The sequence below is a fragment of the Scardinius erythrophthalmus genome (genome assembly GCF_964197995.2).
Source record: "Scardinius erythrophthalmus genome assembly, chromosome: 1".
NCBI lineage: Eukaryota > Metazoa > Chordata > Actinopteri > Cypriniformes > Leuciscidae > Scardinius > Scardinius erythrophthalmus.
Window position 1 is genome coordinate 25,086,478 of NC_138221.1, and position 72,089 is coordinate 25,158,566.

Below are 72,089 nucleotides of genomic sequence, written 5' to 3' on the forward strand. Positions count from 1 at the left end.
ACAGTGTGAAACGAAACCAAAAACTCCCTTCCATGTGTGTTCTGAGCAGATTTGTTTCTGCATTGCATCACTGAACTCAGCACGTCCTTTGGGATGACACGCTTTTGCTGTTTTATATTTAGTATTTTAATTGTGCAATAAATTGCAGGAATGTTGACAGTTTCACTCGATCTGCCCCCTAGAGGTGAAACCGAAACAACTCATCCAGCCTGTAGCCTAATTCATTTTGCACTTCTAACATTCAGTGTATTTTATGTCGATGTAATTTGCAATGCACATTGCTTTTCATTACCCTATCATTGCATTTTACGTTTTAAGAGTAAAATTGATTAAAACGTTTTATGCTTAATTATTTATTTTCTTGATTTTCTGTTATGCTGCTGCTGCTGCTGCTGTTGTTGTTGTTGTTGTTATGATCATGTGTAATTGTGAGATATGAAGTAGGCCTACTAGGTAAAAGGTCGAACTATCTCCGGGTTCGACTGTTCTTGTTACGTGACGCTTTCCGAGTTCCATGTCCTCGTCTCTCAGCGCGGGAACGCCCCCTTAACGCACGTGACCAGATTCCGCGCATTTGATTGGCTCCCCAGGGCGCATAGCGCTGCAGAAGGAACCACATGTGCGGATTCATTCACACTCAGCAGTGATCATCATGTAGCCTGCAGTACTTGAATCCAAATGAATAATACTCACCAGTATTGACTTCTTTATCTTTCGGCTTCAAGAAAGAAGAGAGACTGTCTCATTATATTCTTATGCATTAACTCATCTTGAGTCGTTTAGAGTCTTTTCTGTATATTTTTAATTGTCTTATTTTTTATTATTATTCTTTTTTTAAATATCTATTGCTGGACAAGAAGAAATGGATATAAAGTCTCGTGTAGCCGCATGTCGAAAGGTTTTGTGCCTGTTTGATGTGGACGGAACGCTTACACCCCCCAGAGAGGTATGTGTTTACATTATATAGGATACATTTTTTAAACCCACGTGATAGTTGCGATATTAAGCGTTAGATTATACATAACAATTAAAGGGTTATAAAAGACGCGTCTTCTCAGCTGTTGTGAGAGTAACAATCTCAGTTATGTAACATAATGTTTCTATTTCCAGCCCTGATCTGCGTGTGCCTGAAGCTTGGCTCGTTTGTGTGTGTGTGTGTGCGCGCGCGCGCGCGTGTTATTGATGAACGAGTGTGTTAATGTGCGTTTGCATTATGGCACACTCGTTCTGCACGTAGGCTATACATAGTGGTTTTCCATGCAACGCTATGGAAATGTTAGTTCATGGTTTAAAAAAATCCTTACAGCGTTCCATTCTTAGAACGTTAGTAATTGGTTCGTCAACATTATTGCCAACAGAATTATATATGTACGGCGAACATTCTGTTTGTTGGATTAACGTTGCGTACCGTCGGCGTTCCGTTGCATGAGTCGGCTAGTGAAATCTGCCACTTAACATGCCGTTCTGCTCATGTAGTGTTTATTTTCATTGAGATGAATTTAGTATGGTATCAGTGTCATCATATGTCCTCCGCTGTCCATGTCATTTCCTCTTCAGTGACACAGAAAGCTGTTCCTCGAACTTCTGGAAACATGAAAAATAAAACTTAAAAAAAAAATAAAAAAAATAATAACACAGATTATTAGATTATGTCACACACAAAAAGCTATGCTACAACGAAGGCACGTTCAAAGTCACGGACACCTTATTAGGGTTAGGGACCGATAACGATAACTACCATAAAGTAAAAAAAAAAAAAAAAAAAAAAACGACCGAACGAACGTTGTCTTTGGAATAATTTGATGAACAAAGTCAGTCTGTCAAAACCCTTCCTACTTTAAAGCATGCGCTTATGTCCACAGAACGTAGCATGTAAAGATGGACCATTAAACTCCCCATACACCGCAGAATTTCGGACGAATCAATATAACTGACCAGATATGGGAAATACCACCACCGTATACTGCCGAAAAGGTACCAATATGCTAAGTGCAACAGCCAGTTGTTGCCTTGGCAAGTAATCCCCTTAACGATTTTTATTCATGATTCGACATTCACACCTTTGTGACAATCTTCGCTCCGCGTTGATCAATCATCTTAAAGGGATAGGATCCAAAAACAAAAATCCTGTAGGCCTAATCATTTACCTACTTTCCAACTTAAGTTGTTTTAAACCTGTATGAATTTCTTTCTTTTGTTGAACACAAAAGAAGATATTTTGATGAATGTTGGCAATCAAACAGTGGCTGGTCCCCATTTACTTGCATGGTACGGAAAAACAATACTATGGAAGTCAGTGGGACCAGCCCATTGGTAACCAACATTCTTCAAAATGTCTTCTTTCCCACTGGATTGGCTGCTATGAGGCAAAACCCACCCCAACCAGACTTTTCCTCAAGAGTAATTTCATTGGTAAACTTGAAATGTATCCCACCCAAAACCCTTATAGCAATGTGACTTCATTGGTTACATTTAAAATATATCCCTCCAAAATCCCTAAAGGTGAATGATTTGATTGGTTTCTTTTTAAATATTTCCCTCACCATTACAGTTGAGTCGTTTGATTGGTTGCTGGCCTGGCAGATTGAAAAAAAAATATAGTATCAACCAATAATTGATTGTTTTGGTGCATTCAATGTATACGAGTTGAACGCACATGAACGGCTTCACAAAGTCGTAAATACAAGTGTGAAGGTCTCAGGATTTTCTTCAAGCATTAACACATGAAAGGTCTTCACACCTGACAGCCAGCAGTGTTTCAGCTGTGAATGTCCATGAAAGTTACAGGAAAAAGCTCATAAATGTTGCACGATGTCTCCTGCCATTTAAAGGATGTTTAGTAAAGCGATACTTTTGATTGGCTGAATGGCTGTCTTGTTTGTATTTGCCACACAGTTCAAAATATGTTTTCCAACTATTAAAAAGCATTTGTTCTGTTTGTGAGAAATCAATATTAGGCCTTATATGGTATAACGTTTTCCCTTCACACACACACAGTGGTAAAATAATTATCTAGAATTGTGTTTTCTCTTAAATATAAATAAATATAGCTGTCTCTGTTTTTGGAGTTTAACCCTGCCTGGCTTAAATGATTAAAAAAGATTAACAGTTCAAAACATTCATAGAAAAGTAGTCAGATGTAATCAGTTACATTACTTTAATAAAGTAATTAAAATAGTTTCACTGCTTATTAAATTTCAATAGGGTAACTTGTAATCTGTAATCTGTTACATTCCCAAAGCTTCAAAACGTCTATTAATATTCAATATTTATATTTCAGTCCTCCCAGTGCATGCTGTTGTGAATCATGGATTATTACAATATCTACAATATTTGGTGATTGTAGCGTGTACTGTACCGTGACAGTCTGCAGCGCTGACAGAAGAACACAGATCTCGTTTAATGGCGAAACCCGTCATTAAAGAAGAGCACTATTAAGTGAACTACCATAAACAGCTCACCGCCATTACCGTGACTAACGTGCACTTTAAACGTCCGCTGGAAACATAAACATCAAGAATATCATACAGAGCAGGGTTTTGTCTGTTTGTCTACTTGTGAGGCAAATGTGCTGAAACCTGTTGAGCAGCTGGTTGTGACTGTTTAATTGACTCAGAGGTCACGACAGAAACCTTTCACCGTTTGTTGTGTCGTGTCTGCAGAAGATCGACCCCGAGCTGGACGAGTTTTTCCAGGCCTTGAAACAGAAGGTGAAGATCGGCGTGGTGGGGGGTTCAGATTATTCCAAGATCGCAGAACAGCTCGGAGACGGAGACGAAGGTTAGAGAATGATATTCATGATGCATTTCATCACAATATCTTAAGTACCATCATCCTCACATGTGTTTAATGGGTTTTGGGTTTTGCATCATATGTAGAATGTAGAGGAACTGGTTCGACTAGATCACTGACTCAACACAAAAAAATAAACACAACAGCTGATATCCAATAACTCCTTCAGTCTGGAACAGCAGGGAGTTTGAGATGTTTAGCTGTCGATTTTGTGGAAGAAAGAAATGTTATCTTTAAGATGTGTGTGACCATCATGTGACAGTAAAAGAGCACACACAAACCTTATTCTAATTTGAAAGTGTATTGGAATGGTAAAGAGTGTTGGTCGTGATAGGAGGGCCTCCACTCAAGGAGACAATATGATGAACAAGTCTAAGAACCTTCCACGTATGGTTGAAAATACCATCATTGGCCTAGAAAGATAAAATTCTGGGAGTGAAAACTGTAAAGGAGAAAGGATGCCCTCCCTTCACTGTCACACTCTGTGTCACTCTGTGTGACTGTACGACTGCTGGCCTTTTCTTGCAAGAAAATACACCCCATCAAAGACAATTGGAAATGTTTGTCTCTTATTCAGTGATCGAACTTTGTTTGCCACCACAATTTGGCGTAGTCGGCAGGATTCCTTGGATGTGCCTCTTGGACCCGAGAGCGGACGATGTTAGGCCACCTGGACTGAGCAGTTCCATAATCATAAAATTGTACCCAATTGTGACCCTGGACCACAAAACCAGACACATGGGTCAATTTTTTTAAATTGAGATTTATACATCATCTGAAAGCTGAATAAATAAGCTTTCCATTGACATATGGTTTGTTAGGACAGGACAATATTTGGCCGAGATGCAACTATTTGAAAATCTAGAATCTGAGGGTGCAAAAAAATCGTAACATTGAGAAAATCGCCTTTAAATTTGTCCATTTATGTTCGTGATTGTGCTTCATTCACTCACAAAAATAAATGTTTTATATGTTTACATTAGGACATGTACAAAATATCTTTATGGAACATGATCTTTACTTAATATCCTAATGATTTTTGGCATAAAAGAAAAAATTGATCATTTTGACCCATACAATGTATTTTTGGCTTTTGCCACAAATACACCTGTGCGACTTGTGACTGGTTTTGTGATCCAGGGTCACAATTGATTAAATTAATTTGTGTCCATCTTAATAAAGGGACGAAATAAATAATGAAATCAATACCAGTAAACTTGTGATGAGAAGTGTTGGATTTCATATTGAGGTCTCTGACTTCTGAGCACAGTTTGAGACATTGTTTGAGATTTCTTCTTAAATTGTAGAGGAGACAAGCATTTGCTCTCCCTTTACCAGTGTGGCACTGGTAATGCACAAGGTCAAGGGTTCGATTCCCAGGGAATGCATGACACTATTCAAACATTTGCTTTAAACGCAATGTAATTCACTTTGGATAAAATAGTCCGCCCAATGCATAAATGTAAAATGTAGAAGAAAAAGTTGAGATATTAAAGAGACCTCATCAGTGGTTTTCTCTCACCTGTGGATGTTCGTTTCATTCTAGACTTTCTCTTTAAGTTTTCTAGAGATAATAGTCTCGATCAGTTTCTAGCGTTTGATCATTGGCATTATGATTGTTCAGGTCTGATTAGATTAACACAGAGATCAGTGAGATTGTGATTGAATCAGAACATGACGCTTCAGAACAGAATCCATCCGCATTCACACACAATCTAGATCAGAATCCGGATTAGATATGGCCATTAAAACAGGACTGTTATCTTGAATGAATCCAAACAAACACTAAATCTCTGTGAATGGAAAACAGCTTTGTGTTTGTGTCAGGAGGATGTGTGTGTTGTGTAACACAGATAAAGGTCAGCAGGATGATGATAAGATGATAAGAGTGCTTTGATTGCGTCTCATTCTGTTGTTTTGTTCATTCTCTCTCCAGTCATTCACAAGTTTGACTACGTCTTTGCCGAAAATGGAACAGTGCAATACAAAGACGGCAAACTCATCTCCAAACAGGTGTGTGTCTGCAGATCCTTGCAATATATTCAAATGTCTTCAATGAAATGTTTTAAACACCATAGAAGGTCTTAAATTTCATTCATGGAGATCTTAAATGTTGATGGGAAAACAGAAGCAGCTTCACACTGTCCAGTTAAGGAGACTCCCCAGATATAAGCAACCATCGATCGAAACAATGTTAAATCAGTGTTAATGTGTCAATGTTAACTGCATTGAATCAAAATCACTTTTGCACCCGCAATTAATGTTGGATGAATTTCATCCAAAAATCATTGGTAATGGCATTGAATCAATGTGATGTTGGTTCAAGATCATGCTTGCACTCTTAGAAAATGAAACACAACAACTATAACTGACTTAAAGCCACAGCCTGAAATCAACTGGAAATAGAAGATCTTTTTGAGAATTTTAAACAGAGGTTTAGATGTTGATGTTTTATTGAAATATTTGGTCAGGATTATAGAGATCAGTGTTTATTTAAGTTGGGCAGTTTAACTCTTGGCTTTTTTACGGGACTTTGTGGTCTTTGTAACAGTGTTTACCAAAACACATAATTTGTTGCAAAAGAAACCAGAAACAAAGATAGTCAGGTGATAATAGTGTTCAGCATCATAAAGTATAATAACTCACTAATCTTATCCCTGACCAAAAGCAGTTGTTTGTTATTAATAGATTACATTTACCAACAATACTTTGTTGCAACAGATCAGACTTTCTGAATCTTTATTTTTATGTATTGTTAAAACATCAGTGTTAAATTATTTTTGGAACTTTCATTAAAAGCCTTAAATTGTTCTTCTAAGTTAAGTCTCTGTTTCCCAGGCCATTCAGAATCATCTGGGCGAGGAGTTACTGCAGGACCTCATCAACTTCTGTCTCAGTTACATGGGGCTCATCAAGCTGCCTAAGAAACGGTAACACACACACACGCACACGCACACTCAAACACAAAATCACACACACACACTCCTGAGATGATGATCTGTAATGTCATTACAAATCTCTCTCTCTCTCTCTCTCTCTCTCAGAGGGACGTTCATTGAGTTTCGTAACGGCATGATCAACATCTCCCCCATCGGACGCAGCTGCACGCTAGAAGAGCGAATCGAGTTCTCGGAAATCGACAAGGTAATCTCACTTTATTCTCTACGATCGGCTGAAAGTTGTTGATCTGTTCAGTGCATAGTGTGCCTTTAACATTACTACTACATTAGTTCCTATGATCAATCGTAACTCTCCCGTCCCGCAGAGAGAGAAGATTCGAGAGAAGTTTGTGGCGGCTCTGCAGGAGGAGTTTGCTGGAAAAGGCCTGCGGTTCACTAGAGGTGAGCAGGAAATGACATCGCCAGCTCTCTGACCACCCAAAACAAATGACCCGTGCTGTTTGTACCTGCACAGGAGACAAAACTCACACACACTCACACGTTATCTGTGCTAAAGGTGATAAGAGAGAGCGAACGGATGCATTTGTGTGTTTACAGACCACTGAACCAGGAGAGAAAATGAGTGTTTACTCAATAACCTGTGTGCGTTTGTCAAACATACACACACACACACACACACACACACACACACACACACACGGACGCATTAGCTTTGACGTCTGCAGTCAATCTTCAGCAGTTTTTCCTCTCAAGTGCAGCTCAGTTTCGCACACAGTGGCTTTGTTGTTTCTTTTTCTGTTTGACGACACTGTGAGGGGGAGGGGCCAGAGGGTCCGAGGGGGAGGGGCCTAGGGGCGTGAGGAGATCAAGCCCTCTGATTGGCTGTGGCTCTAGCAACTGTTGAGTCAGTGGTGGAATGTTGCTGCAGTCCAGTGACGGGACACTAACAAGTGTGTGTGTGTGTGTAATGATCATTAATTTTTAATGGCTGATTTCTGTCCTTTCTGTCTCAATCACTCTGTGGACAAACAGTCACGTAGTTCACGTCTCTGCAGACACACACACACACGAGTCATTACTGTGAGAATGAGCCTCAGGGTAAACTCTCTGTAACAAGATGTTTTTTCTCTGCTGAGCGTCACTGTGGCTTTAAAGGAACTGGACGAGTGTTTCTGGAGGAACAGACATAAAGTGTGTGTCTCTGTGACAGATTGACCTTTAAAGCCTGCTGTGTCATATTTGATTCGCATATTTCTAAGGCCTCTAAATGATCGACATGATCAAATCTTTGCTGAAAACCCAGTTTCACACAATTTACTCCAGCCCTTCTGTCGACTGATTGACAGTTTATAGATTTAAGTAAAAGGTATTTTAGTAGAATTGTACAAACGGGAAGTCTGCACTGATTTGAATAAAGTAAACATTAGAATAACTTTGATATTGTTAGTAATATTTCAGGATGAGCACTTACTGAACTAGAAACTTCGGTTTACTTGATTCCAGACATCATTTTAGAGAAAAATCACTAGTCTCAAATATGATCATCAAGCTTTTGAGGAAGGTTTATTCATCTCTCAATCACGCACTGCATTATATCCTTTACAACTACAGATCATAAAACTAACATTTAAATATCATCTTACTAAGACATATTATTGGCAGATAGTGACGAATGATATGTATATGCATTTTATGTACAGCAAGTAGTCTGTTATACTATAATAAGGGTCTCATTGATTTACACTACAAGCATTATAAGATATTTACATAGACTTTTCATCCATATAAATATCAGTATCTGCACAAAACTGTATAGTTTTGCTCTGTTTGTGTCACGGATATGGTGTGGCTGTAATCAAGTGCACGAAGACAGAGAGACTTTAATCCAAGACTAAACATGAAAACCATGGTTCCCACACCTTGGTTAATTTCAAATTCAAGGACAAGTATCTATGTGTGTTAATTTTCAAAAACTTTCCAGGGGCTTGAATTTTTTTTTCAAACTTTCAAGGACCCGTGGGAACCCTGGAAAACACACAACCATATATCACATAACTCAAATAATGCAAGACTAGGAACAGACTGAAACAGAGGGCTTAAATACCCAGCAAACAAGAGGAACTAACAGACTAATTAACACAACACACCTGAAACGAGGAACCTAATTCATTTGTAACCAAGGAGACAAACAGAACAGGGAATCAAAAACAAACATAACCCTGACAGTTTGAGCCTCTGAATAAAATGAAGGTGATTTTTCCTTAATATTCTCAATAGAAAAAAAGCCATTAAAGCCTGATGCATCAAATGTGACACTTCCATTAGATATGTCATATATGTTAGGCTTAACAGAGTTGATGCTTTATAAACAACACAACCGAGTCAAAGCAGATGCCTGAACTTATTTAGCCAATCTGTAGCTGTCATTCAGCTTTGCTGACATCTGATTGGCTGTCATGAGTAAGGAGGGTGGGGTTTTGGTGTGATTGGTGTGATGAAGGCATCTAATTAATGAGTAAGACTGGTAGATGTTTGCAAATGGATGAAATCATTCACTACACCTTTAACAACTTTCTTGTTAAAGATAAGCATCTGATGGTCAAGGAATCACACACTCTTTACTTCTTTGTCTTTAATAATGATGTGATTTCAGTCTTGAATGGCAGAAATAAGTGTGGATCATCACAGGTGTGTTTCTGTGCGCTTTCAGGGGGTTTGATCAGTTTCGACGTGTTCCCGGAGGGCTGGGACAAACGCCTCTGTCTGGACGTCCTGGAGCAGGAGGGATTGGACGCCATCTACTTCTTCGGCAATGAAACATCGTTGGTACGTTAGCAATGTTCCCTTTAAGCTGCGCTGGCCAGGCACTTCTTATGTCACACACACACAGGAAAAAGTGTATGAAGACACAAAATTTGTGGCGAAAGTGATTTGATAGTCTTCTAGTGAATGAGACATAATTGCAGTGTTCTGGTTAATTGCCATAGTTCAGATATAAATGTCTATGGATTTGAACAAAATTGAGTAAATCAACTATTGAAAGTAACTCGACACTTTAAATAATGATTGGATCCATTACATTGTTACACCAGTAGGTGGTGGCAAGTGACTGTTGAAAAATGTATTTATAGAATCATTCATTATAGAGATTTGTTCAAAAACACTGATTCATCCATTAATGTAACAATGAAGGATTTATGAGTGAGTCACTGAATCATTCCTTCAACCCAATTATTTTTTAAATAATTAATTTAGATTCAACATTTTAAATAGACTGCAGTTATTCACATTTTTTTTCAGAACCTCTGTTAAATTACATGTTTGTTTAGTTGTCTGTTGTTCAGAATCATGATCTCAAAATAGCTCACTTAGCTTTTGTGTGTCTCAAGGGTGTTTAGATGACTACAAAACCGTTTCCTGATATTATTTTAACGTTTACTATGTTAACGTGTTATCTATGTTTACATTTACTCATTTAGCAGACTCTTTTATCCAAAGTGATTCACAAATGAGCTATTCAATTTGTAGGCCTATTTGTTATCAGAATATTTTATTATTAGTATTAGAGTATTTATTAAATTATAAAGAATTGAACTGATCTGCATAACCTTTTAAAATGAATGAAAATTAAAGAATGGCAGTTAACTTAGCACTGTAAAAAAAAAAAAAAATTAGGTGGCTTATGTGCTTCATATCTAGTAACTTCTTGTTTTCAGAAATATAATTTAATATCACTAAGTTGCATCAGGGTTCAAATAAAATGCATGATGCATGAGATAGATATAAGGAATGTTTTCACTGAGGATAAGAGAAAGGTTTTGCTTGAGCAAGAAAAAAATAGAGGGAACATTGTACGTAAGTGAGTGACTGTATCTGATCATTTTTTTCTAATACATGTTTCCCGATCAGGGCGGAAACGACCACGAGATCTTCGAGGACCCTCGTACCATTGGCTTCACCGTCTGCTCCCCTGAAGAAACAGTGCGGCTCTGCAGGGAGATGTTCTTCAGCGCTCCACCCAATGAGGCGTGACACACACAAACACACACACACACCAGACTGCCTGTGTGCTGATCTCATGCGCCCCCTGCTGGCCACTCTGGGAACTGACCCTGAGAGCCAGCAGATTCAGACAAACCCAAACCACTGCTGGTCATCAGACTCAAGGGACTGTGTGTAAATATCACTGATGGACCCTTATCAGTACATGTTTATAGATTTGTAAAGTTCAAAAATTAATTTTAAGTCTAAAGATTCCATACTTTTTACAATAATTAGTGTTTTACAGTGGCCACGTTCACACTGCAGAGTTTCCGGAGTGACAGACGCATTCAAATACGGTGAATCCTCCGGATGACGGACAGAATGCAGGAGTCACTCCAGAAATTACGATTATTGACATGCAACTTTTAACATATCACCGCTGTAAACCACATTGACGGCAATAGTATAACCCATCTCACCGAGCTGTTTTTAACCAATAAGAGATCAGTATTAGTAAACTTATTTATTAGTAAACCTCCTTCAGTAGAGGCACACATTTTTTCTGATTTTAACTTGCCCTGTCACATAATAGTCCCTTCTATTCAAAGGGGTTACAGCTAATAGAGAAAAATAATTATTGTATTTACAATTTATTGTGAAATAATGCATTTAAACTTTTTTTAAATGTACACATTCACTCCTATCTCGTCACATTAACAATTAAGCATTACATTAATAATATATAAACACTCGGGGAAAAAATATTTTTCGAAGTTGTAAATAAAACTGATTGTTTAAATAGTTGAAAATAGTTTTTACCTAAAAATTTCATGTTTAATTTTATACATTACTCGAAATTTGACAAAAAGCAGTCGAGTTTGCATCCCGGAATATTACTGTTGGTCAAATAACGTTTAAATGTCATACAACAGTTGTCAGATATTAAATATTTAGCTACATCTTACCTCACATTCTTCAACCGTTAAAACTGAAGCATCGCGTTTGAATTCCCGCTTCCCGGTCGACCAGTAAGCCTAAGCCCCGCCTCCTGATTTGATTGGCCATCTAACATTAACGAGCGTTGAATCTTTTAAAACTGGTCATCCTAACCATAGATATCATATAAAGGCTAGATGTCTCGTGCGCGCTGCTGGCCAATGGAGGTCGATGTTCGCACGTGGCGGCCATCATGCCACAGGCAGCTTGCTCACTTGTTTAATGGTGCATATACGTTTAAATAACCATAACTTGCTCAATTTTCTACCGATTTTCAAAAGGTTTGGTTTATAATAAACGTCAGAGATGTAGCTATGACACTGCATACATACACTGCATACATATGAATAATTATAACTAACATGTTCAAGCATTTGGAATTATAACCACGTTAATAACGTTTGTAAGAAACCAAACCGTTTGTAAATCCGTCAAGATTTCAGCGAGATAAGAGGATTTGTGTGCGTGCTGATCATTCACCTTACATTAAGCCTGCCTGTGACAAGATGGCTGAACGATGATGCCGGAAGTGACTGCGCCATAAGACATCTAGCGTTTATATATGATATCTATGATCCTAACAACAAACAGAGCGACGTGTAGCCTAATGAAATGCAGTAGAGCACCAACAAGAATATCATTATCAGGAATTAAAAGGGAATTTGTCCATATCTGATTTTACCTCTGTTTCTGTGGTTTTCTTGGACCTCGGAAGAGCCGTTGGTTTCATAAGTGTTTCAGCTCGGTTCCTTTATCAGATATAAATATAAAGATGCTTCTGAGTTATTCAGGACTTCATTAGGTTGACACTGCTGTAAATGACCAACCTCTTTGTGTAATATCAATCAAACACTAATGAGGCATGACAGGGTGAACGTGACCGCCATGTTCGTGGCGAAACGAGTGATAGATTCTGTCCCATATGTTTATCTCAAGTTTTGTGATGGTCTCGTGATCTTATTTGCTGCTGTCACTGTTGATTTCAGAGTGAGTTTTATTATCGTTGTGTCCGAGTGTTTGTGATTGTAGCTGAATGTGTTTCCATTATTCCCTCTCTGTGATCTCAGACTGGACTCTTGAGATAGATATCCCGCGTATTTATGAATGAATTATAATAGAGATATTCACGTTTGTAGCCTATAGTGAGATAACGTGAGATTTACACACTTAGAACGAAAAAGAAAAATCTAATCTAGCAGTGAGTTAACTATTAGTGATCTAATATTTGTTGCATTGCATAGGGTGCACATTTACCATTGCTCGTCAAGTTTTCACGGGCGATATCCAGTAATTTCAATTGGGATACACGCGAGTGTTTTCGTTTTGGGTTCATTTGGTAATGCGAATAGAGTGCAACAGTCGGGTTCTGGAAGTAAAAACTTTATTCATTTTCTTCATAGGGAAATTGGTTTTTAAAGATAATACTTACAAACCTTTAAAGACAGCCTTATTGTGAGTTACGATTGTTAAATGATAGTATTTGTTTCTGTTGAAACCGTCAGTCCACATTATTTAAACTTGGTGTTTAACAGCGGAATTCATAGTGAAAAAAAAAAACTACATTTCCCATGATGCTGTACACCAATTCCACCAATCAGAGAGTCGAAACAAGATAAAGCACCAAGATATCTCTTTATGTAATTGAGTCCTACACTCTCAAAATATTTCAATATGCATATTTTGCAATAAACTTAGTGGATATATATATATAATAATACAATATCTTGTACCTTTGTATTTTTGTCTGATTTTAAAATCCTTTTTTGCTTCCAATCAAAGTTTGTAATGTTATTATTCACCTCGTAGCTGGTTGGCTTGGTTCGTGGCTTATAATGCTTTAACAAAGACTTTTTAAAAATCCCTGTGGGAGAAATGAATGGAAAAAATACTTCCGGAACCAGCCCTGTCGAAAAAGTGGGCGGGCACTAATGAACTCTATTGACCAATAGAATTCTGCTTGGTTTGAAAATGACTTTTGTTGCTGTGTTTCATACATTCATACACTATTGACAAAAGACAATGGACCTTTTTTGCCTGCAAAATTTCATTAATTTGTTTAGATGTGATATTCACGTGTTAATCATTCCAGAGATTCCACGTTATCACTGAAACACTCCTGTTGATCTCTGAAAACATGATGCCGATCCGATAGATATCCAGGGCATTTGTAAAACATTTTTTTTTAAATCCGGAAATCTCTGGATCAGGTGTTTCTAAATTGTTTTAGATTTTAATCCAGAATCTGCTGTCTTTTAATATGAATGTTAATGTGTTAGTGTTTCATATCTGATGGCATAAATGCACTTTAACTTTAATTGATTTGGAAATAAATTAATTTGCTCGAGTGGCTCGTCCGCCCCTTTAGTTTCATCTGCGAGTTTGTTTTGCTGGAAAAATGATGTCATCTCAATTCCAACAAGCAAACATAGTTATTAAACAAACTCATTTATTGAGGATCTTAGTTCATTTTCTCTTTAGTAGAATGTATGTTGTAACCGATAAAAGGAAAAATATGTGATGTCAATAATGTGATTTTCATGATCAAGTCTGTGAAGAATCCATGTGATTGCCAATAATGCTAATGTGATGCATCATGAACATGTCTGCTTATTGTAAATACACATTTTTTTGTAAATTGTAAAGGAGTCTGATCTTTGTTTATGGATGCTGCACGTGTAATATTTGTGTATGTGCAGATGCTGTGGCTAAAAGTTTTGTGCAAATATAATTTTTTGGATGATTAATTACATAAGTTGCTTTGCAGTGAGATACAAACGTGTGAATCATAAAGTCATTTTATTAGTCCATCAAAGTTCACAAGGAAAGGACGTCGACCACAGTGATCTCAGCTCTAAAAAGTGCTGAAAATAGAAATAAAAAAACAATCACAGTTAAAACACAACTTAGGGTCCAGAAATCTGACGATCAAATCACAAGACAAACTCAAGAACATGCAACGGATCATGTGACCAAACATTTAACGCAACAGTGCATCACCGTCATTACATCATCATGAACGTCACACACACATATAGCAAAAATAACACGAGATCTTTGCTGTGAAAATCTGTTTAAATGCTTTTGCTAGCCGACTGTTATTCCTCAGCTTGTCTACAAAATGCTGCTTGTTTTACCCTGAAAGACTCCCGGAGATGGGAGATGAAGTCAGTTTGGCAGTTTATATTTGGGCTGTCAAGTTTCAAGTGCAATATTAGTCTATGAGGCTTCAGTTCCAGCATTTATAACAGAGCTTAAAGTTACAAAGCCCTCCAAACCCATCAAGATCATGTCCATTTAACCCAGAAATCAAATGAAAATTATTTGTGTAATAAAAATTACGTTTAGTTTTAGGACCATTACGATTTTTGCATTGCAACTTTAATGAGAATGAAGCATTTGCCCCCCTAAACTCCCACTACCGGAAAACATCAGTGATATTTTACCACTTACCTATATTACCATCAATTTAACACATAATTATCAAAAATGAATGCATAAACTCAGACAGCAACATAGCGTCAGCCCACATCATAGATTCCTAAACTCAGTTACAACAGCCCAAACAAAATCTAAAGTTAAAAATGTAAGGGTCAAGAGCCCAACTAAAGCAAAAACTGATCACCATAACGGTGGCTTACAATTTATGTTTTTTTCCTCCTTTGGTGATTCTGCTTGTTAACATCAGGTGTCTTCAATAATGGTCAATTATCAATCAATTAACAACATCACTTAATTATCTCATTAACTTGAACACTGCTTCAGTGTTCATTTAACACTCATATTTTAACACTCTTGAATGTGGTCCCAAATAAACTCCCAGGACAGTTAATTTAACACTGGACCAGATGTGGGCCGACAATATGTTGCTGTCTGGAAATAAACAGAAATATAAGAGCCAAAAACAGTCACAAGTGTAGCATGTGCGCATCTGGATCGATGCGCTCGATTCGAACTCGGTTCACAGTTCAGTTTGAGGATGTTCAACCATCATTTCACAATCTCTCTCCGTTTCAGACGTCTTGTTTAACCAGAAACAAACGCTACGCAAGAACACAAGCATTGGCAACAAAGCTTTAAATACCTACGCTACTGAGCCTAAAACAGAAAAAGTACAGTGAATTGGCACTGAGAGCGTCAACAATGCAACAGAAACCTGTGAGTTGTGTATTTGCATTTGTGCGCTTGCATTTCGAGTCTGTTTCTAAGCGTTCCCGTAATGCAACCCGTCCCGTCTCCTTTCGACGGCTGAACTCTTCTGACATTCTCTGCACCCTTTAACTTTCATCAGCCTTGCTCCCATGATGCTCTGCTCTCACAACAATCCTCTCTAGGAGCTGATGATCTGGCCCGACCAGGTCTCGTGTTTGGTCCCGGGCTTCAGGTGTGTGAGGAGCACCTCCACGGCCTGGACCTTCACGTTCTTGGGCGGGACGGCACAGACCTTGTACGTGACCTCGTCCCCCTCCATAGGAACATACTCTCCTTCAATACTGCAAGAGAGAAACACCAGCAGGAAAACACACGGTTTGATTGACACACATTGATTTACAGTGATTTTTGCAATCAAACATGACATTTGCTTCTAAACGACTCTGATATTTCAGATTATTGAGAGTAGAGTCGTGTTTTTATTCTGTTTTTGACCAATGACCTCATATACAGGTGTTTTCCTCTTCTTTTCATCTTCAGTCTGCCCATAAACATACACTTTCCAGAACTTTTTAATAAGCTCATCCACATTTTTTGTTATCAAATCTTCTAGCTACTCCCTACTGGTGGCACGGTCTGTTTTGAAACATCTATCACATGTTGAAGGCCGGAGAAGAGATTAGTATTGTGCTGGTGAAAGTTCAGCTAGGGTGACACCTACAGTTAAATCACACACTGCACATATATCAGACATGTCTAATAAAAATATACTATAGTAGAAAAATATACTACATTTATTCTTGATAAATGTATAATTTTTATTAAAAATATAATGGCATATCAAGTTTTCAGATTTTTCAACAGATTTAAAAAAAAAAAAAAAACTTTAAGAAAACAAAACAGGAATTTCTCACATTATTTTAAAGATCTATTTTCTAAAACCACAGACAAATAAATACTTAGTCAAAAGTATTATTATTTTATTTTATGTATGTAATAAAACTATTATTATTATGCTTTGTATTATGATTATTATTGTATTTAAAAAAATATTATTACAATTTTTATCATTAATATTATTATAGTTGATAAAATTATTACTATTATATTTTACAATTATTATAACTGTTGTTGTTATACTTTATAAAATTATTATTATTGTTACTATACTTTATAAAATAATTATTGTTATTATTAGTATACTTTATAAAATCATAATTATTACATTTTATAATATACTTAGTATAATTATTTAACATTTTTATTATTATTATATTAATAAAATTACTATTGTTGTTGTTGTTACGGTAGTTATACTTCATAAAATTATTATAAATATTGTTGTTATTTTTAGTATACTTTTATACAATTATTATTATATTTTTAATAATATAATTTACAGTTATATTAAAAAATATTATTATATTGTTTTATTAAATATATATTATATTTATATAAATCTAAAATAAAAGTACATAATATATTTAAATAATTATTAATAGAATTATTTATTGCTAATATATATTTAAATTATTAATATTATTCTTTATAAAAGTATTATATTACAATAATTGTTACTGTTCTTGTAATACTTTATAAAATGATCACTATTATCATTATTAGTATAATTTATAAAATTATTATTGTTATTTATCTTTATAATAATATTATATACGTTGTATAATTATTTTATATTATATTTTTATTATCATTATATTTATGAAATGTATTATTTTTATTATAATTACTGTTGTTATATAAATTACTTTTATAATTATAACTAGTTTTTTTAGTATATTTCTAAAATTATTATTATTATTATAATACTTTATATTACTCTTCTTTTGCTGTTTTATTATTATATAAAAAAATATAATAATAACATAAATATATGATATATTAATATAATTATTATTGCTAATATTTTTTTTTATTATTATTATTGTTGTTTTTGTTGTTGCTGTTTTACCTTTAAACAGTATTATGCATGTTTCTGCATGTCAGATATAATCAGATTTCCTCTGTTCTGACTCGTGATGTTGAGGTGTGAGGTTGAGCTGGTTCAGTGTGTGTGAGCTGGTACTGGTGTTGAACTGGACTCACTCTGAGATGTGCACGAAGATGTCCTCTCCACCGAGAGCCGGTCTGATGAAGCCGTGACCCTGCGAGCGCGAGAAGGTTTTACACACACCTTTGAAGACGGGGCCCGCGTTTGCGCGCACAGTCCTGCACACACACACACACAAACACACACACACACACACACACACACACACACACACACACACACACACACACACACACACACACACACACACACACACACACACACACACACACACACACACACACACACACACACACACAACACACACATACACACACACACACAACAACAACAACAACCTCAGGACAACCAATTAACTAATTCATACAAATTAGTAGGATTAGGCTACTATCTCATTTGTACATTTTTGTATGATTTGCTTACGCTCCAGTTATGGTTACGTTTATTACAGGTGGACCTTCATGCTTTTCTTTTCCCCCCAAAATAGCGCACGATTCACCTCGTAAAAAATTTGATGAAATAGCCACCTTGTAAAATAATTAAAAGGGGGGCCCATTATGCTCTTTTACATTTTACCGTTCATTCAGTATCTTATAGTTGTTTCTGTTTGTGCATGTGAACAATCAGTGAAGTTTGAAGTCAGTCCAAACAACACATGATACTCGCTGGTTATGGCAAGGCACGTTACATTTATGACACAAGCTCTCAGCGGTGGACCAATCACAACAGACTGGGGCCGGCTGACCAATCAGAGCACATAGCACTTTTCAGAAGGCGGGTTTTAAAGAAACCAAAACTAAAACAGCGTTCAGACCGAGGGTGAAAAACAGGTGCTGCAACAATGTCATATGAATAAATAAAGAATAAGTGATAAATAAACAAAAAACCCATAAACAAAAGGATTAACTTGTAAATGAGCATAATAGGACCTCTTTTTATAGGAAATAGGAAGTTTCTCCTGAAATTTGTACAGAATACTATGGAAGCCCATTTCTGCCACATATGAAAAATTCATGCTAATGATTATGAGATGAAACGTCAATATTGTGACTTAAAAGTCATAATTATTAGAAAAAAAAATTGTCACAAGGACTTTTTGTCATAATCTCAACTTTTTACTCATAATTCTGACTTTCTGTCGGCATAATTCTGTCGACTTTTTTTTATCTCATAAAATCATAATTTTGCACATATTTGAGTGATCTGAGCACTTGAAAACAAAAGTCCACTAGATAGTGCTCATGGTAAGTAGTACACTTTGAAATTTTTAAAGTAAAAGATGTGTGAAAGCAGAAAATTAAGTATAACCAGACAGAAAGAACCCCCTTATATAGGGTGATTAAACAAGATAATGAGACACAGGTGAATGTGATAATGGCTGATGGTCTGGACAAAGGATTATGGGGAATGGAGTCTGTGGATGTGTGCTGATTGTCCGGGTTGGAGTGTCCTCTGATGGTTATCCCGGGCACTCTTACTGGTGATCGTTACATATATAGTATGTGAAAAACAGTACGCCAACAGATTAGTATAATACATAGTATTCGAAAAATGGTAGGCGAAAAGTACCCGGATGACCTACTACTTCCGGCGAGATTCTGAAGTGCATATTCGATGGACACTTTACTATCCCATGAGACGAAAAGACGCAAATGACTCTGGAAGGTCATGTGACAATGACACCATGGCGGAAGTAGTACATACGAGTTACATTCATACTACACACATTCCTACTATATTGAGCATACTTTTTTAACGGTTATAAAGTAGTGATGGGAAATTCGGATCATTTTACTGACTCTCTCGTTCGATCTCGGTCATCAAAATAAATGGATCTTTATTCAAGTCATTTAAGTGGCATTAAATGTTATACTTTTAACAGCTAAATTCCCCGAAAACATCCACCTTCGCAATCTTAATCATATTTTGAATTAAGAAATCATTATAATGCAGCCAAAGATAATTTACAGGGAACATAAATATTTAAATTTCCCTTCCGAGTCTTTTGGTTCATTTGTCATGTGACACGCAATGAACAGACTCATCATTATCATGAAGTAAGTTCAAATTCAAATGTACTCAGACAGTATTTGTAACGCACCGCAGGGCTTGAGACAGAAGTGTCCACTAGGTGGCAATATGCAGCTGTGATGTATTATGCAGTAGTGGAAGAAGAGTGCGGAAAGAGCGATGCAGAACAACACGCTGTTCCAAGAACAGTAAACAAAGCAGCATATCCTTATCCATCGTTTTCTACTTTTAGTTCATGCTCTTGTTCTAAACCCTGCACTCAATGGCGGATCCGCTGCTTTTCTTCTTCTGTCCTTCCAAGCGAATGTCCTGTAAATGACATGACTCAGTGCAGCCCTTTGGCGTCTGCTAGAGTATAGAAAAAGCAATTGTCCTCGTCCATCCGCGCTTGAGCATATACTTTGAAAGCTGTGCGGACATGCGCGAGATGGAGCGGAATGCGGAAAATTAAGGCTACGTTTACACGTAGGTGGCTATTTTCATAAACGGACATTTCACCCCTCTTCGTTTTCAAAAATAACATCGTGCACACGAACCTGTGTATATGCTGTCAAGAGCATGCCAAACCTGTAGGTGGCAGTGTAACGAGAAGCTCAAGCCCACCTTAGCCAATCAGAATCCCGAAAATAGTCACATTCTGTGACGTCGCTGCCTAAAACTCAGTTTTTCTCTGTTTACATGCAAACGTGCAAACGAAGATTTTCAAAATCTCCACTCTGGCCGGAGTTTTTAGAAAGAATCGGTTTCATTGGCGAATCCTCCGTTTGCGTGTAAACGAAGGGTGCAAACGAAGGGAAATGTCTCCGTTTTTCAAAATAACCATGTACGTGTAAACGGGGCCGTAGGCCTAAACGTCTAAAAACGTGGCACTTGCGTTTTCTTCATTCCACTGACCTCCGTCTCACGTTATTGATCACACAAATACATTCTGTGTGAATGGTCCCATTAATAGTGCAATAGTTCTCAACTAAAAACGTAAATTTTTCCTGCGTTTTGGCCGTTCATTTACACGACGACGGCGTTTCGAGTGCCTGAAAACGCAAACTTTTTGAAAACGGTCTCCGTGTAAACAACAAAAACGTGAATCTCTGAAGACTATGACGTCATCCACATGCATATTACGTGTTCAGTCTATAATGTTTCATCGCCATCTATTGGCCTAGCAGCAGAATACAGCGTTTTAATTTATTTTCACGGATCCGTGTGAACGGGGATCGTCTGTAGGAAAGAAATAACTTCTCCGTTTTAAGCATATCGTTGTTGTGTAAACGTACCCTCAATGTTTGTCCAGCATGTAGAGTTTTCAGGTTTGTGACTCGTGTGTACTTGACTTACGCGGAGTAGGTGCGCGTGCGTTTGGTGGGCAGGGGGCTCGGTAACTCCCCGGGCTGCGGCGTGGCTCTGTCCCAGACGTGGCTCCCCTCGCGCAGAAACGGGAACGACAGCGACAGCGGCGTCGAGCGCGGAGAGCGCAGGGACGGGTCCGTCGGGGACGACAGCTCCGGGTCCGCCATGATCTGGTCTTTCTGAACGCTCTCCAGATGCTTACAGAACACGACCTGCTGTCTGAGAGAGAAACACTAAACTCAGGCTTCCAGCGCAAGACTAGTCTCAGTGACGCACATTAAACTGTGTATTTATTGGCAAACACTTGCATGCGTACTTTGCTCTGTTTTTTATTTGCAGGGGCACAGATTGTTCTGTGTGTATCGACATGCAGCAACACAGCTTTACTCTGCCCTACCCTGCACAAAGGCTCTGTGTGTGTGTGTGTGTGTGTGTGTGTGTGTGTGTGTGTGTGTGTGTGTGTGTGTGTGTGTGTGTGTGTGTGTGTGTGTGTGTGTTTTTACATGCAAGACAGTTTGTGCCCGGGGCGCTAGGGTGCGTGCCCAGTTCCTCGTGCACAAAACCCTGCATTGTGTTCAAAGAGGCATTAAAGAAACCAAGAAACCGCTCCAAGATCAGAGTGAACTATACACCACTTGTGTATTTTTGTCACTTCTACATTAAAAGACTGTTTCATACTACTATACTACATGAAAACTTCCTTGGTTTTCATCCTATTTAAGTGACAAAAAACAGTTTGTACAGATTAAGTCGAGACACTACAGGCAACAATGTTTTTTCATGCATCTGCCAATTTTGAGATTTTGGGCTTTTTGGCTTTTCATAAAGTGACTAGTGGAGAGAAAACATCCAAATACACTTTTAACAGTATCTTTAAGAGCACTTTATCTATTTGCGTCTGTAGATGTAAATTACAGTATATGGGCCCTATTTTAACGATCTGAAACACAAGTATCAAACGCGAAACGCAAGTAACTTTGTGAGCGGGTCTTGGGCGCTGTTGCTATTATACCGGCGGGATAAATGACTCTTGTGCCCGACGCAAATCTAAAAGGGGTTGGTCTAAAGTAGTTTCATTATTCATAGGTGTGGTTTGGGCGTAACGTGAAATAAACCAATCAGAGCGTCATCTCACATTCCCTTTAAGAGCAGACGCGCTTGTTCTATAGCGGATTGCTATTATAACGGCGGAATTGCCAGGCGCGCGCCAGGAGCGGTTCACAGCCGAGGAGAGCGACGTTCTCATCAGGGCCGTAAAAGACAGAGAAGTGACATTGGGGATGGAGAAAAACACCCAGATTAGCTTCAGTTAAACAGGCGTATAATAATTTGGGTAAATGTGTGAGCTAGATTTATGCCTATTTTTTCACATCTTCATGGACACAACAATGATTTCCCTCGTGTGGAATATTTTTCCTTGTAATAATGTATGATTTGTAAAAATGGCAACTGCTGTGTCTGTGTGTAGATGAGTGAAGCAAAGTGTATGTGCGTTGTGCACTCACTACATTGATTATGGCCAAGCATGCGCCCTTAAAATAGCATATGAATAACGCGCCACTGACTTTAGACGAGGTTTTTCCTGGTCTGTGGCGGAATTGTTTTCTGAAACTGCAAAATAGCACCAGGGAACATTTGCGCCGGAACACGCCTCCTCTTTGCACTGAACCGCCCCCGGGAGCGCAAATTCATTCCCTAATTTACCGACGTGCTTCTGTGGAGGGAAAAGTCCGCTGTGCATCGGGTGAGAAATAGGAATGATACATGCGTCGGTGTAAAAAGTCAATTGCGCTGGGTGCAAGATAGGGCTCTATTTCTTTAAAGGCCGTTTTCTCAAAATTAGTTTTTCCTCCTACATTGAGCCAGAAATCTCCACTTCAATTTTATTCTTATCTATATTCTGAAGGTTTTTACAGAGGGGTTTGTATAACATATATAATTGTCCTGATTTTATACAACATTTTATTCCTTAAACCGTTGACTCTAACATAAAAAAATTAAACAAGAATTTTGAACCTGACTTCATCCAATGTTCAGATTTTGTTCTAGAAATCTATGCAAATTAGTGTATTTAGATTTAATTAGATAACACCTCATTTGCATATTTAAACATAACATTTCAGAAAAACTTGTAATACAAATTTTTTTTTTTTTTGCAATTAATGTAATCAATCACCTGGTGAAGTATGATGATATCTATTAGTATTGTTTTACCCTATTCACCTGGGAGTCTCCGTTTGTAAGTCTCCGTTACTCACAGTGTTCCACAGGGGTCAGTGTTGGGTCTGCTTTTAATTATTATCTATATTTTATCTCTTGGTCATATTTTCCGCACTTACGGCATCAACTTTCATTTCTATGCAGATGATACACAGTTGTACGTATCTACAAAACCTAATGTTTCCCATCCCCCACTTGAACTCACTGAATGTTTGCAGGATGTAACACATGAATAGCTAACACATTTTTTTAAGCATAATACTAACAAAACAAAGGTTCTTCCTGTTGGGTCTGGGTCTACTTGATCTAAATCTCAATCTTTTATGCTGCTTACTGATAACTGCCCAGTTAGTATTTCCACTCAAGTGAAAAGTCTTGGTGTGATACGATGGTTTGCTTTATTTTGGCTCTCAAATTATTAATACATATTGCATTATTTAATTTACATAATGTTGATAGACTCCGTTCATCACTTTTTCAACATAGCACAGAAATCCTTATTCATTAATCCTCATATTATTATTATTAGCCTACTGCCATATTATATCTGAATGTGTATTGTGCAGTATGAATGTTAGATACTGTACCCCACAATGCAGTGCACTTGACATGACCTTATATTTCCAGCATAAAAAATGAAAATCAGATATTACACTTAACATATTTTGATGCTTAATTGCAGCTTTTATTAAAATGGATTAAAAAAGCAATGTAAATGTTTTATCTCAGGTTAATTACCTAATGAGGTCATGCAACAATGTAGCATACTATCTAATGTTTGAAAAGTTTATGATTGAATTAAGTAGATGACTCTTGCATAGTTTATTTAAAAATAAGCAAATGTGTCCTAAATTATAAACTATACACTATGAACTTTACACACTATGTACTAGTGTATGACATTTAGACTGCTAGTTTATAATTTAACATTCCACACTTAATAAGTGCGTCATCCATCCGGGTATTTGAAGTGCACTTATTGTTGGAATCTTCTGAACACACTACTATGGCATTTAATAGTGCACATGTAGGCTACACAAATGCATTACAAGAGGTTAATAAGTATGCAGCTCTATATAGGAAAGAGATTAAACCAAACTGTACATCAGTTGTCAGAAGTTTATTTATCACTTCTTGGTTTAAAGTGTCTGTAAGGTTCGTGCGCAGCGACGAGTGACGCGAAATCTGTCCTCGTGACGTCAGAGTCGCTGGTTCTGCTGTTATTATGCAACACGCGACTTTACAGCGTCATCACGTACTATGAAAATCCAAGTCACAGCGAAAGCAACATCACAAGATCCTCAATCAATGTCATACTTTTGGCTAAAACTGGATCTAATGTGAAATTACATAACTTAAAATAAGAGACAGAACAAGTGTTATGACGCGATGGAATTCTGACCCGAAATACCGCGGGAAAAATGACCAGATTGCAGAAAAGACACATTACAACGTTTGAACGTTTGAATTTTGCTATTATTTTTCCAGGTTCCGTTCAAGTCAGCGTCACCCGATTCTAGAATGTTCTTGATGGAGGGCAGGATTGTTCATCAAAGCCTCGTCGGCTGACTTGCTAGACAGCATTTTGAAAGCATTATATATAATATCATTATATATACATATATGTGCGATTATTTATATAACACAATATAATAGGCCATCTAAGTACTTATAAACATGCTGTCTAGGGAGCGTGCATTTAAGTTTTAAAGCACGCAGCCTACGGCCGGTTCTCTGAACAAAAGGTAGGAGACAGGACCCCTAAAATGTATACAAGAACTAATAATAGTATTTGATTTTAGATTATATTATTATTTTAATAGCCCACACATTGTGGGAATAAATGCATAATAAGATGGAAACGTGCTAGAATAAATGGACCAAATGCAGAAACTTACAGCTGGAGTTCGCAGATGCTTCTGTCCCGTCCTGTACGACCGCAGTTATATAAGATGAAGTGTGAATCCGCAGTCAGGATCGTGTGATGGAGGAGATCCCTGTTGACATGCGTTCACCGGGAGAACCGACGCGTTTACTGAAGCAGCGTCACCGAATCCCGGAAAATGAGTCACTCCCGTCAGAGAACTATCATAATGTCACGAGAGATTATGTAAACAGAAGTCAGCTGACAGAATCAATGAAAACAATACATTTAAAATAAATAAAATATGTTTACACTTTATTTTAAGGTGACATTGTTACAGTGTAATTATATATTTAAGAACTGAGTAATATTAGGCAACTACATGTACTTAATTTATGGTTAGGGTAAGATTAGGTTGAGGGTTAGTTGCATGTAATTATGCATAATTTATTGTTCTGGTAAGTATATGTAACATATGTAACAAGGACACTGTAAAATAAAGTGTTACCTAAAATAATACAATATATATATATAAAAAAAACAACAACACTTTAGTCTTTTGTAAATATTTTTATATTCAAATTTTCCTAAACAAACCAAAAAAAACAAAAACCATATACATGACCTCACAAAAATATTAAATTCAGCGTCAAAAAGACATTATTTGAAGCTAAACATTGTTTAGTTTTTTTTTTTTCAAATAAAAATGTATATCTATAAAGTAAACTGTAGGTCTGAACAAAAAAGTAATTAAACTCAAATTATCTCACTCCTCCAAACAACAGCAGAACTACAACACAATAATCCCCTCTGAATCATTATAAATGACTCTTCGTTAAGTGTTTCCGATTGGTCAGCAGCATCTGCTCACTGATTGGTCCACAGAGCTGGAGTTCATGAAGGAGTAAATGAGTCTTGTGAAAAGCTGAGCTTATGTTTCTCAGTTCATAATCACAGAAGAGACTGTTAACTGTTCCACCAGGACAAAAGACCCAGACCCGGTTCACTAACGGATCCCTGCCAAAGAGAAGAACAGACGTTAGTGGCCTTGTTATCAGCAATTCATCAACACACCCAGGCTAACGGAAATATGGTTTTGCTAACGTTCCCATTAAGTTGCCAAAACATTATTTCTGGGAACGTTCAACACGCTTTTCTTGATCGCGTGAGAATTAGAGAAAACATTCCTGGAATGTTAGTTTTGAATGTTCTCGGAATATTCCGAAACAAGTAAAAAAAAAAAAAAAAAAAAAAGTTAGATGAACGTTCACCTAAATTGTTGCAGAATAATGCTTCATATAGTTGTGTGCTCACATTTTGAAAACATTATTAAAGTCCAGACACAGTCAAACCAAAAATTATTCAGACACCAGATATCATTTTTGATATTGTTTTACTAGTGGGTGCAGGACACTATAGTTCATTTATATAAGCGAAGATAGCAAAATAAAGTAAACTGTGACATATTATAGCCATAAATTCTTCATATAGTGAACTATCAGTAAAATGTATACAAATTTGGGACCAAACACGATTCAGACACTTTGACCTGACCGTGTTTTGCTGAAGTGTTTTTTCTTTAATTGCTAATGCCACCTTTTTACTCCACAGACTGAACAGAATGAAGCATTGCTTGGTCATTGGTTGAGCTAAACTGGTATTATCTAATTGTGTAGTTAAATTTAACAGCTGACAGATATTCAACATGATTCATGTGCGAGACAGTCAGACGGATGGACAAAACCAGTGAAATATCAACTGATTTGATAACTCTGAGTTCTTGTCATATTTTATTTCCATTTTCTAAACGATAGCGCATTAAATGTTGAAGAATGTTGAGAAATGTTGAAGGTGTCTGAATACATTTTGGTTTGACTGTATTTACTTTGAACGAACATTCTAGTAATGTTACTGGAAGAACGTTCGTTCGTAAACTTGCCAGAATATTCCCTGTTAGCTGGGATGTTATTCCAAAGGGAAAGAGTGGATGGAACAAGTTTAAAGTCATTGTAAGTATATTTTGTTCCTAATCTTCTCACTATGAGTGTGTATGGAGCCTCTTTCTGCGGTGTGGTGTCCTCCACTCCTGCGGGCGGCGCTGTGGAGCCGGCTGCGCTCGGCGCTTCCTTCTCTGTGCTGGGACCGGTGGGAGACGTGTCGAGGAACACCTCGTCCACGACCCGGAAGCGGATCTCTTCGCCCTGGTCCATGTAGAGGTCGTGAGTGCCCTCGTCCGTCTCGTACTCCCACATCCACACCTGCTCCGCATCATCGCTGCGCCAACCGTGAAGGAACAGTACATGATGGGTAGACAAACACACTTCAGGTCATTTACTACAAATACACTAAAAAAAAAATAGTAATGATAATTAAAAAAAAAAAAATGTATATATATATTAGGGCGGTGCAATGATAAATCGCGATTAATCGCATCCAAAATAAAAGTTTGTGTTTACATAATATATGTGTGTGTACTGCGTATAATTATTTTGTATATACACACATGCATGTATATATTTAAGAAAAATGTGTTATTTATAATAAAATATTAATATTTATATATACTGTAATATAAATTATATATAAATATATATATATATATATATATATAAAAAATGCATGGGTGTGTATTTATATATACTATAAATACATATATTATGTAAACACAAACTTTTATTTTTGATTAATCGCTGCACCGCCCTAATATCTATATCTATATCTATCTATATATATTTATTAATTTATTTATATAAATTACGTTAAATGAATATAATATATACAAAAATATTAAATGAGTTTAGAAGTGGTAATTCAGGATACAATTTAGCCGGTTGCTGTAGCGACTCCGGCGGGATTATGATGTCATCAAAGAATCCGAGGCTCACTGTGGAATCAACACACATAAACTGATTATTTACCAATATAATCATTTTTCAATGATTTTTTTTATTTTTTTCATTTCCAAGCAGGTGCTAAACTCCAATTAAGCCATTATTCCCTTAAACGAAGTTCTAATGTTCCAGATCTACTGGAATAAAGGCTTGACTATGAAGAGGAACTGTAACGATGAGCATGAAAATGAACTCATTTGACAGTGTTGTTTTAGTATCACTATCATTTTAAATTAGTTTTTATAATTTCCATACATTTTAATTTTAGCGAAAGTAATTGTCAATTTTATCAGCAAAATATTTGTATTAATTTTTTTCATTTAAATATTTTTTTTTTGTTATTTTAGTAGAGATATATATATATATTTATTTATATATATATATATGTGTTTAGTGTGGCCTCTCTCACCGTGAACACCCTCGGCACTGCAGCCTTTAATCTTTCCCACCAGGATCGCGTCCAGGAACGGGTGGAAAACCACGTATCGAAAGTGAACTGCAGGAGAGAAGAGAGAGAGGGAGAGGTTTTGCTCGACCGCCTGAATGCAGTGAGTTATGATGTTGCTATGACGCTTGTACCTTTAGTATGAGACGCTCCGTCTCCAGGAAAGATGTAGGAATCCTCCAGTTTAGTGATGTCATACAGACAGATGCACAAGCCCACGTTATACACCACCTGCAGACACACGGAGGAGTTCAGTCGGGATCTGGGGAAAATGGACTTGATAATGATTGTGATTCCTCTTGAAAGTTTTAAAAATATGAATTACTAATAACTATGTTTTGCCATTATGTATTTAAAACAATAATATCTCAGTAAAAACATAAAGTAATATTGACAAACTATGTATCATTTGAAAGCTTACTATCTCTAGTTTTCATATTTGGTGACTGTTTTTTTTAAATAAAGTAATTTATCAATTTGCAACAAGAATATTTCTTACTCATTAGGTACGTTCAGGCCTTTATTTTGAAATAGCGATGAACATGAAAAATCATGGTAGAAACCTCAGTTTGTTTTCATGCCAAGAATTCAAAAGATAACACCAACTCAATTTTATGAGAGAAAAAAAGTCAGAAAATGTTTTAAATATAAAGAAAAAAAATATGGATTCTTGATTTGTGATGCAGAGCATGTGCTCTTTTTATGCATTTATTAGAGGTTGAATTGAAATCAAATACTGCCAAACCACCCATAATACTTCTGAATAGGATGTCATAAATTGTATGAAAATTATGGAAATATATGGTTCAGATCACTCAAAACATATGTGGGAATGGAGGCGCCCGTATATGGGCAGTAATGGAGTCTGGTTGTCACCTAGTGAAAAAGTTTGGTACTGCACCCAAACAAAATCTTACTGAAACCTTTTTTTTTTTAGATATCAACCTAAAATTTGGAACACAACTTGTTCAGATTTATGGAGTTGATTTTCTTGCAGTTTTAGAGCAAAACATGTTTTGTAAAAAATGTATTTTATATTAAATATAAATAATTATATTTATACATTTTCATGAACTCAAACTTCTATAACTTTATTTCTGTTTCACTTTCATAATTTATAATAATCTGCCAAATGTATTCTTTAAAAAAACAAGACCAGCCATATGTCTATAGTCCAAAGCATTCTTGAATTACAACCATTTAAGTTTGGATAGTGATTTTCATGTCAATGCACAAAAGGAGGGTGACAGTTCAGGGGTTAATGATCAAATATTTAATTACGTCATGAATTTTTTTTTTAATGAAGTGAAGCTCTTTAATACATTCTGAAGATCCTTCCTCCAACATTTACATGGTAGCAGAATTTAATGTTTTGTGTTTTATTGTTGTTTTTTTGCTGTTTTTTTTGTCCCAATGTTTGCAGACACCTTCCTCTTTTGTACTCTATATATGTATTTTTTAGGAAAAAAATTAATAATATTGAGAGAGAAAGCATTTGTCACATAAAGATCCGATCGAGTGCATTTTTACATTTACAGAATAAAATAGTTAAAACATTCTATATTAAAAGTAAACATAGCTTCATTCGTCTGTAAAATGATATAATAACATATAGCCTATATTTTGAAAGTTTCATGACTATAGAGCATTTAATAAAACTTATGACCGCTTATCACTCCGGGTTGTGCATGGGTTGTATCAATCAATGTGGGTTGTGCACAGATCTATATTATGACAAAAAAAGCATTACAAGAAAAAAAGTTCATAAATTTGCCAACAGCATAAAAATAAAAATAAGAAAGATGGGAGGAAACCGACAGCAAAAAAGAATAAGAGGGTAAGAAATTAATTTATACATCAATTAGCCTAGGCTTGAGTACAAATTAAAGGCACTGCAAATTGAAACGGTCTTTTACTCAATTTATAAAATTGCTCAAATAAAACATGCAAATTGCTCAAATAAAACATGCAAATTACTCAAATAAAAAATGCAAATTACGCAATCTCCAAGAATTATGTTAAATAAGGTACTTCATGTATTTAATCTCTTCAGTCTCATTTTATTAATCAATGTCTTTGCTGCTGACCTTCATTTGAAAAACAAACAAGCAAGCAAGCCCAGCTAGAAAAAGTAACGCGAAAGTAACGTAACGCATTACTTTCCTTACAGGAATGAGTTACTTTTTCAGTGAGTATAACGCAATATTGTAATCCATTACCTTTAAAAGTAACTCTCTCCAACACAGGAGGCATTTAGCCGTTAAACATCAAGGAAGGAGAAGAAGAACTGGAAGCATGTTTTGAAGCATGACTCAATAATATGTGAGTGAGTATAATATGTGTGATGAGTGTCTGTCTTCACCTTGTTGGCGAGTTTCTTGTTGAGCTCTTCGGCGATCGCGTCGTTCAGCTGCCGATGGAAACTCCACGGAGGAATCCGGACCGTGTCCACCATCTCCACCAGCACGAACATCCTCAACCACAACCAGACCCGACCCGTGAACCCGCTGATGATCTCAAACTGACACATAAACAGCATCTATCAGCTACTGATTTATGAATCTGTCACTCTCTGTAGGCTACGTGGTGTTGTCCTGCTGTGGTTTCTCTGTCATCTTACCTCTCAGTCCTCCCGAAGCTCCGGCAGCCCGTGTGTGTGTGCAGACCGATGTTATCCAGCTGCTCCAGTTTATACATTTACTCTATTAATAATCTATAATCACTCATGATTTGAGCGCACGGCATGACAACAGCTACACATGTGCCGAATCACGACAGCGGCTGGCGCTTTACGGCACTGACGTCACGCGACAACATTCTGTAAAAAAAAAAAACAACAACAACAACAACAACAACTAGAGTACCGTCTTTTTATTATAAAATGTTTATTCTTGGTTATTATACACATTATGAGAGAAGATTGTGATGTTTTTTTTATTTATTCAATCTTATTTTGTTCTTATAGGCTAAATATGTTATACATAAGTGTAAATTTAGTAAGAATAAGCCTTTCTTCAGCCTTTTTCTTGAATATGTAAAACTCTGCATGCATCTTCTAATAAGAAAGCTGTGAAAACTGTGAATCTTTTAAAGGGGTACGTTATTTTCTTGCTCCCTGGCATGTAATATATTCTCATTCGGTATATTTTTGTGTTCAATAATAATATTAAAACCCTCTTTTTATTTTCTAAAAAGATGTTGATGCATAGGCTATTTAAATAATTTAAATGGCATTTAAGACTCTCCTATCCTGTAATCTAGCATACACTGTAGTTCAGAATTTCATGTATTGTAACTTTGTTAGGCTAATTTCTGTTTTATAGGTGGTGTTTTTATCTCTAAGATTCGTCAGATATTAAAATAATATGCCATAAATGTCTTACATTTGCAACTATTTTTAAGGCATTGTGACTTATTTTAAAAAGCATTGTATTTAAAGGGATAGTTCACCCAAAAATTCAAATAATTTACACACCCAAAAGAAGATATTTTGAAGAATGTCGGTAACCAAACAGTTTCTGGTCCCCATTAACGTCCATTGAATGGATAAAAAGAAAAAAAAAGAAAAAAAAAAACAATGAAAGTCAATGGTGCCCCACAACTGTTTGATTACCGACATTCTTCAAAATATCTTCTTTTGTGTTCAGCAGAACAAAGAAATTCATAAAGGTTTGGAACAACTTGAGGGTGAGTGAATAGCCAACTTTCATTTTTAATGCACTATCCCTTTAAATGCCCTCCTTTGACTCTTCTTTTGGCTAATTCGTATGTTTACATATCTGCAGTCTTTTAAATGCTCGTTCCAGTGTTTGTGCAGCTCTTACTGAAACCTTCTGCTTCTAAACGACCTGAGATTCATCAACTTCGCAGTATAGTTAGCATTAGCAGAGGGCACTGCTGAAAAACATGTTTATTAACACAGTTTAGTCTGTCAGAAACAGATCAGAGACTGTGTAAATGTTTAGACACTTGGTTCAGTGCAGCGCCAGCAATTAAAATGTCAGTTTTACAACAGATAGGATATTTTGGTAAGCATGCGAACATTATGACTGAAATAATTCCTTACACTGTCTTATAGTACGAGTTATGAGACATCTGTTGAGTTTCTGAGATATTTAGTGAACAAACATGACAAGAAAATTTGGTAACACTTTACAATAAGGTTCATAAGTTAACATTATTTGACTACCTTAGTTAACATGAACTAAGAATGAACAATACTTCAGCATTTATTAATCTCAGTTAATATTAATTTCAACATTTACTAATACGTTATTAAAATCAAAGGTTGAATTTGTTAACATTAGTTAATGCACTGTGGACATGAACAAACAATGAACAGCTGTTTATTATTAACTAACATTAACAAAGATTAATAAATACTCTAATTGCTCAATGTTAGTATAGCCTACATGAACTAAATGTTAACTACATTATTGTAAAGTGTTACCGATAATTATTTATGCACTTTAATTATTTGTGTTTGAGTTTTTAGGATGACATCAAGTTACATTTAATTTTCATAGGCCCTTTTAAGTTTATATAATCACTTTGCAATAGCATGTAGCCTATATTGCTTTGTTGTGTTCTTTGGAAACTCCAATTCCCATAATGCACGCTGCACACGCTGAAGCAAACGTCACCACGCCCCCTGCTGAGTGGACACTGCTCTCGACCAATGGCCAGCCGCTCCTCGCGTTTCCCAGCCAATAGCTACATTGTTGCTATGACATCTTTTATTTTTAGCCTTCCGCAGCACAGCCTCACAGATGGAAACATTACTTCGCCAAATTAATTAGAGACGAAGTAAAATCAACATAAACTGGCGTTTTGTTGAAACAGGAATATCTCTGAGACAAATAAAAGTCTCAAATCGACTTGTCTTTAAAATTATAGATAATAAAATAGGCCAAGTAAAACATGCTTTATTAAAAGTAAACATTGCTTCATTAGTCTGTAAAACGAGTATAATATTTTTTAAAAGTTTCTTGACTTTAGAGCATTTTATAAAACTTGACCGCTTAATCCGCGAGGGTTGTGCACAGATCTATATTATGACAATAAACCATTGTCAACAGAATAGTACAATTATTATTATTATTATTATTTTTATAATTTGATAACGACAGAAAACGAAAAAATAATAAAGATACGAGGAAAAACAACAGCTTAAAAAAAGAGGGTAAGAAATTAATTTATATATCAACCAGGCTCGAGTATAGAAATTAAAAGGCATTACAAATTGAAAACGCTCTTGCTTTCTATTATTTACTGAAGATGAAATGGTTTTGAAATACTTTTTTAAATCTTTCGAAAATACAATTAAACATTGGTTTTATGTTGAACTTATCTTTGTGGATACAATTTGTAAAGTAGATACATTCAATTTATAACAAAGCATAACTTTATACTTTAAGTAGAGTCGGATTCATACTGTCCTAAACCAGTGTCATTAAAAGTTACTGTTACATCTTGCAGGGTATTATTATTGTTTTTATTAATGCGCGCAGATCTAATCCGTAAGTAGTTCCAGCTGAAAACACGTCACAGTTGTGGGCGGGGCGAGCGCGTGCGCTGCGATATAAATGCACGAGGCTGCAAAACAGTGAAGTTTACACGGGCGCGTGCGGGAGTGGGGAGACGTCACGCCATGAATAAACATAAAATGAAATAAAATCTCAATAAAAGTGCGTTTCAGTCAAACGGAACAAAACGCAGTGGTTCTCTGTGAAGGATTTCTTCAACGCATGCTTATTGAAACTTATGTAATTAATGGAAATCATAAGCGCAGGATAGAAACACAAGCTTTGAATCAGTAAGTACTTGATTTACAATTATCAAGAATAACAGCAGAATGTATTTCTGCTGGGTCGTGTTGCATGTACACATTCATAGCGAATCTTTGTTTTTCTTTTGAATGACTGATGAGTTGTCGTCCATTTTAGACTTGAGAGGAAACAAATCTAAAGATGCAATAATATGATACTAATTGACAGGCCTAATATTTGAGGCATTTGCGTACAGCTGAATTGTGTTGGCATTTAAATTGATGATAAAATGTGTGTTTGCACAGATGTCCTTGGCTTTAATGGTGTACTGAGAGGACTGAAACAGGCCAAAGGTTTGCAAAAGCTGATTATTTATCTGTGTGCTGTGAGTGTTTAACAGGGCTGCTGCTGTATTTATAAGCTCATTTCATGTCTGACTGTCAGGAGTAACTCCAGGGAACATGTTGTTCTGTTATAGTTTTTTTTTTTTTTTGGTGTGTGTATGGAAAACACAGGGTGCACAGGATTTGCAGATTTGAATTAAACCTCTGTGGTTTCTCTTGGAGTTAGATAATTCAGTTTTCATGTTGCATGTGTTGGAAAACACTTTCTTTAAGGGAACCCCCCAACACACACACACACACACACACACACACACACACACACACACACACACACACACACCTCATCCCATCAGAACAGTGTGTGCTGCTTTAGTGTTTCTGTTGTCATGTTACACTATTATTATTGTGTTTGAATGTGTTGTGTTGGATATTTGTTTGAATCCCTCCAAATAGTAATAACAATAATATAAGTTAAACTGAGTAAAGTCTAAAGATTAATGAGACTTCTGGTTGTTGTGAGTTGAAGCTGCTGTTATTTAGTTTAGGCAGATAATGTGACTCTGCTGGATGTTTTGTGTCTGATGGCGGGAGGGTTAACAATCAACCAGGCTTGTGAACAATTAAGGAATAAATCTATTCAGTCAGACGCACAAATGCAGTTGTTTGTTATGGCATGTGATCAAACGTTGACATTGAGTGACATTGAATGCCCGACATGATTTTTTTTTTTTATTATTTTAATAGAACGCGATCGTTTAGTTTATCATATCAGTTATGGATATCAACACCGTAATTAAATGACCCCCGAGAATATATAGAGCAAAGATGATATTTGATTTGAAAACATTACAATTGCCAGCTATCATTATTAAATCGCTGTGAATAAGATAATTGCACAAGGAAATTGTCAAATCAGTTTTATCCTCCATGTGTCTAAAACGAGTTTTAAATGTATTAATGCCTGTATGTGCGATGAAATAATAATAGCTGGTATTTATGATTTATTGGCCTGTCTCTGTATGAGAGGCCGTGAAACGCGTCTCTTTTATGAATAATCATATGTATTTCATTACATTTACCGGCAGTGACCGTCCTCGTATATGCTGAAACTCATCGCGGATCCGACTCTTTTATAAATCTAACGATTGCAGTGCATTCAATGTACTGGTTTTAACGGAGCTTATCTGTGTTTTGAAAAGTGCGGAGGCGTCACATCAACATTCACACGCGTGGTGATGACGCTAAATGCTGTGGCGTGGTGCATGCTGGGAGGTGTAGTTTTTTTAAACGTTCTTACAGGAGCACCATTTTATCAGCACTTTCTAAGGTTTCCTCTCAGATATGTGAGTATTCAAGCGAATAAATTTGATCTTCAGTTATTCAAATTATAATCTATTACAGAAAGTATGTGTTGTCATTAGATGAATGGTTGGTCTCATTTTAAAACAATGGCATGCTTTCTCCCATCTCAATTTCATGTGCAGGTAAATTATACACCATAAACCTTGGGTTATTTTTTTCCCTGAAGAAAGTAAACTCTGGCATGTTCAGAATTGTCTTTTTCACTATATATGCACTTTAAATTTAATTTTACTGTTGAAATGGAATTACAGCTAGACTGTAAGCTAGTGTAAGTGTACCAAGTGCATTTGGTGTTGAAATTTTCCTCTCTTAGCACATGTAATCCTAAGTGCTTTAGCCAACGGGACAGATGAGGGATTTCATAAGGATAATCACGGATTGGTACCTTGGCCTCAGCATCTGTTGAAACAAACCCACATGCACACTGACAGTCAATGAATTGTGTATTTATAGTTGTTTAACCAGTCTGTCTTTGTCTTTCCAGAGGCTTTGAAGAAACTGGATCTCGGAGAGCTGCTGCTCAGTCTTTGGACTTCAGCACCAATTCTGGAGTTTTAAAAATCAACTGGTCTCTGACAATCACTTTTAAGCAATTTCTAAGCAACAATCCAAAAATCAGAGGCCCTTGCTTTTAAATTGACATTTAAGGCTCATATTAAAGACTTTCACCTTAATATTTGCAAGAGATGTTAAGACGGCCGTAGGTCCCTGTATCACCAAAAGAACTCCCAAGAAATAATCAAATTCATCATGCATCTGGAGGTGAAGGTTGCATTGAACTTCATCGTGTCATATTTGTACAACAAGCTCCCGCGCCGCAGGGCTGATCTGTTTGGTGAGGAGTTGGAGCGTATCCTGGTGTCTCGTTTCGAAGGTCACTGGTACCCTGAGGTTCCTTTACGTGGCTCTGCCTTCCGGTGCCTCCATCTGGGTGCTCCCAGGGACCCCGTGGTGGAGCTGGCAGCCAGAAGAAGTGGCCTGGACACCGAGGAGGTCCGAGCCAATGTTCCCCCCGAGCTCAGCATTTGGATCGACCCTTACGAAGTGTCCTACCAGATAGGGGAAAAGGGTGCAATTAAAGTCCTCTACATGGAGGATCCGGCAGGTTTAGGATGCGAGGCCGAAAGATCCGACATCATGCTCGATGGAGACCTGGAGTTCGAGGAAGTGAAGAATCTGGGCTTTAACCCAGAGGCTCAGGTGTTCGTTCCCATCGGAGGCCAGGTGTCGCCGGTCATGCTACCGTCACTCTCCAGTTCGCCAACTCCACTTTCTACCTCATCTTGCCCAGGGTTGTTCAGTTATGCCACTCCCAGCACTCCCACCAATCCCAGCGCTCATTCCTCCAACACATCCACCCCGTCTCCGCCAAGCACCAGCCTCATCTACCCTCCGTCCAGCTCCAGGCCAACACCTCAGCCAATCACCTTCACCACAGCCAGCTTCGCCGCCACCAAATTTGGCTCCACGAAGATGAAGAAATGCGGGAACCCTGGAGTTTCCTCTAGTCCTGGCGTTGTCGTCGTAGCTCCCCAGCAGAGGATGATCACCCGCTCTCCCAACTCCATCTCCCCACCAGGGCTGGTCAACCACAAACCCCTTTCCCTTTCCATGCACTCTCTGGCTGGACCCATCCCAAGCCAACTGTCTCCTAATGCCAAAGAGTTTGTGTTTCCCATTTCCCAGAGGCCCCTCTACTTCGATGCAGAAGTTGCACCAATCACCCCGTTCCAGGGTCCACACCCACACGCTTCCTTCGACCCGTTCTCCAGCCCCCCACCAGGCCAGGCTGTGGGAATCATTGGGGCCAACAGTGGAATTTCCTTCATGGATAAGCCTCCATTTGTGGAAGGACTCGGATACAACCTGCAGTACTCCGGCCAGGCCTTTCAACCCGTGGTGTTGGCCAACTAAAGTCTCAGAGCTGAAGAGATCCCAATGCTGAAAGACTTTCCTTTTTTCCTCCTTCATGAATCATTGTTACTTACCACCATGACAAATCAAGAGTGTTATGACTACTAACTGAGTATTGCTTGTGATTGTTACCTTTACCAATCATTTGTTTCTTGTTTCATGATGTTTTTTTTTATTATTATTATTAGTTGGAGTAACCAGCCTCCTGTTACACAGGTGTTATTGCTTTTGTTGTTTTTCAGTAATGAGTCACTTGATTATGGTTTCCCAATTGTTTGTCTACATAATCTGATGATTTATGCTTTGATTGCTCCTTTTAAAATTGATTATGAAAAAAAAAAAAAAAAGAAGCTAATATTCTTATGAAAGATTCTAGATGATAAAAAGGGATTTCTGGCATTGTGTTCATGTTCAGAAATATGACTCTCTGGAGATATCAGCCACTTTAACAGTTCGGTTGCACCTCAGTGGTCATAATTGAGGATTTATGGTAATTTTATGACTTGTTCTCTGAACCGATGTGGGTCTTGTGCTCATGACTTGCACATTCTGTACAATGGTTTAACTTTAGGATTCTCCTTTTCAGTTTGAACGCATTAAGCCAAATCCTGATGAAACCAGCCAATGTTTGAACCCTTTTCTAGTGCCGTCAAGAGTCAGATTGTGGATTGATGTCGTACATTTTCGCATTCTCTCAAGATCTTGTAAGTTCAGCCACAGAAGGAGAACAGGCAGAATGATTGGAGGATTGTTGTGCGGGTCTGATTGGTTTCGCTCTTACACATATAGGTTCTCGGTCAGAAGGTACCGTTTAGGAGCAGAGGAGGTTTTGATAAACTGCTAAATGTTTTTGAAGGGGTGGGACACCAGATTAAAGGTCATTGGTGCAGAGACCTTCAGATTACCTTTCCAGCATGTTGAATTCAATGCATTGTTTATGCGTTCCAGAGGTCATAAATCGTAGTTTGGGAGAGATGCTCCCGTGAAAATTGCACTTTGTTTTCTCAGCTCCAGGACTCTGAATGTTACCTCATATTCCGACTGCAGTGGCTGTGTTTTGTTTAGTGTTTTATTGTTCTGGGATGGAGGCTTGCGTTCTAGAATCTTCTTGACAGTTGTAGCCTTATGATGGGTTCCGTTTATGACATCACTTCCCCCTCAGCGTTCCGTCCCGTCCTGCCGCGTTGCACTTTACGCATCGGGCCTTTGGGAACTCTCGTAAGGCCTCACAATAAACTCTATATGCTAGATGCTAAAGGTCCTTTTTACTTGCCCTTTAATGCCAATTATGTCTGAACTATAGCTTGGTAATGTAGTTTAAAGATTGTATTAAAAATGAAGGGTTTTGGGTGAGACTGTATGTACGTCCTGACCCTGTTGTGACGTCCCTCGCTGACGTTGAAATGTGAACGTCAGTTTCGTGAATATTTCAATCGTTCCATTGATTTCATTTGGGGTGGGTGGGGTTTAGATTTCTCTATAAATGCTATGACTGGTTGTATTTTTACATTTGTTTGTAATTTATTTACAATTTTTCTATATTTTTTCGTGTTTTTTCAAAAGAGTTCTCTATGGCATTTATAAAGCAAATTAAGAGATATATACCATGATGACATAAATATGTATATATTTCTTATGTTTGAGATCTTTTGTTTAGTTTCTTACGTGCTGAAGTTATTTTTTTCAGAAATAACTATATGAATATAAATATATGCAAGATGAAATGACTAATAAAATGTTTAACAAAGTGCTGAACGTACTTTCTGTAGAAGTCATTCAGACGTTTTTTTTTTTTTTTGTCTGTTTGTCATTTTCTCCTGTTTATTGAAGGATGTTGAAGCTCTTGAAGGGTTTGATTTCCATAATGTTTTAACATCATGAAGTAGATTAATTATTCCATAGCATGCCTGTATACTTGATAAACCTCAAACCCCAAAACGTTCAGCCAGTGGTTCCTCCTTTGGTCAGTGTAGGGTTTTCTTACATTATCAATATTATTGACCCTTAAGTGTACACAAATACAAACATTTATAATTTTATCAGTCTATTCTAATTGGCAAACAATCCTAATAAATATGCAATTTGAGTATTTTCTGATAGTATCACAATGTAATGCAAAGCAAAACTGAACAGTTACAGAAAATCTCAATAAAAGTTTCAGGTTTACAAAACAACTCCAGCTCTGGGTTTCTTTTAAGTTGATTAATTTGAAATTGGCTTGCTTTAGAAAAGGGTAATGATTCATTTAGAAAAAGAGTTTATGAATCAATAAGATCGGGCTGGACAAGTTTAATTTTTGACTAGCTATCTGATGAATATCCATCTTTTCTCAGCAGGTCATTGTGTTTGTTTTTCGAGACTATAAGTGCAGAATGAAAACATTTCAACATGTTATTATGATAACCTCGGTCCTGTTCTCAGGCTGTATTCCAGACCAGCTGTTTGAACACCTGTGTTGATAAAGCTCAGGGTCATGACCTCTGACCCCCAACCACAGCCAATCAAGACACAGAACTGTTTACATGGGGTCGTTGCAATGTCGTTTTCCAATACAGTTCAAAACACGTTTATTTTTATTTTATTGAACTTCAGTTGGAAATATAGCAAGTTTAAATATAATCTCCATTTGCACTTTTTTTTCATGGCTGTTTAAATCTGTCTAAATGTTTTCATTGTAGTGATTGACCAACACGTCTACAATAAGTTTGTGTTTGTGGCTTTTCTATCTTACGTCTGCCTTTTCAGGGTCTGAATCTTTAAAGGACATTGAAAATGGAAGGTGTTGTTTGTTTTCTTTCTCTTCATATAAAGCTCTAAAAGTGTCTCGCATCGACTCTTCCACCTGTTGCTCTACAGCCGCTTACATTGAGCTGGTAATCAGAGTGTATCTGGATCCAATCCTATTTTCCTTAGAAAAACCAGCACAAAAGTAAGATGGATTACCTGATCCTGGATAGTGAAACATGGGATTTCCAAATCTAGATAATTCTTATCCAGATGAAACTGTACGAGCACCTGGACCCTGGAAGATCAAGTTCATTTAATGAGATTTTGTGTTGATAAAAAAAAGAAAAAAGGCATGAGGAAAACCCCCTGTCCATAATGGGTTCTTTTGCTTGTATCAAAAGGACATGTTTGAGACAAGAATGTCATCCTATAGAACAGCAAAAAGACTTTCAGACAAAAACAATAAAACAAAATATCAGGATGTCAGTAAATAAACTCAGGTAATGAATCAATTACATGATGTCAAAGAGATATGGAACTGGTCATAACATTAACAATGAACAATATATATATATATATATATATATTTTTTTTTTTTATAAAATCATTTATTAATCTTTGTTCATGCTAAATAGGCTAGTACAAATATAATTGTTCCTGTTAGTTCACAGTGCATTAACTAATATTAGTACTAACTTTTTAAAAATCAAACGTAGGCTACATGTTACTGTTTAAATTAAATGAGGCTTGCGGGTGTTTCATTACATGTTATTCTTACATTTGTGTTCATTTATTACCAATCAAACTGTGATGTTTAGTGTCTTTCAGCAACACATGAATTAAACCATAACCTGATGAGAAATCTTGAGATTGTCTGACCATAAAACACTTTGATTAGTCACATAAAATCCCGAGACTTCATCTTCATGTTTAACACATGTGCTCGCCTCTAAGACAGAGGTGACTTCATTCTCTCTCTTCAGAGTCAGACACACTCAAGATCATTGTGTCTCTGAAGCAGATGTTATGTAACGACGCTCGGGTGTTCGGATGATTGTTACGCAACATCACGCTAAGAATAATAATGAATGAATCCGACGCATGGAGGAAAACACACACACACACACACACACACACACACACACACACACACACCGCTTCCAGAGGATAGACATGCGAACCATCTACAAACAAAACCAGATATATTTGTATAGAATAAGGACCGGTTCACACAGAACGTGCTCTTTTAATAACCGCAAACGCGGGAAAATGGAACGAAAAACGCGATTTTTAAAAACCGAACTTCTTTAAACTTGAGCTCGGCGTTTTTAGAACGCCACGTCATGCGCGAGCGCAACGATTCAACGTGTCCGTCTAGCGCGTTTACATTGAATAGTGATGGAAAAGCATCGCAGTCGAATCGAAAATCGCGTTAAATGTAAACATTACTGCACAGATTCTCGCGTGCACGCGCAAGGTCATTCATTCATCACTTTCGCCACTGCAGATGTCTAGACCACGTGACGTCACCAGCAACAGCCAATCACAGCCCACATCCATCATGACCTCAACAAGGTTAGATCATTTATATCTTCCTTTATTAATATGCATGATACAAGATACAGTCATAACATACTGCATAACACGAGGAAAGTGTCTTTTTTATAAAAACAACACATCACTGTTTGTTAAAAAAAAACATTTTTAAAAATGCAAGTTAAATGGTTTTATTACAGACAAAGTAATGTGCTACATTTGAGCTTTATAGAGTCTGACACAGTCTGGAGTTTATGTAATAGATTTAAATGTAATTTAAATTCAGTCACAATTCAGTTTAAATCAATAAAAACTTCATTAAAAACAGTGACTGACAGGAGAAAGTTTTGTATTGTTTGGTTTTAAGAATGAAATGAAATCAAACATGAGTAAAAAAGAGCAGCGCGCTACGCTCATTTAAAACAACAAAAATACACAAAGAGAAGGACACGCCCACTGTGACATCACTATGACATCAGCATGCACTAACGACTCATTAATATACGATATTTTTGCCTGTAAGTGCTTGTAACCCGTTTTACAGAAACACAATCCTGATTACATTAGCTTTTAAAATGCATATATATACATATATGTTTATATACATATGTGTATATATATATATATATGAAAATAAAAATGATGTTTTCATTGCTTCTTCAACAAAAAAAAAGTTGTAAGCACACTTTGTGGTCATGACTTTTATGAGCACTGAAAACAAACCACATATGTAACTAATAATCTATCAAAACCCATAAAACACTGGAAGCACATTATGACTTTTTGCTATAAAAAAAAAACAAAAAAAAAACGTCCCTTTGAAAAACCAGCGAAGAACTAGTGAGACTAATGTCATCGACTCACTGCACGGTTTACATGTCAAAAAAAACAATCACATTTATTTCACAATGGTCTACAAATGCAAGAATTTATCTAAAAATGCATTGTTATTATTATTATTAATGCATTAAAAATGCAATATTGAATGCATTATTAATTAGAATAAAAAGACCCCAAAAATATTTAGCACAGAAATTAATTCTGCTTGTGTTTTATGACTGACGCAAATACAGCAAACGAAACAAAACACCAAGATTTAAAGTTAAAACCAATAAAAACGTCCGCTTGTTAGATGCATCTAATCTGAGGTAAAGATGAGTCACATATTATTGCCCTGGATTAAACCCTGAAAACTAAACAGATCCAGTCCGATTCCTCGCTCACAGTTAAAACCCAACTGTCCCGAGTCGCGTTTGGGAAAAATGCAGCTAAAAAAACGTCCCGTTCACATCATGAGATCCGTCTGGAAGAGCAACGACACTCGGACTCAAGCGCATTTATTTACAGACTCCCGTCTCTCGGCGTCGTCGATCTGCACTCGACTCTGGAATAAAGAAGCTTCATATTGTGTTTTCTTCAACAAACCTGTACACAAACATTAATAACGACGTGTTGAGTGCAAACAAGGGGAGAAAACACACTCAGAACTAGCCGGAAATAGCCGCGAGGTCACGGTTACTCGGACCAAACGCTCTCAAGACTCGTTCTTCACGCCTTATGGAAACTTTCGCAGACTGGAAACGTTTCCCGTTCGGCCCACGTTGGCGTCTTCACCTCGTCTCCACACTGAATGATCTCTAAACTCGCTGTTCGGGCCACACTGGGGGTCGTGGATGAGGTATGAGGGGTCAAAGGTCATGCTGTGGTATCTTATATGGTGCCCTTTCACTGTTAAGATCTTAAACGCTACTGAACGCTGGCGTCGGCCACGGAGTGAGTGATGAGTGTCCGGGTGAGTGTGTCCCTCACAGCGCACCGTACTTGGCCTCGTACAGGGACATGATCTTCTGGCAGCGGCCGCAGTCTTTCCGCAGCTCGGCCACCTCGCGACGCATCGCTGCGTTCTCCCGCTCCAGGAACGAGGCGCGCACCGCGATCTGGTTCTCCTTCAGGCGCCGGGCGTCCCGAGAACGCTTCGCCGCCACGTTGTTCTTCTTCCTCCGACACCAGTATTTGTCATCCTGCGGGAAACAGCGCGAACATCTCGTTACATATACATATCACTACATGTTCTTAATCAAAAAGCGAACAAAAACATGTTGTAAATAGATTTTTCGATAAACCTTTTTTTTTAATGTGGTCAATTCAAATACTGATTCTCAAAGGCCATAAATCGATTTTTTTTCCATATTTATTTATCTATCACCCAAAAGCCAGTGTTAGTTTTCCTCCACTGTTTCATAGACTTGCAGCCTCCATGTTACAGATAATGCTGTGAGATTTTATGTTTGTTTTATCTTAAACATAATATAACTGGATCCTGTTTGATCAAGGCATGCGACTGTTCTGACTTGTCCAATTTTCAGCATAAAAATCCTGTCTATTCATTTTATGCATTTGAAATCTAGAGTTGGGTTCTGTGTTAATGTACCCGAGTGTACCTAAAATAAAAAGAGTTTAATATACAGGTTTGTTGCTCATAATTTCTTTTTATTAATTAACCACTTGTAAACTTATGTTGTCTGTTCTTTTTTGTTTTTATAAATATAGGATTTGTATTAAATCTATATTCACTGAGTCGAATCGGGAATCGAAATCGAATCGAATTGAGATCTTGGAACATCGGAATCGATATCCAGCCCTAATAAGAACGCATCAGCTAATCACATTTTAAATGTGAAGTACAGTGCAGTGTACAGTGTCGCCCAACTTAGTATTAAAATAGTTTTATTCCCTTAAATGTATTAATTATGAATTAATTTATTAATTCCCTAAAATTTATGAATATTCCCAAAATTCCCTTAAACTTATTAATTTTTTTAAAGTCTTTGTTAAAACGGTTATAATCATGAACCAAATCAAGCAGCTCTACGAGAAGAATCACAACATTAACAGTTTGATTTCAAGCAAAAAAGTATTTTAAAATCGGTCAAAAAGACGAATGCTGTGAACTTAACGAGAAGTTCAATCTCCTTAAATATCGCAAACAATTTAATAATTAAAAACTGACCAAAGAACAAAAAACTATTAATTTAAAGCTGTTTACTGTAAGTATAGAAACAATGTAATTTATGTTCACTGCAAAATTACACGAATATTATCGTTTACAAACTAAAACAATTAAAAAATTGTTTTGTTACTTGAAAAAAAAAAACGGTAACTGAACTAAACTCAAATATATATAAAGACATTTCTAATGTTTAGTTTAACTTAAAGTACTAAAATAAGTAACTAAAATTTAATTTAAAATGAATAAAAAAAATATTAAAAAAGACAAAAGCAGAGCAAAATGTCTAAAATTTTTATGAAAATTAAAATGAAAGATGAAAATATAAAAAACATTCAAAATAGTAACAAAAACTATAATAGTATATTAATGATACTATTGATCCTCTGCTGGATAATGGTTAGTGTAGTTCTTCATGCAAATATATTTAAAATATATTAATTATAATATATAATATTAATAGTATTTACATTCATATTAGATTTACGACATAATTAAATTTAAATTATGACAATATTAAAAATAAAACAAACAAAAACTAATAAAAATTAAGTGGGGAAATATAAAATCAAAACAAATTCAAAATATAAATAAAAACCAAAATCGTAGCTATATTAACAATTCTAAAATAACACAAATACAAATATAAAAGTAGAGATATTTCTCTGCAGGATTATGGAATAGAAGTTCACCAAAATGTTTTTAACAATAATTGTTCATTAATTATATATATATATATATATATATATATATATATATATATATATATATATATATATATATATATATATATATATAACATTAATATGTTTGTTTTTATGTCTGATTTTATATATCTCTATTCTAATAACAGTCTTTTGCAGTGAACTCAAGTGTCAGCTTTCTAAAGATAACTTGGTTATGAGTCAACAAGCCAGAAGAACTCGTGTTCAGCAAACTGTTTATTTTGAGTTTGTCAATCATGCAAATCGTTGACAAAACAAGTTTTTTAAAAACAATTAATATTAATATAAGAAATAAACTAAACTAAAGTGAACCGTCTGTCGTTACAGGCTACTGAGATTAAAGTCAGTCCACCTCCCCGAGATGGGGAAGTGATGGATACTTCTTTCTTTTGCAGTTGCACTTTTAGACTTTGAAAAAGCAGCTCATTATTGTGATCAATAAAAGTCAACATAACCACAAAATTAAGTTATTTTCTTAGTTCAAGTTCATGGTCTTTTTGGGAATAATTCACTTATTGCTAGCTCTGGCTCCACATTGGTGCCAAATTGGTTACTTCGTCCAGTCAATTCATGGCGGATTGAAATCAAGCCCAGTCCTATATTTTAGTCCAGTTTTGCCTGGAAATGTCAGATAACAGAAGTGAAACGGATTGCGAAGAGTAATTCATGTTGACTGTATGTATGATGGATCAGTTAGAAGTTATTGACAGGCATCTCAAGTTAATCCACTGAACAGTCAGTATGATTTTTTGCATTTATATTACGATTTCAGCAGGGAAAAACACCAAATAGCAAGCTAGCATGATAGCTAAAGACCAGCATGTTGACTTCTAAGCATCAGATTTGTAATCGTTGTTTTTCCAGGATGACTAGCGACAGATCTAAACACGTTCAGAATGACTGAATTTCACTGAATCTCAGACAGTTTTCAGCCTCACCTTCGCATCCTCGGCAACAAACACTTTCTTGGCCTTCTTGATCATGGGCTGCGGCTTGAGCTCGTCCTCGGAGAAGCGGTGTTTGCGCGGGTTGAAGAGCTCTCCTCCGGGAACGCTGGACAGGACCAGGTCTGTGGGGTCCGGCTGGAAGGAGACGTTCACCTCGATCTCCTCGGGGTCCATCGGGGGCGGCGTCACGCGCTCCGGCTCGTCTCTGGAGTCTGGCGGGGAAGAACAGAGCGATTCTGTCAGGATGTCTAAGAAAACACCTGTGAGCCGACAGCATGTAGTCATCATGTTCAGATCCTACAGCACGACATCTCAAGCTCACTGACCCTGATGAAGATCCTCTTCTGAAACACTAGCTAACTGCACTTTAAGCTAAGCTAATTAAAGGTAGCCACATTAAAGCTGTTGATGGGACATAACTAAAGCTGTTTAAGAGGAGTTAGCATGTTTCTAAAGAAATAACTAGCTATTAAAATAATATTGTGCAATCAGAGGTGTTTATCTTGTACAAAACCAATGAAACGTGTTTGTTTGTCGCCTCACCTGTTGTCGTGTCTTCATCGCTCACTTCTTGTTCCTCCACATCCCTCACAGAGAGCGAGTCCTCCTCTGGCTCCTCGTCTCCCCCGTCCCGCTCCTCCTCGGGTGTCTGTGTGTTTGTTTGTGTGTTTTCCTCCGACGAGTCTCTGCTCCGCTCGGCCTCCAGGCTCTTGCACAGCTCCTCCTCCAGCGTGACGGGGATCCCGTTCTCCAGCAGGAACTCGTCCAGGTCCATGTACTCCAGGTGGAAGGTCTCGCCGTCGTACGGGATGGTCTTGTTCCAGATGGTGGGCGTGAGCGAGGCGGAGACGCCTCCCGAACCGTCGCTGCCCCCCGACGCCCCATCGCCAGCCGAACCCTGCTTCTCCTTCTCGATGTCTGCGAGAGAGGAACTACAGTTTAGGCAAATATCACAGAAGAGAAGTCGGATGTTGTAGACATTTCAATGCCAGCTTCAATGAGCTTACAAAAATCCACTAGATTAAAATGATATAAGAAGTTTTAAATTTACATATGATTACATTTTTTAAATTGATTAAACACAGAAAAACACAATTCAAAACATGACATGTAAAACGATATTGTAGAAATTTCAATATCAGCTTCAATGATCTTAAAACAACAACAACACTGGATTAAATTTGCATATGATTAAAAACTCTACAACGATTTCTGGATGGAAGTAAAAATGTATTAAACAAGCACTACATTAACCCTATTGTATTGCTCATATCCAATTTCCAAAGTACATGAGAGGAACTACAGTTTAGTCAAGAATCAAAGAAGAAAAGTCGTATGTTGTAGAAATTTTAATGCCAGCTCACACTGTCTGTTCATTTTCTAGCATTAAACAATATAAAACAAAAAAATAAACTAGATTAAAATCACATAAGATGTTTTAAATTCACATTTGATTAAAAATTCTAAAATTATTTCTGGAAGGAATTAAAAATGTATTAAACAGAAAATCTGACCAAAGATTTAAACACGAGGCATACATAATGTAAAACGGGTAACACTTTACTCTAAGGTTCATTAGTTAACATTAGTTAATGTATTAACTAACATGAACTAGCCATGAGCAATACGTTTGTTACTGTATTTGTTAATCTTTGTAAATGTTAGTTTATAAAAATACAGCTGCTGTAGAAGTGCAGTTTATTATTAGTTCAAGTTAACTAATGTAGTTAACTAATGTTAACTAACGAACCTTATTGTAAAGTGTTACCATAAAACTATATTAAATGATGCTGAGTACGCCAAGTAATAAAACAATAGGCTACTTTACTGAAAATTCTGACAATGCAAAAAAAAAACTTGATGGTCCAAAATGAAATATAATTTCTTAATTGTTCCTCTTTGTTTTGAGGTGAACTTTGAGCCACAAATGTTCCTGACGAAAGGTTTTGTGAAATTCAGGCCTTTAAACATTGACACACAGATTAGTGCTGGTTATCAGTAACTAGCTGTGTTAGTTGCTGGTCAGAAAACATCAGATTTGATTCGTTTTCACTAAAACGAGATGGGAGTTATGAGCGGGTTATTATCATGTGAGATAAGACTTATCAATAATGTCCATAAAGGACAAATTAGGTAAAACCACAAGATGTTATTATGTTAATGTTAATTATGTAAATGATGTTAACAAAAAAATGATCAATAACTAAAACACTCTTTTGACGCCAGAATACAGAAATATAACTGATAAATCTACAGAAAACACTAACACTAGAGTACTTTTTAGTAAATTTACCATTGGTAATATAATGGTTTATATCTTGATTTAAAAATGAAGACCTGAGAAAGACCTTCATTGGTCTAAGCGTTGCAATTTATTTAAGTTTTATGGGAGCATATGTGCCTTTTTTCATTTCACTACGTGTACATTTATTCATTTACCTGACACTAATATTCTTTGAACACGATGTACATTGTTCCCACACCTTTTGAACATTTAATTTCCAGGTTTTCCATGACCATGGGAACACCTATGGTAAAATATCATCTTACTTTGATGGGATCATTTGACAATACCAGGGCAACTTGATATACAGTTATTATGCCAAAATTATTGTACCATTGTGTTTTGATATTACACTAATATTCCTCAAAAAAATTACCATGGTATTATTACACAGAACATGTCAAAATAACCACAGTATCGCCATTGTAGCAACAGGGTAATACTGTGGCAAATGATAATAATGATACATTGCCTAGTTCTAATGGTTTTTAGCACGTAAGTTATTCCCAATGTCTTAACACTAACAAAAAGTACCCTATGCACCACCATACTATGCAGTTTATTCAAGTGGGCGTCATATAAAATGTTTTTTATTGACATGTACACCATGATATTTGAAGCAACTTGTAAAAACGACCAAGTATGAACATGAATGTGATATTATTATAGTAAAGTACCGCGGTATTTCCATCTTATACCGTCAATAAACCAGCGCTTTTTCTGAGGGAACTTTCTGTTCTTTTGAGGAAGCAATGAACGCGGCAGCTGTGGAGGTGAAGCCAAGTGCACGACAACATACACGATGAACACAACGATCTGTCGCCAATTTGATTTACATATTGGCAGGTTTAATGGTTCTTACCGTCGTCTTGATCCGCCAGTATATTTGGAGGCGGAATATTCCTGATCTTCTTTAAAACAAAAGATTTCTGAGAACTGACGGCCACCGTTACCGACGCCTGTCCGGGCATGATTAGTTCAATAGTATCGTGGAAAATAAACAGGCTTCGGCGATATCGCTTATATTCGTTATACCTCCTGTTCCTGTTTGAGAAACTGCCAAAACAACACCGTGGAGATCCACTCGATCGTAGCGTATTGGGCAAAGCAATTACATATTCATGAGGAACGCCCCGCTCGAAGCGCTGATTGGTTGTCTGGCCAACGGAACATGAATATTTAATCAGACAAGCTCTCTGATTGGTCAACTGTTCATCCGCAGGCAGCGCCACAACAATACGCGAAACAAGCTTGAACGCTCGTCTCTTTGTTCCGAAAACAAACGAAGAATGTCCTTATAATGACCCTGAACACGAGACACAGGCAAAATAGACTCAACATCATCATGACCCAACAACATGCATTAAAAAGGCACATTATAGCCTATTAAATTAATTACTTACTTTTCACAAATGAACGGTAAGCAATGCATTATATGTCCATGCGACTTTAGAGTGAACTTCTTGGTTTTAAAACATCTTCACTACAGTGTGTATGTATGCACTCGTGTAGTTGTATTTTTCCGCACGGTGAGCTCGTGCCTCCACACGTGATGTCAGCACGAGCACGCGCTAATTGGGCGGGGCTTCTGCACGTGCGGAGTACATGCTCTGCAAGACATGGCGTGTATTTATAATCACCACAAAGGTGTTTACTGTCGCGTTTGGTTTCAGGGCTGTTCCCTATGAACCAGATGCTTCAAATAACATTGAGTGAACGGAAAAAACAGGCCTTTGCATTCCACACATCAACTTTAGTCTACATCCTCGGGAACATATTTGCACGAGTCATATGGACTACTTTTATGATGCCCTTTTGGAGCTCCAGTCCCCATTAACTTCATAAGATATTCTCTGAATATGATCCTTTTGTGTTTCACAGAAGAAATAGTCATATGTGTTTGGATAGACACAAGGATATGATGTAAATAATGACAATTTCCATTTTAGAGTGAACTAACCATTAAAAAAAAGTACTGTGGTGTTTATTCAAGGTCACTTCAGTATTTAAGACTATATTTGATCCAACTAACTGGTATTAACATGAGTTAAAATGACAAATTGAGTTTAAACAAGGTAATATTGAAATCTGTGCAGAGAATAGCAGAGCATGCATGTGACATACACACAGGGTTAGAAGGGAACATTTTGTTCTGTTGCTCTTGAACCGCACTGAAATGAGAGAATGTGTAACGACAGATTAGAAAGAGCACAAGCTTTCACACCAAACACAATGAATGTCTGATTCATGCATCAATGACACAATTATAATCATTCTGCTGTTTGAATCTGCTCTATTTCAGAGAGAAAATCGATGTCTTTAATTCAAATGACACAGCTAAATCAACCGGTTTCCACTGACATGAATGTGAAGCATAGGCTATGACTTGTACTTCATGTGTAAATTGCATAGGATTGTTAAGGCACTTATACTTTATACAACAGAGGTATTTTTACTCAAACATTTAGTCTGACATTTCTGACATTTTGGAGGAATTCAGCTTCTTGTTCTCATACAGAGGATTAAATAACTGAAAACAAGACTTTTTATTTGCATGTTCCTGTAACTGGAGAAACTTCACCAGATAATAGACACTAAACCATGATCAGTTTACAGGTGTTAGTTCACCTTGACATCTTTATTCTCATGATACAGCAGCTTTTCAGATCCATTTCTTTAGCTGCACACAAACTGTTTTTAGATAGATTTGTAATCCACATTTATTTGGATCTGTAATCAGAGAGGTATTTTAATTTTATCCTATGAGGGTTTCTGGTACTCAGCTATGACTGTAAATGTGTCATTAATAAAACATTCATTAGAATCTGATCAAATCATCTCCAACTCTGATTAACCTCGTGATGCACTTTCATACTTTAAAAACGATTGATCTATTTGCATTTATGCCTGCATGATATTCACACTACACGCCTATAAGATACTGTGCAACATACTGTACATAGTGTATATACAACAGGTGAAAAGTAGAAAATGCAAAAGTATCAGAAAATAAGTGAATTCTTACCACTGTCATTATAGATGGACCAAAGGGGATTTTCCAGGTAAGTTTTGAAAACTTGTTGGATCTCATTCGGAGTAAAGTCACTCATATTAGACATGTTGAAGTCCAACACTGAATAAAGTCAGACAATAAAGCAGAATCTCGGCTGATAACAGCAAACTTTGTGTCGCATTTGTAAAAGCACACGTCATGACCTGCGTGCGTCAGACCACGCCCATCCTCATGTATATGCAAATTTACCATGTGACATTAATCTAGTTCGCTCAACAACAAAAAATAAGGTAAACCACTAAGCATTGAACTGTCCATTTGCAATGAAAGTATGTAGCCTAACATAAGAATACATTAAAAAAAAAAGAAAAAAAAAAGAAGCTTTTAACTCCGACATTATTGTGATATCTCTTCGTGATATGGTAATATCAGGGCCTGTTGTGCTGAAATCCGGGGCCTGTACCATGTTGGTATTTAGTTTTTAATTTAAGTGTTATCGAGGCCTAGGTATAGAACATTTTGAACATTTACATGTAGGCCTAGTCATTTTTATAGCTTTATCTATGATTCTAAAGCTTATTTATATTACCTTTTATATTACCTTTTATATTTTATATTCTTTTAAACTAAGAGCATAATAATTGATAAACTAAAATTGTACATGTCTAATGGACTATGGGTGAAATAATTACATCATTTCTAAATCATACAAAATTATTACTGTAAATAAGCATTCCTAAAAGCTAGACGATTTGTCTTTAAAAATCATCTACTATGTAGTGACCTTTAATTTGGAGTAGAAACAGATGGAGTGACTTTAGCCCAATTTACACTTCTGTGTTGGACTCACGCCGTGAACTTCATTAACTACAATTTATACGTACGATAAACTACAAATTTTAGTTTATAAATTATTATAAAGCAGTAAGCGCATAGTTTAAACGAATATAAATATATAGGCTAAAGGTAATTATAAATAATCTTTAGAATCCATAGATAAAGTTTTAAAAATGACTACATGTGAGCTTAAATGTTCAATTCTCTCTATATAAACTAACCTCACACATTTTACATACACTGATATAGCAAGAATTTTTCATCTTTCATAGACAGCTGTTTTCTTCTTGCTGTGTAAATTTGTTAAAATTCTTAATATTTTTAAATCTCGTAAAATTCTGCAGAAGAGAGAATTGAATCTCAGTTTCACTGTTCCTCAGCTTTTGATTGGCTGTTTGCTGCTGATGTCACACATAAACTCCTAAACTCAGGATCAAAGCCTGAGTTGACAGAGAAAGTTGCTGATCAGTGTTATTGTACCAACAAAGCCTGGTTGGATTGGTTTGGTTTTGTCAACTCAACTACTCTTGTAACCCTGAGTTTGTTCAACTACTGTCATGGTACAGGCCACAGGACTCGGTTGGATCTCTTGCTTTGTTTTTGTTTTCATTTTTTAATGGCGGCCGGTCACACTTGATCACACTGTGCAATTAGAGCCGACTCTTTAGTGTTTAAAGGTGAAGTATGTAGTTTCTGCGACACTAGTGGCACCTAGCGGAATTTAAAATAGTAAAGCAACCTTTGTTAAACCTTTTTTTTTTATCCATTTTTTTAAAGATTTTAAAAATATATATATTCACCTTTAAAATTACTAGATTTGATCAATAAATAATCATTAAATAGTAATTTAAGCACATTCTTCAATTTAAATTCAAAATAACACAATTTTATGCATAACCCTTTTAATTGAGCTCAAAATATCTTACATTGGGTGTCTTTGCCGACCTCTTGTGGGAAAAAATAATATAACATGATATTTCATGACTCTAGCCACTAGATGGCCTTATAGTTCTATATGGAGCAAATGAGGTGTTCCTCTGGGTCCTAGAGTCAGTGTCTGTTCAGTATGCATTCAGATACACATAGACATTATAAAATCCTTTTATAAAAATTTGAGCATTTTTAGGTTCTTCTAGTATTCCATTCATTCCATTCATTCCTATGGGGGTCAAATTGACCCATGATTGATTTTTTTTTTTTTTTTTACATTTCAACCACAAAACTCCTCAAATGCTGTTTACTTGTACAGTGTTATGAATAATAACAGTTTAAAAGGCACATTTAGACACATGCTACGGAAAGGAATTTAAAACATGATTATGAGGATAGCATTTTGTTATTTTACAAAAGATTATATTTCAAATAAATGCTGTTTTTAAATGCTTTTGAACTTTCTATTCATCAAAGAATACTGCATTTTTTTACACTGTTTTCAACATTGATAATTATAATGAATGTTTTTGAGCATCAAATCATCATATTAGAATGATTTCGGAAGGATCATGTGACACTGAAGACTGGAGTAATTAAATATTCAGCTTTGATCACAGGAATAAATTATATATTAAAATAGAAAACAGTTATTTGAAATTGTCATCATATTTAGCAATATTACTGTTTTTCTTTCTTTCTTTTTTTATCAAATAAATGCAACCTTGGTGAGACTTATTTTAAAAACATTACAAATCTTACAGATCCAAAACTTTTGACTGGTAATGCAGTAACAGAGTTCAATCATAGACAATAAGTGAAAAGAAAGTGAGAGTTAGCTGAGCAAGCTATTTCTGACCAACATAAACTTCTCAGATTTGAATAAAATAAGAACTACTACTGTAATATCTGGAGCTGCAGTTCTACAGTCTCTCCACCAGAGGACAGTGTGCCGATTAACATGAGAAACGACTCAATAGTTACTCTATCATTTACAACAGTAAAACACACATTTAGAAAATTGACTTTTGGTTTTTACTTGGATTGAAAACTTATTTGTAGAGGATACTAAAGCTTTTATTGTGGGATTTTGATCATGTATCCGATACAAACAATATAAAGGTTTGCATTTATGATACTTTCCATGCATGCTGTTTGTTTTTATGTTTAATGGAAAGTAGAATGATTTTACTCCATCTGTATTTTGTTGTTGTGTTTATGGTCAGCTGCTGTTTTCTCTTTCATTTATTCACATTATGCCTCATTTTCACAGAAACTAGTTTACATTTTTACCCACTGTTGTCAGACAAGACAGACAGAAACCAGTTTTATGCAATGTGAAAGTGACTTTATTTGAAAATGTCCTGCTTTCCTGTTGGCAATAAAGAAAGCATATAGAAAGAAGTAATAAAGAAATAAGCATTAATATTTTTACAACCTGGAGGGCTGTTAAAATATTTTAGTTCCCTTTCGTAAAGGGAACTCCCGCTGCATCGATACTCGATACTTTGGGGAATGCCTTCGGCATGAAGCGTCTGAAGTCAACTATGGAACTATTCCAATCTTGATTGGTGGAACGTCACCCGTGACGTCGCATGTGACGGTGATCCGGAAGCTACAAAAGGGTCACAGGAACCAGGAAATGTTAGCTTCTGGTCTTCAGCAAGCGCTCTATGTCATCTTGTCTGTTCTATTTGGTGTTGTTTGTCCCGTGAAAAGAGTATTATTTATGGCGAAAAAAGAGAAGCTATTCAGGCAGTGTGCGTCCCCTTGCCCACGTTATTTAAGCGAGGATGTCACACACACGCTTTGTGTAGTTTGTCTGGGAATGGAGCATGCACGGGCGGTGCTCGAGGGCGCTGTCTGTGCAAACTGTTTTCAATGAAAAAGCTCCGCTCCCGTTTGAGCCTGTTCGATCAGTTAGGCCGGTGACACACTGGATGCGTGGCGTAAGCGTCTCAGCTGCGTGGCGTGTCCGTTTTTATTTCGGCTCCCATGTTAACAGGTTAGAGCTTGCACACTGCGTGCGTGACACGCGCGTCTCAGGCGCGGCTCGAGCCGCGCGGAAAACGCGTGCCTGCTAGAAATAGAACCGACGCCTATTTTTCACGCGACACGCAAGCGTCTTGAAAGCGTTTCCAAGCAAAATTGAATAGGAAAAGATGTTTATATGAAATTTTGACACGAATACATATTAATAAATGTCATTTTGATGTTTGAAAGTGTCTAGGGTTTGACATAAATGCAAATATAAATGTATTTTAAAAAAATATTATCGATTTTCAAATACTGCACCTGTCAATACAGAATGAAATATTCTATAGTCTATATTGCCGTCAACACTGCCGAAGTTGTCTTTGCTGCTATATATTTGTTTAACATGAAGTATAGGCCTTCCACAACTCTCTCCCCATATGTCAAATATATCACCAATATGTCACCTAGCAGCAGCAGCGCCGCGTCAGACACGCTTCTGGTGTGCAAAGACATGGAAAACGCGATGCAGCCGCCACGCAGCTGAAACGCAACAGAAACGCCACGCTCACGCCACGCATCCAGTGTGTCACCGGCCTTAGATCAGGCTCGCGTTTCCAGTGCGTCAGGTCCCGCGTCTGTTGAGGCAGCGCGCCGCTTGTATGCATGTGATTCGCACGTGGGGCTGGCATATGATACTGAGACGGTTGTGACCCTTTCTCAGTGTTTATTAATAGGGGTGGTTAATCTGTCTGATTTCCCGATTCGATTCGATTACGATTATTGAAGTCCCGATTCGATTACAGTCGATTTTCGATTATTAACGATTTTCGATTAGCGATTATTGATTTTCCAGTTCACAACAGTAAACAAAAATACACTAAGTGATTGCAGTATTAAAAAAAGTCAGCTGCTGAATTACTTAACTCTTTTATTGAGTAACAACTCAAAGCACTTTCTGTGTCGTGTAGTTATAACTTCAGAATTATTTGTATGTAGCTCTTGTTCTGTAGAACACAGAAATGAATACATCACATTGTGTTGTGACTCATCAAGTTGAACCAAACTAGCTTTTAATACAATGTTGGTATGAGCCACCACAGTATTTTACAAATATAAAAAATAACACAAAGTGAAAATAAAGTGGCATTTTGGCGTTAATATTGAAACGACAGTTACCATGGTGAATACACAATACTAACAAGAACTGTTAATGAAACATGGAAACTGCTCCTGGTGAATAGAATGAAAATCATGCCTGCATGCAAATCCTTCTCAGCTAACACACGACGTACCAGTAACGTGATTTATTGGTATTTTACTTTTATTTCATGACTTACTAATTTACAACGTAACAACGTTGCATGCTCGTAGTTTCCTTTGCACTTTGCACTATACAGTGAAGCGATACACGGCGCGCCCCTCCGCATTTGCGCGTGCAATTGAAGAGTGTGCGCTACGAGTACAGTATAACGGCTGACAGGACAGGAACGTCCGTTTTTCTGAGGTGAAATACTTTTTATTTCAGCGTACACATACGTCACTGCCTGGTAGTTCCTATACTGTGCTGGGTTTTCTGAAGTAGTTGTGATTCGCCTCTCATAACATAACATGCTCTAAATGCACGCAGAGTGGATTTTTTTTTTTTTTTTTTTTTTTATAAAAAATCGATTTTTGAAAATTTGATAATCGATTCATACTCGTCCATAACATACTCGCGATTAATCAATAATCGATTTTTTTCACCACCCCTATTTATTAACCAGCTCCACTGGTCTCGCGCACGGTTCGGAAGCCCGCGCTGCGGCTTCTTCCGACCGTGTTAAAGACACAGCGTTTGATTTATCTGTCTCCGAGGAGTTAGATATTATCTATTAACACTAAATCACGTGGATATGGGGATTCGCCACCCCATATTTCCGTTAGTGAGGAGTTGCTGGAGGTTGTAATCAGGGCAGTGGTTAAATTAAATGTTAAATGGCCATATAATAAGCAGGAAGTGACTAAGAAAAATAAAATGAATGAGCGCTTCCTGCAGACCCAGTCACAATCTCCGTGTCAGAGCCTTCCCTTTTTCACTGATCTCCATACTGAGGTATCAAGATCGTGGAAAAATCCATTTTCATCTCAATTATTTTCCCCCATGTATATATTTACTCATCCATTAGGGAATCTAATGAAAATGGTTATTAGGTGATGGCTCGGGTTGAGGAATATTTTGCGAAATATTTTCTCCCCGACATTGCGTCACCCCTGATAGCTCAGACACTTCCCTCCAAATCTCGTACATCGAATTTGTTAGGGAAAGCATATATGGCGGTGGTCGAGCTGGTGCATGCCCACACACGATGGGGTTATTACAGGCATACCCGGCTGACCTCCTCAAGCAGGTGGACTATATCTGGGAGGTCTCACTCTATATTACTGAATTTCGTAGAGTAGCTGACTTATCTCTCCATATTATTAAAGAGACGGCCCGTGCTATTGGCCGTGGCAGCACTAGTCGTCTCAGAGAGACATTTATGGCTTAATCGCTTGTGGATCGGGGAGAAAGACAGGGCTTTCCTTCTCGATGCTCCACTTTCACCTTCTGGCCTCTTTGGTGACGCGGCAAGAACCGTTGTCGAGAGGCTTCAGGAGACAGAGCGACAATCAGCTATCCCCAGTTGTCAGTCCAGGTCTCATGGGGTTGCTGCCAGGGGGTAGCCTCATGGGACAGCCGCCAGCTCCTCATATTTTGAGAGGGTTCCCTCTTGTGCCCCCCCGTATAAGGCTTGGGGCCAGAGGAAACATTCTCGCACGAAGCTCTCCATACCGAAGACAGGTCTGAGGACTGTCTCTCGGGCTAAGACGGCTTCAACTAAGAGGTCTTGTCGTAACACGCAGACCCTTATGGGCGTTCCCCCAGGAGAGCGAGTACAGGAGTCTAGCCCCCTTATGCAGCCCTTAGGAAATCGATGTTCGCTTCCCGCCGCCGATGGCGCTTCGGGACACATCGGCTTCCAGCGAACACAAATCGCAGTATCTGCCCGAAGACGTTGCGGCACTGTCGAGTTCGCCGCCTCTCAGGAGGTCTGTAGAGAGCATATTTCGGTTAGTTCCTGCCAGTTAGCTGCTTCAGGTCACCGAAGCCATTTGGAAATTTATAGCCGAGGCCAGTCTCGAGGGACTGGTCCCCATAATGGCATATTTAGACACCCCGAGGGGTCTTCAAAATATAGCCTAGGGGGTCCTGCTTACAGTGGAGTTAATATACAAATATTATCTACTAAGGGTGGTTCACATGTCGGCCAGCCCAGAGCAGGGTCGGTTTTTGGAACAGGAAGTCTAGTCCCTCTTAACACAGGAAACCTCAAAGTGGGCTCTTCCTTGGTTTACGGGAGCCCAGGTTCTACAGCTGGCACTTCATAGTTCCTATGAGGGGGGGAGTTAGGCCTTATTTTGGATCTCAGGGTACTGGATCAACCTCCGAGGGGGTTCAGATTCAAGTTACCGACTGTCAGTCAGACCAGCTCCGAGGACTGGTCTGTCTTGATAGATCCACAAGCTCCTTAACTCCTCTTTCCCTTCTAACCCCATCACAGGAAGTTTCCGAGATTCGCTTTTGGGGGGAAAAGCGCATCAGTTCTGGACTCTTCCAGTCGGCCTAGCCTTATCCCCTCGCACCTTCACTAAATGTATGGACACGGCCCTTGCTCCATTGAGACTTCAGGGGGTCCGTATCTTATAGATGACTGGCTCATTTTGGCTCAGTCAAAAAGAACTAGCAATTCAACATCGAGATGTTGTTTTGCGCCATCTGAGGTGCGTGGGGTTGAGACTCAATGTGAAGAAAAGTTCCTTAACTCCTCTTCAGAGGACTACGTCCCTGGGAGTAGAGTGGGACTTAGTCAATGCGGGCACAATTGTCTCCTGCTTGTATAAAAACTATCTTAAACACAATGAAGAGTATTAGGTTAGGCCAGGCTATCACTGTCAAACACTTTCAAAGAGTTTTGGGTCTTATGGCTGCAGCTTCCACGGTAGTACCCTTTGGTCTGCTCCATATGAGGGCTTTGCAGTGGTGGCTCAGGAACAAGGGATTTTCTCCTCTGGGAAACCCTTTTCGTACGATCAGAGTTACGCGCAGATGCCTTCGTTCTCTTGTCGTATGGAAGAAACCATGGTTCCTGTCTCAGGGCCCGGTTTTGGGAGCACCATGTGAGAGAAAAACTCTGACCACGGATGCGTCCCTCACGGGCTGGGGTGCGGTTATGGAGGGCCGTTACACCCGAGGTACTTGGAAGGACCATCATCTCACATTGTATATTAATCGCTTGGAGATGTTGGCTGTATTTTTTTGCCCTGAGGCACTTCCTTGTAGACCTCAGAGGCCATCATGTTCTTGTTAGGACAGACAATATGTCAGTGGTCTCTTATATCAACCGCCAAGGAGGTTTGAGATCTCGCCCTCTTTGTAGACTGGCGCATCAAATTCTTCTTTGGTCCCAGGACAAATTTCTCTCTGTCAGATCTATTTATATTCCTGGGGTTGAAAATATGGGAGCAGACATCCTGTCGAGGCAGGGGCCGAGGCCCGGGGAATGGCGGCTCCACCCTGAAGTGGTTGAGCTTATATGGAGAGAGTTTGGCCGGGCGGAGGTTGACCTGTTCGCTTCTCATGAGAACTCTCATTGCCCGCTCTGGTACTCTCTCTCACATCCAGCTCCTTTGGGCTTGGATGCCACGGTACAGATGTGGCTGAGGTCACATCTGTACACTTTTCCCCCGATCGCTCTGCTCCCTGGGGTTCTAGAAAGGGTCAGGAGGTACGGAGTGAGTCTACTCCTTGTAGCTCCGTACTGGCCGGCCCAAATCTGGTTTTCGGACCTTATTAGTCTCTTGGAGAGTCCTCCATGGAAAATTCCTATTAGGAGAGATCTTCTGTCTCAGGCTGATGGTATATTATTTCATCCCCGACCAGAGTTATGGAGACTATGGGTCTGGCCCCTGAGGGGGTCCCACCCATAATTAGGTTGCCCTTTCCACCGAGGTGGTCAGGACATCCATACTAGAACCCCACTCTACTAGGAACTAAACAATTAAGTTAGGGAGGGCATTGAACCCAGTTTATTACTGCCCACTGGCTTCAGTACTGGTGTTCCATCCCGCTCTCTAACGGGATCTCCTGTTCATGCTTAGGGCCTCTGTGGCGGCCTCAGTGCCCTCCGCAAGCCTCTAAGGGTGTTCTCGAAAGGATGTTCCCACTGAAACTCCATGTTCCTGTAGATTGGAGGATGAATCCTTTTCATCCAGCCTATTGGCATCAGGCTGATGGGTTATCCCTGGCACCCATCATGTCCTGTGGGTGAGGTATACGAATATATATTTGAGATATATAAGTATATATAGGAGAATCTATTGAGTCTGCTTCCTGCTCGTCTTACTCCCTGGAAGAGTGGTGGTCGTGCCCCCTCTTACTTGCTAGCGTGGGAGCCACTCAACGTTATTTTTGCCCTGTACTGAGGTACTTGTAGGCAATGTTAAGATTCTTCAGGTATTCCATCCTCCATCGCATGTGTCGGATGGTCAAGGTCATAGCCTTTGAGGTTCCTACATTAGGACTCAGGCTGAGAGGAGTCAGTCCATCTAGTTATGCATCAAGGGTTAGGAGCTATTCCCTTTATTAAGAGTACAGTTGGTTATCTAAAACCACTCATATTTGAAGTACAAGGTGCGCTTCTGCCTTCACCTCTCATCTAATATTTTCTACTGTCTGGGGCTCCCAGCCATGAGGTCAGTCGAGCCTCCGGCTCCAGACCTCCCCTTCTTGCACCAAATCTTATGAAAAGCTAGTTTGGATCTGCCCTCTACTCATTCTATCGTCCGTGAGTGTACCAGATGCTTTATACCAGGGCGTTTTTACTCTCAGTGTGGCGGCGTGGGTATTCGTTCCCCAAAGTATCGAGTATCGATGCAGCGGGAGTTCCCTTTACGAAAGGGAACGTCTCGGGTTACGTATGTAACCCTCGTTCCCTGAGTAGGGAACGAGACGCTGCATCCCTCGGCCACACTTTTCGCGCCCCTGAGAACGACTTGCTTTGACCAATTAGAAGCTAACATTTCCTGGTTCCTGTGACCCTTTTGTAGCTTCCGGATCACCGTCACATGCGACGTCACGGGTGACGTTGCACCAATCAAGATTGGAATAGTTCCATAGTTGACTTCAGACGCTTCATGCCGAAGGCATTCCCCAAAGTATCGAGTATCGATGCAGCGTCTCGTTCCCTACTCAGGGAACGAGGGTTACATACGTAACCCGAGACGTTTTTCTTCTTTTGAGAGGTGATCTGTATGGCTTGAAACGGATTGACAGGCCTGTGCTGCAGTTCTTTGAATGTTTGCCCTCCAGGTCTCTGCGCCAGTCATGTGACTGAATAGAAATATGTGGACGTGAAGTGTTCAGTTTGTTCTCTTGCAACAAATGTAACATGTACAGTTTAAGTGTGAACATGATGCATTTAGAATTGCCATGAAGTATTTCATGTTGAGATAAAACACACCTGAACCCAGGACTGGACTGGGGCTACAATTCAGCACTGGAAAATTCAAGCCCAGCCAGGCCTTAAACTAGAGTAATTTAATTAATAATAAAACAGGAGAGAAACAAATAATAATAATATGCCTAGATATTATTGAATATACTGCATTGAATATACTATTGAACAAATGCATAGAAATCCAAATTTGACTTTAAAGCACTGATTTTGAGCTATGCAAAAGTATATTCACTGCTATTCTGCAGAGCAAAAAAGAAAATATTTTGAAGAATGTTGGTAACCAAACCACGTTGGTTACCATTGACTTTGATTGCATGGACAAAAAGAGAAATAAAATCTCAGTAATTTCTCAAAATAATTTCTCAAAACTTTTGTGTTCCAGAGAAGAAAGTCAGTCATACAGGTTTGGAATGACATGAGGGTGATTAAATTATGACAATTTTCATTTAGGTGAACCATCCTTTTAACCAATGAGTTAACTCCTAATGTAAGAGGTAAAACCATGCTCCTCATTGCCATGAGTATATGGATTCTAATAATTCTGTGTCGAATATGAATGGAAAAGGCAACTTGCACTGTTTATCGCTATATAAAGTGGTGGAAGTGGAACTGACATTCATCAGTGCTGTGTGAGTGAAACCTATCAGATCCCGCTCTTCTTTTAATCTGTGCCTGGCAGATGCACGGTTTAATTTGGCAGCACAGTTTCATCACACTTTGAAGTATTTGCCTTTTGGAGTTTCCCATTCGCTCCAATGAAAAAGTAAAACCGTGCCTAATAAGTGGGAGGGGGGTGTCTCCCTCGTTTCACTGATCGGCCCACTACTCGACCCGGAAGTCCCAGTGCTCCCGATGGCCAATACATGTCTGCTTGAACCACACAACAAAATCCCCAGTGTGAAATTAACGTTAATTAAATTAAGTCAAGTGATGATAGAGCATAAATGATGAACGCCTGTTGTTAACAAGTAGAATCACAAAGAGCAACAACAAGAACAGAAAGAAGCGAAGAGATGAGCATAAAAACAACAACTACGCTGCGTCCGAAAGCTTAAAAATGCTGCCATCTTTAATCTTCTTTAAGCGTAAAGGAGCAACTGTGTCTAAAGTACTGAAAAAGAGAGAGTTAAAAGTTTATGTCGCAATATCCAGTTCTTCTAAGCTATCTGGGATGCTGAGATGATTATAATACACACACCAGCACCGGATTTTTTATTTTAAAGCTAACCGGTGTACTACCAATCTCTAGTCGCACATAGGGCTGGGCAAAACAAAATTATTTTTAGATTAATCGTTTTTTTAAATGTGGTCACAAATCGATTTTTTTAGTATTAGCTTTCCTCCACTGTTCATAGGCTTGCAGCCTCCATGTTACAGCTAATGCTGTGAGATTGTATGTGTTTTATCTTAAACCTAAAATAACCTGATCCTGTTTGATCAAGGCATGCAAAAATCCTGTCTATTCATTGTATCCATTTGAAATATAGAGTTGGCTTCTGTTTTAATGTACCGGTACCCAAGTGTACCTAAAATAAAACGAGTTTAATATACGGGTTTGTGGCTCTTAATTTCTTTATATGAATTAACCACTGGTAAACTTATGTTCACTGTTCTTTTTTATAAATATAGGATTTGTATTAAATCTACTGTATATTCATTGAGTCGAATCAGGAATCGAAATCGAATTTAGAATCGAAATCGAAAATCGAATCGAGAATCGAAATCAAGTCGAATTGAGAGCTTGCTAATCGAAATCGAATCTAATTGGAACATCTGAATCGATACCCAGCCCTAGTCGCACAGTTATTCATTGTTTGAAGTTGTGCTATCAACTGAACCTAGAAAGTGATAATTCACATATCAAATATTCTTCACAATCTCTTACTTCACTCACCACTTTGCTTTTGCACTTCTTTTCCCAATACCCTGTTTGCCTACGTCTGTTGCATGAGGACTTCAATGCTGGACAGTCAGATATTTTTTTTTTGCATTTCTTTTTCACATCTGCCACATACTTTTTTCTGTTTCGTTGTCCATGGACCGTTGTTTGAACTTTAGCCCTGGAGCATGTTGCTTCCGACGTGTCTTTTGTGAGCTACCTCTCTTCTTGCACCATCATTTCAAGTGTGAGGTTTGGGGAAAGCTACTACTAGCGTGGATTCCTACCATGTTTCGGTCTCTAATGTGTTCCTCATGAGCAGACCCAGTTCGGGGAACTCGCAGTGCTCTGATTGTTCAAAAAGGAAGAGGATGAAAGATTTTGTCACTGTTCTTTGTGTAAACTGCTTATTCCAGTTAGCCGATTCAGCTGGTCTCTCGAAGCAAAAGCTGTCCGGTGGGTTAAACTTCACCATCCTGATGAACCATGTAATAAACCCTCGATTATGTAGAAGAATCCAATGTTCAGCCATGATTTAGTTTTTCTGTACTTTTCACAAATCTTTTAGTGAACTTGTGATGGCCCAAGCCACACAGGGTAACAAGTAACAATAATGTGTTGAAATAATATTTTTATTTTGTCTCTGATATCTACATAGAGGGTATGTGGCTTATTTAAGGGCATTTAAAATGTCCAGATATAGTTTTACAGGTCCATTTTCAACTCTAGAATTTGGCCCTAGAATGAAATGGTTTGTTTTTACCTTATTTGGAAGGGTCATGAATAGTAATGAGGAGTTCTGCTCTGATTGGCTGTTTCACTGCGGGCTCATTACAGTTGCTCAGAGTGACAGCAAACAGGTCCCTGATGTCCAGCGTGACAATGGAGAGATTAGGCGTTCAACCGTACATTTTTGAGCCTGTTTCAGATGAAGATGACGATTTTAAGGAACAACCAGTTGTTTTAAGATTGGAAATGGACGCTTCTGAGTGGTAAGTTTATTTTTTATTTTCAGTAAGAACTTAACTGTCACGTCAATTCTTGAACTTCCACCTAAATGTTAACTAGCATATAGCATTAACTTTACACGTTAACTCATAACTTCCGGTGGAGAGTACGCTGGCGCATGTTGGTTGCCGCTTCTCTGTCCGTTTTATTTGAACTTTTTTAAATGAATATTTTAACTATTTATTCTTAAATAGTATACTACACGTATTAGTTGGTGTGTTTTTTACACTGCTTCTAATGACACTGGAGTTCTACTGTGGAGTCTTTCGGTACGTTCCCCTATTGTTTGATCGGGTTTAACACCGTGGGAACGCAGACCGTGGGAACGCAGATCCTGTCAACCGGGAACGCTGCGCGTGACTGTTGTCTGAGCAGCTATCTGCACTGCTGTGTGACTCTGGATTATAACGGATGGAAAAAACTCTGGATTCTACTTCAAGAAACTCAAATCGGATCTCTCTGTTTCTTTCTATCATGAGAATTTCCCTGCTATCTATCGTCATCATCATTTCGACCCTGTCTGGGCTTCGTGGAGAGTGGGTCCTTCAACATTTGGATTTCATTATGATAAGGTACTCTTTCACTGAACTTCTCTTGTTGGAACATCATTTACTTCCTGATGTCTGTGTTCAAAAGACCCTGAAATCGTTTCGACTTCTACGTCGCCCGAAATATTTGCACAGAGGGTCGCGGCAGAATGTTCACACTACTGGAACTGGGAGTGACATTAAAGTTGTAGGCGCTCAGTCGATGAACTCAGAAACAAAAAAGCATTCTTTACGCGGTGTTTGTCATGCAAACCTGCATTATCCACAAATGACTCAAAAAATACGACTCGACACTATGCGATTTGCACATCTTAATGTTCGTTCTTTGAACAATAAGACTGCTTTACTCTACGACACCATATTGAACAATGCTCTGGATTTATTTTGTATCTGTGAGACTTGGCACCAACCAAATGACTTCATAAACTTAAATTTGTGTACTCCACCAGGATTTACATATATCCAGAGGCCACGTCTAAGTGGTAAAGGCGGGGGTCTTGCTGTTATATACAGAGATGTATTATCTGTTACGGAAATTACTATTCCCTGCGTATCATCATTTGAATGTGTTGCTTTGAAAATGAACGGTACTTCTCCTGTTCTCATTGTATTCATCTATCAACCTCCAAAACCTAATTCTTTGTTTTTTAATGAGCTCTCAGAGCTACTTACATCTGTTTGCTCTGTTTGTCCATCAATGATTCTCACTGGCGATATTAATATCCATGTGGATAATTTCAAGAGTAATCTAACTGTGGAATTCATGGAGGTATTAGATTGTTTTAACATGATTCAGCATGTGAAATTTCCCACTCATAATAAGGGTCACACACTTGATCTGGTGTGTTCTGTAGGGGTGGACATTGACCAGCTAGACAGCAGTGACTTGTGTATTAGCGATCATAGGCTTCTCACTTTTAACTTAAATGTCCCATCTTTAAGAAATGCTCAAAAGAGGGTCATTAGTTTTAGGAATGTCAAGAATATTAATTTTGACAGTCTTTCTTGTATGATATCAGAGCACTCTACTGTCTTCTGCTTTGGACATACTAGCCCCTAGGAGAGAACGTGTTGTTTCATTTGCTAAATCATCTCCTTGGTATACCACTGAGCTTAGGGCTCTTAAGATGAAAAGCAGACAGCTTGAACGCCAATACAAGAAATCAGGTTTAACTGTCCATAAGCTAATGTATGATGATTTTTTATGTCAATATGCTGAAGCACTTAAAACAGCAAGAACAGAGTACTACTCGTCTATTATTAGGGACGGTGCTGCAAATCCCAACAAGTTGTTTAAGACGATCAACAAAATGCTTGCACCAATTAAGCAATCAATCTGTTCTTCTGTGCAGGAGTGTAACAAATTTCTCATGTTTTTTACGGAAAAAATTGTAACTATCTACAAGTCTATCAGCCTGCTACCTTGCTTTGCAATTCCTGAGATCTACCCAGTTAATTTTCCTAAATCTGCTTTCTCCAATTTTAACATAGTCACTATTGATTGTATTTCAAAATTGGTGATGGCAATGAATACTACTACAAGTACCCTTGACCCTATCCCAACATCTGTTCTTAAAGGGTGTCTTTCTTCAATTAGTCCCCTTATTTGTAGTATTGTGAACACTTCTCTTACAACTGGTATTGTCCCTAAAGCCCTAAAGGTCGCAGCTATTACACCAGTCCTTAAAAAGCCTGGATGTGATAAGTCAGACCTATCAAACTACAGGCCTATCTCAAATCTCCCCTTTCTTTCTAAGGTTTTAGGACGTGTTGTTGTGGCACAACTTCAATTACACTTGTCATCCAACAAGCTTTTCGAACCTTTTCAGTCGGGGTTTAGAAAGGGACACAGCACAGAGACAGCCCTGGTTCGTGTTATGAATGACCTGCTTGTCTCAGCTGACTCTGGAGCCTCTACCATCTTGGTCCTGTTAGATCTGAGTGCAGCTTTCGACACAGTGTGCCATTCTATCCTGTTAAATAAGCTGGAGAGCTGGCTTGGTATTACTGGTATTGTACTAAATTGGTTCAAATCATATTTCACTGATCGTTCCCAGTTTGTTGTCTTGGGAAACAACAAATCCGATACTGGACAAGTCCGTTTTGGCGTTCCTCAGGGATCTGTTCTGGGTCCCACATTGTTCAGTGTCTATATGCTTCCATTGGGGCAAATAATCAGGAAATATGGTCTGGGGTATCATTTTTATGCTGATGATACTCAAATCTATATTAGCTCTAAATCTGATCCTACTGTCACCTCCAAAATTCTCTCGGAATGTGTGCAGGAAATAAAAACATGGATGCATCATAATTTTTTAAAATTGAACTCCTCTAAGACAGAGATTTTACTCATTGGCACACCTGCGGCTACCCAAAAAGGGAGACATTTTAACTTGATCTTCAATGATAGTGTCTTATCTCCATCTTCTTGTGCTCGTAACCTTGGTGTGATTTTTGACGCCCACTTAACACTAGACTCTCATATTAAGAGTATTACTAAATCTGCATTCCATCATCTAAGAAATATTGCAAGAATTAGGCCCTGTCTTACTCTACCTGACGCTGAAAGGCTTATTCATGCATTTGTTACATCCAGGATTGATTATTGTAATGCACTTTTTGTTGGTTTACCTGCTAAATCTATAAAACGCCTGCAGTACATTCAGAATTCAGCAGCACGTGTGCTTACATACACTTCACCACGTCAGCACATTACAGGTGTGCTTTATAGTTTGCATTGGCTACCTGTCCAGTCACGTATTGCTTTTAAAACTCTTACACTAACGTACAAAGCTATGCATGAAATCGCTCCTTCTTATATCTGTGACTTAGTCAGCCTGTATGCGCCTTCTCGTTCCCTTCGGTCTACGGATTCTCTTACTCTTCAGCAGCCTCCCTGTAGATTAAAATCTATGGGGGAGAGAGCTTTCTCTGTTGCGGCACCCAGGTTATGGAATGCACTTCCTCTTACTGTTAGAGACGCTCCTACATTAGCCAGTTTCAAGAAGTTGTTAAAAACACATCTTTTTAAAATTGCTTACTTGAACTGTCATGACTAGTATTTTATTGGGTTGCACTGTAATGATTATTTTTACTCCTGTACTTTGTACTTTACTTGTTTTATTGTTTGTATCGCTTTGGGTTTCAGAAAAGCGCATTATAAATAAAATGTATTATTATTATTATTATAACGTCAGCAGTCACAATTTTATTTTTAGCATCAGCCGCGATCAGCCATGGTCTCGTTCACTCCGGCTCCAACACGCCACCACGAAGCCTGGATGGTTCCGCAGCGGAAGATGCGAGTCAGGTCTAGACCAAGACTCTATCCGACCCTCGATTTTCGAGTTATCCACCCAAAACCGCTTCTCCCCTCTTCACGAAACAGAACGCGATGCTATGATCATCGGCGATTCCATCGTTCGACACGTACACGCTACGTTAGTAAGGTGCACAGTCACTGCTTTCCTGGTGCTCGTGTTTCTGAAATCGCCGCTCGCGTTCCCGAGATTTTTTCCGTGCCAATGGCTTATACCCAAACAGATTCGGAGTGGATCTTACATTTACATTTACATTTATTCATTTAGCTGACGCTTTTATCCAAAGCGACTTACAATTGCTATATATGTCAGAGGTCGCACGCCTCTGGAGCAACTAGGGGTTAAGTGTCTTGCTCAGGGACACATTGGTGTCTCACAGTGGATTCGAACCCGGGTCTCTCACACCAAAGGCATGTGTCTTATCCATTGCGCCACACCACCACATCTTCTGTCGGATAACATCTCCAAAATGTTAAATACCGTTAGATGACTAGTTACCAAAAGTCCAAATCATAGTCTCTGCTGCACCAATTTAACTGATATAAATACTAGTGTAGAACATTGCATAGAAACTGTGTCTATTCCTCGTTTAGTGAGATCAAATAATAAATCTACTGCAGGATCTAGGAAAAATCTAATTGTTATTTAAACAGAAAATGTTGCAATTAGTAAACAAAAACAATTTCTAAAGCTAGGTCTTTTAAACATTAGATCACTCACACCTAAGGCAGTTATTGTAAATGAAATAGTCACAGATAATAGCTTCAATGTACTTTGCCTTACTGAAACCTGGCTTAAACCAAATGATTATTTCGGTCTAAATGAGTCTGCTCCTCCTGGATACTCCTATAAGCATGAGCCCCGTCTGATTGGTCGTGGCGGCGGTGTTGCAACAATCTATAGAGATATTTTCAATGTTACTCAGAAAACGGGTTATAAGTTTATTTCGTTTGAAGTGCTTGTACTAAATGTTACGCTCTTAGATGTTAGAAAAAAATCCCTATTATCTCTAGCCTTGGCTACCGTATATAGACCGCCTGGGCCTTACGCTGATTTCCTAAAAGAGTTTGCAGATTTTCTCTCAGATCTATTGGTCAATGTCGACAAAGCATTAATTGTTGGAGATTTTAACATACACGTACATAATCCAAATGATGTGTTAGGGGCTGCATTTACAGATTTATTAAATTCCTTTGGGGTCAAGCAAAACGTCACCGTACCAACTCATCGTCTTAATCATACACTCGATTTAATTATATCATATGGAACCGATCCAACCGATATAGATATCATTCCACAAAGTGATGATGTCACTGACCATTATATGGTAACTTGCATATTACGACTTACTTACTTATGCCTGCTACCCCTCCTGGGGCATAGGCCGCCGACAAGAGCTCTCCAGGCATCCCTGTCTTGGGCTTTTCTCTCCAGCTGGCTCCAGGTGTATCCAAGTTCTTTGGTATCAGCTGCCAGATCTCGGCGCCACGTATTTCTTGGCCTTCCTCTTTTCCTTTTGCCTTGGGGATTCCAAGTGAGCGCTTGCCTGGTGATGTTGGAAGCTGACTTGCGGAGCGTGTGACCAATCCATCTCCAGCATCGTTTCAGGATCTCATCTTTTGCAGGAAGCTGATTGGTTCTCTGCCAAAGATCCTGGTTGCTGATGGTGTTTGGCCAGCGAATCTGGAGGATTCTTCGCAGACAGGAGTTGACGAAGGTCTGAACTTTCTTCATCGTCGCCACTGTTTTCCTCCATGTCTCTGCACCATAGAGAAGGACCGCCTTGACATTGGTATTGAACAGCCTGACCTTTGTCCTTAGGCCCAGTTCCTTCGAGCTCCAGATGTTCCTCAGCTGTAGGAAGGCTGCTCTTGCTTTACATATTCGTACCTTAACGTCAGCGTCTGTTCCACCCTGATTGTTGATGACACTGCCCAGGTAGGTGAAGGCCTCCACTTCTTCTAACGCCTCTCCGTCCAACTGGACTGGGTTGTTGTTGGTGTTATTCACCTTGAGGATCTTTGTCTTCTGTTTGTTGATGTTCAGACCTAGTTGAGCGGAGGTGGCAGCTGTGCTGTTTATCTCTTCCTGCATCTGCTGTCGAGTGTGGGATAGCAAGGCCAAGTCATCCGCAAAGTCCAGGTCGTCGAGTTGTGTGAAGGGTGTCCACTGGATTCCTGTTCTTGTGCGTGCCGTTGTAGTCTTCATTATCCAATCGATGGCTAGCAAGAAGAGGAAAGGCGAGAGCAGGCATCCCTGACGAACCCCGGTTCTCACTTCGAAGGTCTCCGTAAGCTTCCCTCCATGGACCACTCTGCTGTTCATACCATCGTACAAGTTTTGGATGATGTTGACGATCTTGGCTGGCACACCATAATGCCGGAGAAGATTCCAAAGGGCACTCCTATCCAGGCTATCGAAAGCCTTCTCATAGTCTACAAAGGTAATGTAGAGAGAGGAGTTCGACTCCAGTGACTGTTCGACAATGATACGCAGGGTGGCAATCTGGTCCGTACGGGATCTGTCTTTCCGGAAGCCTGCCTGCTGGTCACGGAGTTGGGTGTCCACCTGGTCCTTCATTCTATTCAGGATGATCCTATTGAACACTTTCCCTGGAATGGACAGTAGCGTAATCCCTCGGTAGTTGTCACACTTGCTGAGGTCGCCTTTCTTAGGTAACTTTATAATATATCCCTCCTTCCACTCCGTGGGCACCTGTTTCTCCTCCCAGATTTTCTTA

The 72,089-nt window shown here is 38.1% G+C and overlaps 5 protein-coding genes across 8 annotated transcripts; 2 read left to right on the plus strand and 3 right to left on the minus strand.

The window, feature by feature from the left end:
- The first annotated feature begins 633 nt into the window (after nt 1-633).
- Nucleotides 634-12,847, plus strand: pmm1 (phosphomannomutase 1). Its single transcript, XM_081376902.1, has 8 exons — nt 634-946; nt 3,663-3,780; nt 5,729-5,805; nt 6,631-6,722; nt 6,837-6,936; nt 7,058-7,133; nt 9,403-9,518; nt 10,602-12,847. The coding sequence occupies exons 1-8, from the start codon at nt 863-865 to the stop codon at nt 10,722-10,724; spliced, it is 786 nt and encodes a 261-aa protein (XP_081233028.1). The 5' UTR covers nt 634-862; the 3' UTR covers nt 10,725-12,847.
- A 1,604-nt stretch (nt 12,848-14,451) lies between these two features.
- Nucleotides 14,452-25,614, minus strand: csdc2b (cold shock domain containing C2, RNA binding b). Its single transcript, XM_081376939.1, has 4 exons — nt 25,386-25,614; nt 21,256-21,486; nt 17,925-18,047; nt 14,452-16,162 (listed from the first exon to the last, which is right to left on the minus strand). Exons 2-4 carry the CDS (start codon nt 21,432-21,434, stop codon nt 16,000-16,002), a joined length of 465 nt encoding a protein of 154 aa, XP_081233065.1. The 5' UTR covers nt 21,435-21,486; nt 25,386-25,614; the 3' UTR covers nt 14,452-15,999.
- Nucleotides 25,615-25,905: 291 nt separating this feature from the next.
- polr3h (polymerase (RNA) III (DNA directed) polypeptide H) lies at nt 25,906-31,473 on the minus strand. The gene is made up of 7 exons (XM_081376915.1): nt 31,308-31,473; nt 31,050-31,208; nt 28,822-28,918; nt 28,652-28,738; nt 28,172-28,235; nt 27,391-27,625; nt 25,906-26,368 (listed from the first exon to the last, which is right to left on the minus strand). Exons 2-7 carry the CDS (start codon nt 31,158-31,160, stop codon nt 26,318-26,320), a joined length of 645 nt encoding a protein of 214 aa, XP_081233041.1. The 5' UTR covers nt 31,161-31,208; nt 31,308-31,473; the 3' UTR covers nt 25,906-26,317.
- A 2,821-nt stretch (nt 31,474-34,294) lies between these two features.
- On the plus strand, nt 34,295-40,236 carry tob2 (transducer of ERBB2, 2). Of its 3 annotated transcripts, XM_081376753.1 has the most exons (4): nt 34,295-34,502; nt 34,761-34,808; nt 35,999-36,142; nt 36,646-40,236. In XM_081376753.1, the coding sequence occupies exon 4, from the start codon at nt 36,912-36,914 to the stop codon at nt 38,073-38,075; it is 1,164 nt and encodes a 387-aa protein (XP_081232879.1). In that variant the 5' UTR covers nt 34,295-34,502; nt 34,761-34,808; nt 35,999-36,142; nt 36,646-36,911; the 3' UTR covers nt 38,076-40,236. The 3 variants fall into 3 exon arrangements, with proteins under 3 accessions (XP_081232879.1, XP_081232877.1, XP_081232878.1); XM_081376751.1 differs by lacking the exon at nt 35,999-36,142; XM_081376752.1 differs by lacking the exons at nt 34,761-34,808; nt 35,999-36,142.
- Nucleotides 40,237-42,383: 2,147 nt separating this feature from the next.
- Nucleotides 42,384-52,571, minus strand: tefb (TEF transcription factor, PAR bZIP family member b). 2 transcript variants are annotated; one of them, XM_081376868.1, is made up of 4 exons: nt 52,327-52,571; nt 47,561-47,935; nt 47,009-47,229; nt 42,384-44,359 (listed from the first exon to the last, which is right to left on the minus strand). In XM_081376868.1, the coding sequence occupies exons 1-4, from the start codon at nt 52,418-52,420 to the stop codon at nt 44,144-44,146; spliced, it is 906 nt and encodes a 301-aa protein (XP_081232994.1). In that variant the 5' UTR covers nt 52,421-52,571; the 3' UTR covers nt 42,384-44,143. The 2 variants fall into 2 exon arrangements, with proteins under 2 accessions (XP_081232994.1, XP_081232995.1); XM_081376869.1 differs by lacking the exon at nt 52,327-52,571 and adding an exon at nt 50,164-50,393.
- Nucleotides 52,572-72,089: the final 19,518 nt, after the last annotated feature.

Excerpts from the sequence above, each read along its gene's own strand:
- pmm1 (XM_081376902.1), top strand. The coding sequence starts at position 863 with ATGGATATAAAGTCTCGTGTAGCCGCATGTCGAAAGGTTTTGTGCCTG. Across the intron at positions 947-3,662 it reads CGCTTACACCCCCCAGAGAG|AAGATCGACCCCGAGCTGGA; the intron begins GTATGTGTTTAC and ends TCGTGTCTGCAG. Across the intron at positions 6,723-6,836 it reads ATCAAGCTGCCTAAGAAACG|AGGGACGTTCATTGAGTTTC; the intron begins GTAACACACACA and ends TCTCTCTCTCAG.
- csdc2b (XM_081376939.1), bottom strand. The coding sequence starts at position 21,434 with ATGGCGGACCCGGAGCTGTCGTCCCCGACGGACCCGTCCCTGCGCTCT. Across the intron at positions 18,048-21,255 it reads CGCACGCGCACCTACTCCGC|GACTGTGCGCGCAAACGCGG; the intron begins GTAAGTCAAGTA and ends GTGTGTGTGCAG. Across the intron at positions 16,163-17,924 it reads ATCTTCGTGCACATCTCAGA|TATTGAAGGAGAGTATGTTC; the intron begins GTGAGTCCAGTT and ends TCTCTCTTGCAG.
- polr3h (XM_081376915.1), bottom strand. The coding sequence starts at position 31,160 with ATGTTCGTGCTGGTGGAGATGGTGGACACGGTCCGGATTCCTCCGTGG. Across the intron at positions 28,739-28,821 it reads CGGAGCGTCTCATACTAAAG|TTCACTTTCGATACGTGGTT; the intron begins GTACAAGCGTCA and ends TCTCTCCTGCAG. Across the intron at positions 28,236-28,651 it reads CAGTGCCGAGGGTGTTCACG|TGAGCCTCGGATTCTTTGAT; the intron begins GTGAGAGAGGCC and ends TTGATTCCACAG.
- tob2 (XM_081376753.1), top strand. The coding sequence starts at position 36,912 with ATGCATCTGGAGGTGAAGGTTGCATTGAACTTCATCGTGTCATATTTG.
- tefb (XM_081376869.1), bottom strand. The coding sequence starts at position 50,272 with ATGCCCGGACAGGCGTCGGTAACGGTGGCCGTCAGTTCTCAGAAATCT. Across the intron at positions 47,936-50,163 it reads ACTGGCGGATCAAGACGACG|ACATCGAGAAGGAGAAGCAG; the intron begins GTAAGAACCATT and ends CCTCTCTCGCAG. Across the intron at positions 44,360-47,008 it reads TTGTTGCCGAGGATGCGAAG|GATGACAAATACTGGTGTCG; the intron begins GTGAGGCTGAAA and ends TGTTTCCCGCAG.